The sequence below is a fragment of the Bactrocera tryoni genome, chromosome 1 (genome assembly GCF_016617805.1).
Source record: "Bactrocera tryoni isolate S06 chromosome 1, CSIRO_BtryS06_freeze2, whole genome shotgun sequence".
NCBI lineage: Eukaryota > Metazoa > Arthropoda > Insecta > Diptera > Tephritidae > Bactrocera > Bactrocera tryoni.
In genome coordinates, this window is record NC_052499.1 from 16,566,277 (window position 1) to 16,637,368 (window position 71,092).

The 71,092-nt window shown below is 36.4% G+C and overlaps 6 protein-coding genes across 10 annotated transcripts; 2 read left to right on the forward strand and 4 right to left on the reverse strand.

Moving 5' to 3' along the window:
* Positions 1 to 3,621: 3,621 nt before the first annotated feature.
* LOC120770101 (zinc finger protein 62 homolog) lies at positions 3,622 to 10,809 on the reverse strand. Of its 4 annotated transcripts, XM_040097295.1 has the most exons (4): positions 10,085 to 10,809; positions 4,457 to 5,192; positions 4,170 to 4,377; positions 3,622 to 4,081 (listed from the first exon to the last, which is right to left on the reverse strand). In XM_040097295.1, the coding sequence occupies exons 1-4, from the start codon at positions 10,671 to 10,673 to the stop codon at positions 4,079 to 4,081; spliced, it is 1,536 nt and encodes a 511-aa protein (XP_039953229.1). In that variant the 5' UTR covers positions 10,674 to 10,809; the 3' UTR covers positions 3,622 to 4,078. The 4 variants fall into 4 exon arrangements, with proteins under 4 accessions (XP_039953229.1, XP_039953221.1, XP_039953207.1 ...); XM_040097287.1 differs by having other exon boundaries at positions 4,050 to 4,377; XM_040097273.1 differs by lacking the exons at positions 3,622 to 4,081; positions 4,170 to 4,377; positions 4,457 to 5,192 and adding exons at positions 6,503 to 7,153; positions 7,235 to 8,036.
* A 117-nt stretch (positions 10,810 to 10,926) lies between these two features.
* On the forward strand, positions 10,927 to 11,922 carry LOC120770131. The gene is made up of 3 exons (XM_040097316.1): positions 10,927 to 11,244; positions 11,347 to 11,520; positions 11,609 to 11,922. Exons 1-3 carry the CDS (start codon positions 11,014 to 11,016, stop codon positions 11,645 to 11,647), a joined length of 444 nt encoding a protein of 147 aa, XP_039953250.1. The 5' UTR covers positions 10,927 to 11,013; the 3' UTR covers positions 11,648 to 11,922.
* On the reverse strand, positions 11,809 to 13,505 carry LOC120770123 (S-adenosylmethionine mitochondrial carrier protein homolog). The gene is made up of 4 exons (XM_040097307.1): positions 13,151 to 13,505; positions 12,826 to 13,092; positions 12,333 to 12,751; positions 11,809 to 12,145 (listed from the first exon to the last, which is right to left on the reverse strand). Exons 1-4 carry the CDS (start codon positions 13,217 to 13,219, stop codon positions 12,019 to 12,021), a joined length of 882 nt encoding a protein of 293 aa, XP_039953241.1. The 5' UTR covers positions 13,220 to 13,505; the 3' UTR covers positions 11,809 to 12,018.
* Positions 13,506 to 15,268: 1,763 nt separating this feature from the next.
* Positions 15,269 to 22,334, reverse strand: LOC120773680 (protein krasavietz). 2 transcript variants are annotated; one of them, XM_040102713.1, is made up of 10 exons: positions 22,195 to 22,334; positions 20,344 to 20,415; positions 20,093 to 20,269; positions 19,923 to 20,023; positions 19,101 to 19,239; positions 18,484 to 18,649; positions 16,962 to 17,205; positions 16,461 to 16,680; positions 16,266 to 16,388; positions 15,269 to 15,956 (listed from the first exon to the last, which is right to left on the reverse strand). In XM_040102713.1, the coding sequence occupies exons 2-10, from the start codon at positions 20,402 to 20,404 to the stop codon at positions 15,910 to 15,912; spliced, it is 1,278 nt and encodes a 425-aa protein (XP_039958647.1). In that variant the 5' UTR covers positions 20,405 to 20,415; positions 22,195 to 22,334; the 3' UTR covers positions 15,269 to 15,909. The 2 variants fall into 2 exon arrangements, with proteins under 2 accessions (XP_039958647.1, XP_039958655.1); XM_040102721.1 differs by lacking the exon at positions 22,195 to 22,334 and adding an exon at positions 21,061 to 21,497.
* Positions 22,335 to 22,796: 462 nt separating this feature from the next.
* Positions 22,797 to 23,500, forward strand: LOC120780408 (28S ribosomal protein S18a, mitochondrial). Its single transcript, XM_040112692.1, has 2 exons — positions 22,797 to 22,967; positions 23,059 to 23,500. The coding sequence occupies exons 1-2, from the start codon at positions 22,862 to 22,864 to the stop codon at positions 23,427 to 23,429; spliced, it is 477 nt and encodes a 158-aa protein (XP_039968626.1). The 5' UTR covers positions 22,797 to 22,861; the 3' UTR covers positions 23,430 to 23,500.
* A 1,255-nt stretch (positions 23,501 to 24,755) lies between these two features.
* LOC120766873 (pachytene checkpoint protein 2 homolog) lies at positions 24,756 to 26,641 on the reverse strand. Its single transcript, XM_040092604.1, has 4 exons — positions 26,528 to 26,641; positions 26,292 to 26,475; positions 25,861 to 26,067; positions 24,756 to 25,778 (listed from the first exon to the last, which is right to left on the reverse strand). Exons 1-4 carry the CDS (start codon positions 26,587 to 26,589, stop codon positions 24,957 to 24,959), a joined length of 1,275 nt encoding a protein of 424 aa, XP_039948538.1. The 5' UTR covers positions 26,590 to 26,641; the 3' UTR covers positions 24,756 to 24,956.
* Between the last annotated feature and the right edge of the window lie 44,451 nt (positions 26,642 to 71,092).

Below are 71,092 nucleotides of genomic sequence, written 5' to 3' on the forward strand. Positions count from 1 at the left end.
CATGTGCGAAATAGTTGCGAATGTTGGAAAAGACTTACGGTGATTTAGTTTCATCAAAAACACAAGCCTACGAGTGGTTTAAAGCCTTCAAAGACGGCCAAGAGCGAGTTGAAGCCACGCGGCATTCTGGACGACCTTCGACCACTTCAACTGATGAAAATATTAAAAAAGTGAAGTCGTCAGCCCAGTGTTAGAGAGATGGCCGTTCAAGTGAGTTTGGTGGATATTTTGGGTATGAAACGCATTCTTGCTCGATTCATGCCAATAAAGCTAAATTTTTTTAAAAAGTGTACCGTAAACAGGTTTCTTTGGACATGCTTGATCGTGTTATTCCGAACCCAAATTCATGGAGAGCATTATAATTACTGATGAGACATAGGTTTATGAGTTTGACATGCAAACAAGTCAACAATCATCGAAATGGAGTGAAAAAAAACGAACCGAAACCAAAAAACCACGCCAAAGCCGCTCAAAAATCAAGGTGATGCTTATTGTTTTTTGATATTCCTGGTTTGATGCATCATGAATTTGTTCCAGAGGGACAGACGGTCAATAAGGAGTTCTATTTGTCCGTATTGAGGTATTTGCGTGGGAATATCCGTCGAAAACGTCCGGAATTGTGGAAGACAATTCATGGATTTAGCACGATGGTAATGCACCAACGCATCGAGCCACGATTGTGACCGAATCTAATGACAAAAACGCAATGATTGATCTATGGTATTCCACCGTATTCCACAGATTTGGCTGCGTGTAATTTTTTGCTGTTCCCCAAACTGAAATTGCCGCTCCGTGGAATTCGTTTTCTGTCGATCGAAGAAATAAAACAAAATTCGCAAAAAAAGCTGAAAGCTATTCAAAAAAGTATTACATCTGGTGGGGATCATTTTGAAGGCGAAAAAATAAATATTTTGGGTTTTATTTACAGTTTATAGGCTACTTAAGAAATTTTCAGCTATCAACGCAAAACTTTTCCACAATTAATTTTCAAGAACAACTCTTGTAAAATCTGTATCTTTCATTAAACGCTTTAGTAATAATCCAATTTTACAATTTTCCAAATTAAAATCGGGAATTTTTTACAAATGTTATTTAAATAATATCGTTCCATGTTCGACGCTTTAACAAATTGTTTTAACATTCTTAACTTGATCACGTATTAAATTCCTGAGTTCATATTGAGAAGATATCTGTGGTTTAGATATTTCACTCTCTTATTCACATCCATTGATCGCCTCTACCGATATCTGGATATTTGACGGCGTCACTGTTTCTTAGTAGTCCATGCCAATCACTTTCAAATGAAAGAATATATGTACTATTGTTACTCTTGCGAAAATACTAAACTACCACTTGGCCTTCGGTCCATACTATTCCTAAGGTAATCAGTTTACAACTAGTAAATTTCACTGCGGGGTATATACTGTGTAATTCATATGTGTGTGCGCGTGTGTATGGATGTATTTGTTGTTATCAAAAATAAAATATTTATGTTCAATTAAATGTGATAATACCTTACATAATTAAAAGAGAGTTTCATTCAAATAATTTAAGTCTTTTCTTTCTCGTTATCATAAATCACTTAAACGGTAGGTGTGGCAAAAAACATAAAAACGATATCCTAGCATTGGCTCGGACCAGTAATTAAGCCATTATTAGCTTCCTTTTGCTGTCAATTGGATAGGATGTGCTGAATTTAAGAAAGCACAAAACTCCTAATTTTTTCCAGCTACTGTATTTTTTAGATCGATTCATTGAGCGCTTTAGAAGATATCCCATCCTTCAGGCGGTAGCTGCAAGCTTGCTATAGCCAACAGTAACATTTCAACTTGACCAAACTTCTTCAGATAATATTCATATCAAGGGTATGTGTTCATTTTAAAGGTCAGAAACAATTCTTTTACATATAGCTCAGGCTGCTCACGACTTCCGGTCTTTTGGTAGCCAAAGTACATCCGTTTAAAGGCGATCTAAAGTGAGAAGGCGAACCATCCCTCCTTAGGCTTGTGTGCTAAGTTTGGGACCCGCTACGTAAAAAAACGCCCACAATAAAAAGGTATGAACAGCTTCGGAAGAGAAACTCCCCTTTTGATGACGACCACAGCAAACGTAATAAGGACTATTACTTAAGGGCATGTACCTTGAATGTCCGGTTCCTTAATTGGGAAGGTGCCACTGCCCAGCTGGTTGATATCCTCGTAAAAATCAAGGCTGACATCACCGTCGTCCAAGAAGAGCGATGGACGGGACAAGGACTGAGACGAGTAGGTCCTTGTGACATTTACTACAGTGGCAATATAAAAAAGTGCAAATTCGGTGTGGGATTCGTGGTAGGAAAGAGACTCGGTCGCCGAGTACTGGCATTCACCACGGTGGATATACGTCGATCCACAATCCGCATCAAAGCGAAGTTCTTCAACATATCACTGACGGAAGAAAAGGACGATGTAACCAAAGATGCCAGCTATGAGCGCTTGGAGCGCGCCTATGAGAACTGTCCCCGCCACGATGTCAATATCGTGCTTAACGCCAGCGTGAGCAAAGAATGTATCCTTGGCACAATAGTCGGTAAATTGGGTCGAGGCTGATCGACTTCCCCGAAATATGGTTATCTGTTGTACTAAATTCCCGCATAGGAAAATTCACCACTACTACTTGGCTGTCTCCGGATCGAAAAGCCACCAACCATATCGATCATGTTGTAATAGAGGGAAGACATGTCTCCAGTGTTTTAGACGTGAGTACGCTGAGAGATCTTAGCATTGGCTCGGACCAGTATTTTGTTACAACAAAGATATGCACCCGCCTCTGTGCAGCAAAAAACGCACGTCAAGCCAAGAAAGGTTCGACGTCGATTTTCTACTCGACTTGCACTCCTGTTTTCTGAGAGAGGAGAGAGCCTACAATCAACGAGATTCACCATGCGCCAAATCTCGGAAAGAACCATGATATAATTGGCCATAACAGCCGCGCCGTTAGTTCTGTTTTCTCCAGGTTGGACAAAGAAGCGAAGCAAATGAGTTTGGTAGTGAACGACGGCAAGACCAAATATCTCCTGCCATCAAACAAACAGTCGTTACATTCACGACTTGACTCCCATGTCCCCGTTGACAGTCATAACTTCGCAGTTGTAGATAATTTCGTCTATCTTGGAAACAGCAACAACAATGTCAGCCGCGAAATCCAACGCAGAATAACTCTTGCTAACAGGTCTTGAGAAGTAAACTCCTCCCTTATTATGGTCCTTTGCGCATTGGCCACGGCGAATATGGCATTCGATAGAACGAGAGACGGTGACATTGACATAGTTCAGCGGATGCTCTGGCTAAACCATGTCGCCGAATGAACGAAAACACTCCAGCTCAGAAAGTATTCGACGCAGTACCTGCCGGTGAAAGCAGAGGAAGAGGAACACCTCCACTCCGTTGAAAAAGGACCTGGCTTCGCTTGAAATCTCCAATTGGCGCTAAGCAGCGAAAAGGAATAACGACTGGCGGGCTGTTATAAACACGGCTATGACCACGTAGGCAGGGTCTACGCCAATAAAGAAGAAGAAAGGCTTTTAGCGACTCAAAAATAATTATTAGCTGCAGACCATATTATTTTACGAAAATTGTTCACTTAAAGCAAAGTTATTGTCCACTTTTATTCATATTTTAGCACTTTGAAAATTTGTGCCTACATGTTTATGTATAGTATATTCATTTATGTATATAACTTTTATTACATAAATCACCTAAAAATAATACTTAGAACACTTTTACTTCGAAATTATATTCAATACAACAAAAAAAATATTTTCTACCATAAATTTAAGACGCCCTTTGGGTTTCAACTCGACTGAAATATACAAATGGCGTGGTATATAATTGGTTTCGGATTTCAAAAGCTCGCAGAATTGTTGTTTTTATATCGTATTTACTTATAAATATACAGGTAAGGCCGCAGAGAAAAGGAAAGAGATGATTGCAGTGAATAGTTGAAGAGAAAAATCTGTAAAAAATTGTTGCAGAGCACCGACTCCGCCTGTCAACTCCGTGCCCAGCAGAAATTCTTTCCGATCTCCACCCTGTCTCCTTCACTGTAAACATAATAGTATATTTACTGGTTATTTTCCATCGACAGTGCTTTGATCAGTCTTTCTATGTAATGCATACACTTTAACATACTTCTTCTTCCACAACATCTACAAAATATTCATTCATAGAGCTGCTGTGTAAGCTGGCCTCCGCTGCTTCGGAGTTTGCGCCAACGCTTTGTGTCGCTTCCAATTTAACAAATGAATGGCGTGTGCGAAAACTTTTGAACTTGCGCATTGATTCCAGTTCCTCAATGGACATGACAACCTCATGTTTCAGTTTCAGGTGCACCTTAAGCCTGCAAATAAATGTAAAACAATTGAAAGAAAATTACAAAATTAATAAATATGTATTTATGTAGTTGCGAAAATATTTACTTTGACTTTTGCGGATACCCACGATCGCAGTAGGCGCAGCGGAATGGCATACCCGTATGCGAAAAACTATGATTCCGTAATGATATCGTGTTTTTGAAGACCTTGCCACATCCCTCAACCGGACAAATATATCGCAAATTATTGTGCATAACTAGCAGATGCGACGTTAAATGCCCCTTTTGGGCAAAACTTCGTTCGCAATGTGCGCATTCGTAGGGGAAATCACGCGTATGATAACGCATATGTATCTCCAGTGTTTGTGGTATGGCAAATGTTTTGTGACATAGCGTACATTCCAGTGGGTGGTAGTCATCGGGTGAGCAATGCGTCTGCTTGTAGTGCAGCTCACAGGATTGACGTGATAAATAGATGCGATCGCAGCTCTCAAAGGGACAATTGAAACGTGGCCGATCCGGTTCGTGCATGCGTCGATGCCATAACATTTTACTGCGACTCGGGAATGACTTCTTGCAGTGATCGCAGTTGTAGTGGCTCGTTCGTTGCGTTGGTATTATTTTTATTGGTGGTACCGATGTGTCTACAGTTGGAAGCGCAGTGTTGAGCGGATCAACGCTTGTAATTTCACTGGTGTATAGTGGAATTGAAGCTTCGGTCGTAGCGATTTTCGTCGTCACTCCGGTAAAGCAGTTGGTTGTGTCCAAAAATGTGTTAGAAGTGGATATGACCTCTTGAGGTTCCGAGTCATATTCTTCAGTGTAAACATATTCCGTTTGCGCTAAAATATTGAAATAAATATTCAAATATAAGAGTATTATTTTGTTTAATCAATGTGAACAATTTATATTTATGTATATGAAATAGTACTTCAATAAAGCGTATAACGGTTTCAAATGTATGCCATTTCAATAAAATGATAATACAATTGTAAATGATCAAAGGGGAGCCGAGAGTTGGCTGTGTCGATTTAACCCCATCCGTCTGACTGTATATACGGAAACTAGTCCCTGCGTTCTTGAAATATTGATCAGAAATTTTGCACACGTTCTTTTCTCTCTAAGAAGCTGCTCAACTGTCGGACCCGCCGATATCGGACTACTATAGCATATAGCAGCCATATATAGCGAACGGTCTAAACCCAAACTTTGTATGGAAAAGTTTTTTATTTGACAAGATATCTGTACGAAATTTAGCACGGATTATTTTCCAAGACAATGGTACAATCTATGAAGAAATTGTTCAAATCGAATCCCTATAACATAAAGCTGCCATACAAACTGCACGATACAAATCCAGTCTTTGTATGGAAAACTTTTCTATTTTAAAAGATATCTGCACGAAATTTGGTACGGATTATTTTCGAAGGCCCTTGAAATTTCTCCCAAAAAATTTTTCAGATCGGACTACTATAGCATACAGCGCCCATATAAACTGAACGATCAAAATCCAGTCTTTGTATGGAAAACTTTTTTTATTTGACAAGATGTCTGCAAAATTTATCACGGATTATTTTCCAAGGCAATGGTACAATCTACGAAAAAATTGTTCAGATCGGACTACTATCAAGAAATCAAGAAAAATATCTTTTTATACCCTTTAATGCTATAAGAAATGCATTGTGAAGGGTGTGACAGTTTTGGTACAGCCGAATTCAATTTTTTTTTCTCATTTTGGTTGCTTTAATTTTGTAGAACAATTAGATCTACCGTTTGCTGAATTCAAATAATAATAATACCCCAAAAAAAAAACAGAAAAACTTTATGCTTAGGCTGCGTTCAAAACCCCAGCAATGCGATATCAGAATAATATTTGCATAAATAAATTAAAATATAAATATAATGTTCTTATAACAACGCTCATCACTCATATCTATTATATCAGCATTTATTTCCAACAACAGAACGAAAGGCAGGACATCGTAAATACAACAAAAAAAAATTATCATCGAAGTTAACAAAAAAATAATAATAATACTATTTCACATATTAACATTATATTTTTATTTTTATAAATTGGAAAACAATAAATATTAAATACAGGGAAAAACTTGGAATACAATTTATACTTAAAAAATAAATTTGTCTATTTTTCGTTAAATTCTATGGAAAGAAACTATAAAGTTCATAATTGTGAAAGGTAATTAATATATCACTGTTTTATATATGTACATATATAGTATATGTATAAAACATCACTTAAATCATCCGATAAAGTGGTGTTATATTGTTTTGCATTTTAGGTGATGATATGTACTAATATACATATACATACATATATGTACACAAACTTTCAAAGAATCCCCATCTCCATCTCCAACATATTAAAAAAAAGTCAACTACTATAATGTTCAATTAATTATTGAGATTATAAGTGGAATAATTATTTATATTTATTAATTATTGAGGTTAATTTCGGCTTTTAAGTTTATTTCGTGTTGTCTTGCTTGCATGCCTCTCATGTATATAATATATATTTTAAAAACAAAATAAATTTTAGTTCATATCTGCTTATTAATTATATTTGGTTATCACCAAAAGCTATGAAAATGGAAGACAAAACTTCAGCATTCACTAGCCTTCCAAGTCGGCCGCATCGACCTCCTCACATTGTTGGATGGGTTCAGGCGTCAATGCTGGCCGCAATTTCGCCTTTAGTTTAAGCTCTTTGGCTACCAGCATGCAATCTAGCTCATCCAACGTATGCTCTATACCGTGTGTTCTGCTTATGTGCCAGCGAAGCCTAAAAAGTAATCATTATTTCAATTGCTAATGTCCAGCTCATTAAAATTAATATGTAAGCCATTTGGCCAACGCCACTCACCTGCCCTTGGTAGCAAAATCTTGTTGACAGTAGTCACAGCGATAGGGCAACTGATCGACATGTGTGTAAGCATGGTTTTTAAGCGCATGTGCCGTTTGAAACATTTTGCCACAATTCGCTTCCTCACAGATAAAGCGTTGGCCTTCGTGTTTCGTTTTCACATGATTATTTAGATGTTGTGCCATCATAAATGGCTTGGCGCAGATATGACACACATATGGATAGACTTTTTTATGGAAACGTAAATGTATATTATAGTTGGCACGACCGATACATGTTTTCTCGCAAAATTCACACTTGAAGAGTGGATAGGACTGACAACTAACACGCTGTTGATGACGCTCCAATTGTTGTTTGGTTGCAAACTCCTTGCCACACTCTGCACATTTATTGGGTGGCTTATTAAAACGATGCTTACGATGTCGATGTGATGCTAAAAGCGAACGTGTTGGACTTTTATGATCACAATATTCGCATTGAAACGGTGGACCACCAGGTATGAGTGGCACTCGGCCACGTTTGCCGGACGAACTTTTGGATTTTGTTGAGGTCTTCACTTCTTGACGCAGCGGTTCACTTCTTATTTCTTCAGAGGAAGCGGGATTTTCAAAGAGATATTCTTCTAAATTAATATCATCAGTATCAGATGGTGGCGGCAAGTTTATAAGGACGGGTGGAATGTCTGTATTTGCAACAGTTAAATAATGCCCCGATACCGATTCATCGGTGGAAATATCTGTTGAAGAAATGTGAGCGTCCTCTTCAAGTTTAATTGCAGCCGTGCGTTGCTCCTTTTCATTGTCTAGAAGGTATTTTATAAAGTGCACATTAACAAGTTAGTAGATTGTTTGAATAAGCTTAATGTAATTAAGCATTTGTAACCGAATAAGTATTAAATGGTTGTCTGAAAAGCTTAATACAATATTTAGGTAAAATATAATTGGTGCCACCAGTTTAAGAGAAAAATTGCTAATATAATAATATAAAACAGTTTTCCATACAAAAGTTGGATTTCGATCAATCAGTTTGTATGACAGCTGGCTTGAAGAATAATTTTCGCGAAATTTATAGCTTGTGAAATAAAAGTTTTCTATACAAAAATAATATTTTGATACATTACAATATATATTAAATAAAGACAGACGAGCATAACTAAATCGAGTCAGTTTGTCATGTTGATCGTTTATATTATATAGGGTCACGTCGTTTCCTACTGAGTGACAGTCAGTGGCAAACTTAAAATACCCTATTCTGGGTATAAAAATTTTATTCAATTAATTTTCGTACAACTATAAAAGTTTTCGCTCGGTATTTTTTTAATCTTTCAGAAAAGTTGAAATATTTCATGTCAAAACATTTATTTATGCTTACAAATATAAATAATAATTTTTATAAATATTACTTTTACGTTTCTATTAATAATACTATTTATGAAATCTTAACTAAATTCAATTTCGAACGCATCACGTGAAATTTACGCATTTCCTCCATTTGTTCAAGAGTCACCTCGATGCCATGTTTTTGCCGTATGTGCACTTTTAACCTATAATAAAAGGAAAACGTAGTTGGCACAATCAAGTTTTTTAACACAATAAAGAAAATTTGTAAACTTACTTTGCCTTAGCCGGATAGCCACCTTTGCAATATGAGCATTCGAATGGCATTGTGCCGTGCGAATACTCGTGATTACGCAGCGAAGCAGATGAGGTGAAATATTTACCGCAGCCAGGATGTAAACAGGAGAAGCGCACACTGTTGTGTTTAACATTCTTATGCGTGTTCAAATGACACATTTGTGCAAACTTCTGCCCGCATATATCACAAACATATGGAAAATCACCGGTATGATAGCGCATATGCACTTCAAGTAACTTGTTTATTACGAAAACTTTATCACAAATTGGACACTTAAGTCCTGTTCTATTATGGAAGGAACGCACATGTACGTCCTTAGCTTGCTTTGTGGCATACAAACGACCACACTCTTCGCATACGTATTTCGGACGATCTAGTTCATGTGAACGACGATGCGTTAGCATACGAGAACGGTTTTTAAAAACTTTCTGACAATAATCACAGGTAAATTTACCACTGAAACGACGTCGTGGTTGAATGTCGCCTTTTTTCGAAATAACTACATCGTTCTGATCAGTTTTAGTCGCTGTTACAGAAGTTTTATCCTTTCGGCATTGCTCTGCAGTGCTTTCTGTCATATTTGTTTCATTATTTGTTGATTCGGCATCGCTTTCAGCACTACTATATTGAAATTTTGAAACATTTTCGGCATTATTTCTAAGTCTGCCTTTGCTTTTATTTCTTGATTTGTTGCGGCTTGTTTTAGGTAAATCTTGGGTTTCATGCAGTGGCTTGACTAATGTTTCAGTATTACTATCATTCAGTTCTTGTATCAAATACTCTTCGTCATTGATTCTTATTTGTACTGTTCCCGCATCTGTTTATTAAATGAATTATACAAATTAAATGGAGAATTTTATTTTAAAATTAAATTGAAATAACTTTAAAATTTTAACTGATTAAGCTTGAAATTCATTCAATAAACAATTGAGGAAACGTTACAAATACTTTCGAATTAAAATTTTAAAGTTTTTTGCATATAAGCACATACATAATATATGTATATCTGTATTTGTAAATATGTATTATAAAACTCCACCTTATAAAAAGGCTGTAAAATATTAATTATCAAATTTGTTTTTATGGCCGTAAGGAAAAAACATCTTATAGTAACGTTAATTTAAACATGTAACTGTGCTTAATTTACTACATACAAAAAATAAAATATATATATAATATTATAAATAAATGTTTATATTTGTAACAATAACATACCATCATCAATCAATTCCTCAACCGTTGGATACTCTTCCATTTCTATGTGCTCTTCCAGCTCTTCATATTCTATATTCGCATCCAACTGTTCTACATTTTCCTCTTCCGTAGTGACAACTTCATTTTCTGTTGACTCATTTTCTAATTGTATTGGGACTGGCAGTTGTGTCTCGTCACTTGTTTTGTGAACCACTTCTTCAATTACTAGATCTGTTACCTGCGATGTATCATCTTTTGTCAATGTTGTGTTCAATATTTCTCCATCAGTAATATGTGATTTTTGAAATTGATTTAAGAACTTTTTGGATTCTTGCACTTTTTTATGGAAATCATATGCCACCTGCAATTCCAAACCACAAGATTTGCATAGCTGGTGTGGTGCATAAATGCCACCAGCGTGCAAATCAATTTGTGTACATATGATAAAGCAGTCATAATAACTAAGCTGTTCCTCTTCATCATAAATAAGTTGTAAATCTAGCAATTGCGACTCTTCCGGTATTTGCAGACATAGACGACAGTAATCTGATAGATCAACATAGTCCAATGACGCTATGGACGAAGAAATTGCACCTTCGTCGGATTGCATATCTTCTGATAGCAATATACGTTCTATTTCTTTCTTTAAATGTGCTGTTTTTTAAATATGAAATATTTATTATGATTTTTGTGCAAGAAAACACCACGGAATTATTTCAGACACTCGTTCAGTGATAGTTTTCCAATGATTGGCGTGATTCATTTGGCGTTGCCATATTACACATGTTTTTCTTCCAAAAGCAACCATGCGTTGTCTACTGCAGTAGTTGTCATTCAATAAATGTAAATAAATAAATTACGAGTGCATTCCAACCACTGATAGTATTATATTTACAATTTCTTTTGATAATTTAACGTAATTAATATTTGCAAACGTTACAACATTTGAAATGATTCAATTCTCCACATCATATGCGACAACAAAGTACGCAGTGGAACAAAATATTAATTTCACTCTGCAACAAACGACACCTGCATCAGCAGTAACAACAACAACAACAACAATAAACAATATCACAGATGCAACTCCAACGGATACGGATATTGAACAAGATGATAGTGAACATTTTATTTTAATTCCCTTTGCAGTTCTTTTATTTATAGTAGCTTTATCAGCACTGGTAAGAAAATGAGTTGTGGCCATGCAGCATCTTAGTCTACACTCAACATATGTATATTCTACATCGATTTTTACTTATAATTTTTTTATGTAATATGCTCAGGTATTCTTAATTGGAAGGAATCGTCGACGTCTCGCACAGACTTACTTTCGTCGAAGAAGTGAATATAGGTACAAATTCGAAGATGATTCCGATTCACAACTAGAGCGTGGGGACACTTATGACTTCGACGATCCAAGTGAATGCCTGCTGAAAGGAAAACTGCAAATCGATAATGTGTGTGAAATATAAAAATATAATCGGTTGAAGTATTTATAGATAACTACTATGAATGAATGTGAACAACAATATTTTCCATTCTCAGAGTTACGACAGCACACTGCGGAAAGGAATTTGCACTTAAGAAAATGCCAGCGAAATGGACGGCCTAAAGCAGCTGCCAGCTTGTCTTCTTTAATGCATGCATCGTTCTGTAATCGCTCATTAACACAATAGTGCATTTATAACGGTAAAGCGGTGAAATTGCCGTTTTCACATCTAAATACGCGAATTCAAACAACGTTATTAAAGTATGAATGTTGAAAATAGTCTATGTATTATCTTGTCTTAATAATTCATCAACAAACCACAAACTTATTAAAAATAAATGTTACATGTATTGTCTTATAACTAATCAAAGTTTGAGTTTGAGTACGTAAATTATGCATGCATATATTTTACGGGTACACAAAAAGTATACCGGCTGACAGAAGTTTAGCTACATACATTTAAATGCTAAGCATTTACTTTATCCGATGCAGTATCAGCACCTAAAAGTCTTAAGGTTAGATCGTAGAATCCAAAGAAAAATGCACCGCCTAAAGTTATCCAAAGCACACGTGGAGTAAAACCTGCAAAGATTCTGCAAAAACAAATGATCTTTTAAATATGGAAACAACATGTATCATAAAGAAAACAAAAAAAAAAAAAAAACAGATTATTTTAAAATAACCGTATCAGTAAGCAACACATGTATACTTATACCAATGAACATTATTGAAACAAAACAAGGTAAATTTATGAATACATATTTGGTACTTCGTGCTTACCCCGAGATACCTCTTTCCCTATAAACTGTTGTCAGCACAATGCGGGCATTCAACTTCTTCGTCGCTGTACCTTGCTCCGCGAGCATGATACGCGTTTTGGCAACATCAAGTGGTGTAGTTAAACCGGCTGCAATGCCACCCGCAACAGCGCCACATAATGCGACAGTGAATGGCGTTGACTCTATGCCAGTGACGTCAGTCCAATGTAGTTTAAAGTATTCCCAAAGCGGAAATTGTATTAAACTAAATGGTATTTCACGCATCACTGTAGTGCCATAGCCGCGATATAGGCCACGACGTAAGCCCTCCGTTTTGTAGGCGCGCCATAGTATTTGTAAAGCAGTTGTTCTTTGTGTATTGCCAATCGTTTGTCGTCGTTGTTTGGCGATTTCTATGGGTACACGAATAAGACATGCTAACTGTAATTTAAATAGTTTAAATATATGCATTGATTTATAATTTCCGTAATAACCATTCACCACCTGCAACTTACAATTTCTGCACAAGAAGCGGACACCATATGTATATATGGAGAATTAATTGCACCAGTAGACGAGCTTAAATATCGCTTAAAGCTATCATAACTGCAAAAGAATAATGCTGCAGTTGGTGCGCTGCCAGCAGCAGCCGGAGCTAATCCTTTATAAACACCACGAAAACCACCGGCACGTATGAAACCCAATTCGCTCTGCAAGCGTGTTTTAATTGTATCGATGGGGAAGAGTGCAATATCCACAACAATACCGGCAACGCCACCTGCCTTCGAGAGAAAAACAAAATCAAATTTGATTTTATATTCAAAATGTGTTTGGCTTTACCACAAGTGAGTGCAGAAAAGTGTATGGTGTGTGATTTTGCGTCACAGCACTACTGCCATTCGCGTCCATAATTTATTTGCGTGCCAAATGATTTCAAGTTTTACAGATGGTTTATTTCAGATGCTCTTTTATTTATAGCATTATGGAATATGATAATCCGAGTTTGTGTAATAAAAAAAACCCTGTTAGATTTCGGTTTGCTTAGCACAATTTTATTGCGGTTGTAATGCCCCCATTAATCAGATGGCTATCAGCTGCTGACTTATCAGTACAGAGTGTATATGTTATATGAGTTTTTTAAGCTTAATAGCTTATGTGCAGAACCCATAGAGCGCGATTGCAAGCGATATGTCAAATATTAAAATGCACACGTTCTTAAGGACACAGTTATTTAGACAGCTGTACGACTACACGACTGCAGACTGTCAATTCCCTTGGGTCAGCGGGTGCGAGTGGTGAACAGCTGATTTATAACCGCCGAGACGGAAAATAGAACTAGAATATAAGTAATTTGTCAGTATGTTTTTATTATTTACACTTTAATTTTGCAAAATAAATTCGTAAATACGTAGACGCGCGTCCTTAATTTGTCAAATTGGCATTTTGAACCGACGGAGAAAATAGAAATAAACTGTATTTTGGCGCCGGAAAAATAGCCGCCGGCAAAAATTCCGTTCACGCCGCAATTATGTGCCATTTCTTGCATGTCAATGCGTTCTAATTCTGACAGCGTGAACTAGGCAGCCGTATCCGTTGCCCGTCGCAATTGTGTTTAAGACATAAAGGTGTGTAGAAATTTAAAAAATAAGCATATTTATTTTAGGTGGCAAGTTTTTACATAGGCGCAACAAGTTGATGATTTCCGGATTATGGCTACCCGTACGACGGAATGAGCAAGCGATGTAATTCAAAAAAGAAATAAGGTTAACTTTCTCTGAACAGAGGCAAAATAAAAAAGTTTCAATAAAATAATTTTTTTTGAACGTTTATTTTGTATGATAGTGATCTGATCCGAAAATTTTTCATATACTTACATACATATGTATGTACATTAGGCTTCCATTGGTCAATAATTTTTGCTAAATTTTATGAAGATACTTTATCAAATAAAAAAGTTTAGCTTATATGAACTTGACTTTGACCGATCAGTTTGTATGGTTGCCATGCATGTACATATGTATATGCTATAGTGGTCCGGTTTGAGAAATGAGCGCCTTCTCGTCAATGAAGAGCTAATCTTTTGCCAGTTTTATGTTTAATGCAATGGTACACAGTGCCTACTATACAGCTACAGTACACCGAAGTAACCTTTACGAGGTCATCTGCTCAATCCATTTTCATATATAGACTATATAGATATAGTTCACTGGATTACACCTTCAGCATGATGTCGGTACATAATTATTACATGGAACGTATAACATATTGATCTTGCAAAAATCTGATTCCAGGTACCAAAAAATAATCAAGTAACCTGCAAATAGCGGAAAATAACCAAGTCACATTTCTCCTTGTACACCGTTATTTTGTTATTTATTTGGAATATGTATGGTATTTTTTTATTTTATGATAAAACACATTATTCTCCGTTTTTAATGTTATATTAATTAACTATTATTTAATTTCATTTGTTCTTTTTTTTTCTGTTCGGTTATTTTTTGCACATACATATATAGCATTCCGTTATATTTAGTTATTAATACGTATATTTTACAACTTTTTTGCTGTTTCGCTTTTGCTTTTTTGTTTCTTGCCCTAAATTTGGCAATTTGATGGCCTTTCTTTTGTTATTTTATTACTCGCTTAGGTGTTTTGGCTGGTCGGGCGCTGTATACGCATACACACCCACGCCTTTCAAAAAAAAAAAAAATATCAAAAAAATAAATATTAATCATACCCAACTTGTTAACTTTCATTAGGCCTGTTGTTTTACACTATTGTTTGCTACACACCATTTGGCAATTAAGTTCAATTATACATAAGAGTATAAATAGAATCAAAAGCTACACGCACACACAAATACATGCGATTGCAAAATCGCACGCATTTGTTGTTGTGCATCCAGCAATTTTACGCTTTCTACACCAAAATATATCACTGAATATTTTGTATGGTGTATTTTTACTTTTTAATTTGTTCGAATTGCATATTTTATTTGTTGACTGGTGTTTTCATTCAATTGCTTATGTTACGCTTCTTTTGGGTTTAGAGTTTTGAAAAATTATTGGAGTTTGGATTTCATCATTACATACAAAGGCTCAAATATATATTGCAGTGTGTTGCTCTCTCAATATTTATAGTAATCTCTGGATATAACTTCTATATAGAAATGTTTTTGTTTTTGTTTTTTTCTTTAATGTATAATATGGTATATTTTAATTGCTTGTTTTCATTTTTTGTATGTTCCAAACATAATTGTGTAAACATTTTTGCTATGGTGTGAGAAATATGATCGATTTTATATTATGTTATGTAGGTATGTATCTATATATATATATATATTTGATGTTAGATGTGGTAGAATATATATAATGAATTCATTTTGTTATCTGCCAGTACTGATGTCATCGTCGCTAACGTACGTATTTGCTTTAGGAGCAGTTGACTTGGTGGATGTAGTTGCGTTGCATTGCTTCTTTACTTTTCTATCTTCAGCTTAACTAGTATTATTCTAAGGATAAACGATGTTCATGCAACAATATCGGCTTTGTTGTTGTGTTCTACTCCCCTAACCAATCTAAAATGCCAGCATCATTATGTTATTCACCATTACTTTGTGCCTTTTGTTCATCTTCAGATTCAGATTCTGTTGAAATATATAAGATAATATATTGATATATTAATGACAAATAAAAATTTTGCAAAATATAGTCATATTGTTCAATTTTCTTTTTAACATTAGTAAAATTTAGTTTGTAAAAGTCTTCATTGGCCTAATAAATCTATATTTTGCCAGGCAAACGCAGATTTCTAGGCAAGCAGAAACTTTCAATAGTTGCTTTAGCATTTTTTATTAGATGGATGTTTGATTTCACACTCAATACACTCATTTTCGGCAATGCAATTTTTATATTAACAATTTTTTGTTTCATATTTTTTCGAATTGTTTACTAACCTTCTTCTGCGGATTGCAGCCATTCGACAAACTTGCGCATTTGTTCGAGGAAGTGCATTTTGCCTTTGCTGGAGTGAGCATCTTTGTACCATCGGAGTATGCTCTCCTCTGATAATACTTCAGCTAAAAGAAGGAAATGTTGAGATTATAATAAATATAAATTGCATAAATTAATACGAAAAAATTATCACTTACTTTTGTAGAATAGTAATATGATCTTTTGGAAGGCTTTCATGAAGTTCATATTTTCATAACAGAATTCCTGTACCTTCAATATTAGAGCCAACTCGGAGCGATCGGTCGAGGCAAAAGCCTGCAACAATGGACAATAGGCTTTGAGGTGGCGCACTGCTTGATCGGTGACCAGCTCCTCCTTCTTGTTCCATTCACCGAGCGACATTATAGTCGACCAAATCTGTAAAATGCAATGCAAACGTTTTATAATAGCATACACTACTTGAAAAGTACGAAACAAAACAATTAATAATGCTAATTTAGCTGATTTAATTTAGCCTTGTCACTCTGTCCGTTCGTCTGTATATACGTGTACTAGCCCCTCAGTTTTTGAGATAACGATCTGAAAATGTGCACACGTCTTTCTTTTCTATCCAAGAAGCTGCTCACATGTCGGAACCAAAGATATCGGACCACTAACCGAAGTTAACATTTTTTCATGTTTTGTGTTTTTGTACTTACAATGATTATAATCTCGTGATCGGGAATGTTATTACGCAGTGCGAATTCTTTAATATCGGCTGTGATTTCTGAGTGTGCCTTCTCGTCATGTATATCATCGATTAGCGTTTGTTGCAGTTCACGCTTGGCCTCTTGACTGGCCTGAGCTTTGTGTAATTTTATAATTTCAGTTAATTCCTTTTCAAGAAAAACTTGTTTTAAATATTCTTCAGTACGTTTGTTTGGTGGGAAAAAGTCCATTAGTCTGGAAGGAAAAGCAAATAAGAATGGAATATAATTATATAATTGTATGACAAAATTAAATAATTAGAATCTAGACGATGTGTGAATTTATAACTTTACAATTAGCTGATTCAAAAAAAAAAAATGTTGCAAATCAAATTGAAACACGAGCACGCGTGTGGCGTTATCGCGAATATAATGAAATTTACATTTTTCTCTCGGAAAGTTAATTAATAAAATTAATGCAGTATATTAATTTCAACCTGAAACTTTCCATTATTTAACAATTTATTGAGTTTTGTTGCGTGTAAGAGTAATTATTGGCCAATTTTTCTATCACAAAAAAGAAGTTTGGACACCCAATCACTTTTATATTGCTCTTGCACACTTATACCATGATATTGACGTATAAAATGTCAACACATTTCTCAAAGGTGCGTATATTATGTTATTTGCGTATATAACTGTAAAATTTTGCTGGTTTAAAAAGAAATTGTTGCAAATCAAATTGAAACACGAGCACGCGTGTGGCGTTATCGCGAATGTAATGAAATTTACATTTTGTTCTCGGAAAGTTAATTAATAAAATTAATTGAGTGTATTAATTTCAACCTGAAACTTTCCATATTCTAAGCAGCACTTTAATGATTGTTATTGTTATCGCTTGTCGAAGTAATTATTGGCCAATTTTTCTATTGTATTTAAGAAGTTTGGACACCCAATTACTACACATTGATCTTGCACACTTGTACAATGAAATTGACATAACAAAGTTTTACTTCGCGTCAAAGCCATTCTCAAAGTGTGCAGGTGTTCTATTTATTAGCGTATAGTAAAACAACACCTTTGTAACCGAGAGCATTGTTAAAACGATTATTGGCCAATTTTTCTATCGCAAAAAAGAAGTTTGGACACCCAATCGTTTTGATTTGCTCTTGCAAACTTGTACAATGAAATTGATATAACGATCAAAGCCATTCTCTAAGTCTGCGGCATGATACCAATATTAAAGTATATATATATATATATATATAAATTATTACTTTTTGTTTTGTTAAAGCGATTATTGGCCAATTTTTCTATGAAATCAAGAAGTTTGGACACCCAATCGCTTTATTTTGCTCTTGCACACTTTGACAATGAAAATACGTTGGGAGTACACGAGATTCATTGTGCAAAAAAGTGTGCGAATGTGAGCTTAAATATTTGTGCTAATAAATGCATGGACTTAAAAGGAATATTTCAAAATTTGTTTATTTAAACGTTAGGTAATTATATAAATATAATACAATTTACTTACTTGCTTTCAAGTCCACCCTTTTTAAGTGCTTGAACCAGATATGCAATGCCCTTCTCTTGTTTGAAAGCGACAAATACCTCGATAAGGAAGTCGAGAGCAATGCCATCTTTAATCAAATGCTCGTTGTTCAATACCAACAGCACATTCGGGGGCACAGAACCATTAACTGCAATATTAAAGAATAAAAAAGTAAGCAACAATAGTGTTAATTAAACAATAAATAAGATAAAAAAAAATTGTAAATAAGAAATATAAAAAATAGTACCAAAAAGATAATAATAATAAAAAAATGAATACAAAAAAATATCAAAATAAAAATAATAATACAAAAAATTAATCCAAAAACATATCAAATAAAAATAATAATAAAAAAAAACGTTATAAAATAATATTTCTCTGTTATTGGGTTTGTGTCTTTTGCATTTCGGATTAATTCAAAAGTCAGTACGCCAAAAATATTTACTATTCCAACTATTTAATAGCTCTCGCATTGGGTACGTGCTGTACAAACTGCTTAAACCAAATTTGGATAGTTGGAATGCAACAAAAATATAGAAACAGGTAGAAAAAAAAAAAATAATAATAATACAAAAAAAGATTAAAAAAGTGGTACTAACCTAACCAGAGCGCTGTCATACGCGCAAGTTTGGTACGTTCACTCGGTGTAAAGCCTTTAATGAAGACTAACACCTTCTTCATTTCCTCTTCGAACATCTTCTCCAAGAACCTATATCGGCGCATGAGCTTGACGAATACCTGCAACCACACAGAGAAAGTAAATATTAGTAAGAGGAAAAATAAAAATAATAACATTTTTGAAAATAAAATCAGCATTTGTCGCAACATAAGAAATCTTCGATTTGCACTTTTGTGACGCAATTCAAAGACAAGTAAAGATGTTACGTTTACTATAGCATACATTCGACACCTTCCGCCGCAACATGGAGCAATTAAATAATTGCTAGTCGGCGAATGGCTCTAATTGTATGCAAAGTTTCATAAATAAAATTAATTAATTCTGAGAAGAATATTGTCGCAACATAAGAAATCTTCGTTTTGCACTTTTGTGACGCAATTCAAAGACAAGTAAAGATGTTACGTTTACTATAGCATACATTCGACACCTTCCGCCGCAACATGGAGCAATCAAATAATTGCTAGTCAGCGAATGGCTCTAATTGTATGCAAAGTTTCATAAATAAAATTAATTAATTCTGAGAAGAATATTGTCGCAACATAAGAAATCTTCGTTTTGCACTTTTGTGACGCATAGCAAAGACAAGTAAAGATGTTACGTTTACTATAGCATACATTCGACACCTTCCGCCGCAACATGGAGCAATCAAATAATTGCCAGTCGGCGAATGGCTCTAATTGTATGCAAACTAAAACATTTTTTTTTTTTTTTTGGAAAAACATAAAAAATCACATATTCTTACCTGCTCATGATTACGCATCGTCTCAATGTCTTCGCTTGCTTCGAATATGCAATATGTTGTGCGGGGCTTCTCGCCATCCTGAGAGATTGATCCTCCCGGAACTGAAAATAATGCAATAAAAGAAATGAGTATACGGACACGTGTTTTTATTAACAAAAAAGTTAACACACCTAAGAGACCACCGGCTATTAATATATCAAATAGTACTTCGCCGTAGCGACGATAATCAAGTTTGTTACCAGCGCTGTCTAGATATTTAAAGATTTGTTCCAAGTCACCTTCAGTTTTTTCAAGACCAGCAATGACCGCATCACGGAATCCCGTTGGGTCATATTTCTCTCTTTCATCTATGTTAGCGAAATTAATGGATATTTTTTATTTAAAATGTTATGTTACAATTTTGCGTTTTGATAAGTCTTACCTCTTTTTCTGGTCTTGATGCGCTGACCTGATAGTACTGGTCTTTCAATTTTTTGACTCATACAATAAATTGCTGCAAAATAAAGATAAATGAACAATTTAGCAATGTAATTTATTTATTCTAAAAACAATATAAACATAATATAAATACAATAAATTCTATAAAATTTGTATATTAAACACAACCAGATTATTTATTACTGCCTTATTAATCATTTGACCTCGACAATGTTAGTTACTTTACAAATACTCGCTTGCCGCCATTATTACACTTCCACATGGTCAAACGGAAATGTCATGTCTCAAATAAAAAGTGAAAGCGTTAATGAATACATATTTACATATTCATATATATGTAGTTATATATACATATAATATATATATATATATATAGTCATTATCTACTACCTAATGTTTAGATTTCTGACATTTGCAAGTACATTTAACCTCACTTTCTAATGAATTGACAATCTGATCACTTTGTTCTACTAGCTTTGTTCAAAACGTGTATAAAGTGAGTTTAATAAAGCTAATTAATGAGGAATCTCCAAACTAATTAAGGTCAAATATAACTAAATATGTCAAATTTGATCATAACATTTAAGTTTACTAATTGTTGAAAAATAAGATTTTGGTTAAACAGCTTAATAATTTCAGGTAGTAGGAATTTGCTTTACGATCAAATTGTTAAAATACTTATTTTCTTTAATAAACTTACAGGTATCAACTGTTGTAAAAAAAAACGAATTTCTGCTCGACGAACTTCCGTTAATATTTCACCTCACGCAATTACCAGATAATAAATTCCTTTGTTCGTTTTAGAAACTTGTAGAAATCTCAATCCAGCGGATTCGTTCACTAATCAACTTCAAAGGTCTTCTACTTATTGCTACCTCCGCTTTCTTTCCTCTTCTTCTCGTCAATTCTTCTTTATTTCCGTCTCTTTATTAACTCACCGAAATTGACACGCACGCACCCAAAATTTCTTTATATTTCCTAGTCTTTAATTAAATATTCCTATTTTAGCTTTATCACAATGAGTTACTTTCTTTAAATATTAAAAGTAAATTAAATATAATTTAAATACTATGCGTAGATGGTGTAAAAAAGTATAAAAAAAAACTTTAATGTGGCGAAATGTGCGCCGAAAAGTTAGAATCACACGTCTATCGCCGAACGGTATTAACGAAGTGAATGAAGCGAAAAGACGATGATAACACAAAGGCAATCTGGACTGACATTTTACAGCGTTGCCATAGCAATTTATTAAAAAGAAATACAAGGAGTTTTGGTTACTTTGACCAGAACTTAACTGACAGATGACTGCTAACCAAATATTGAGAAAACGGCTTTAAGTCCTTAATCACACTTTTAAATCAGCGCACATAATAAATTTAACATTTTCCTGCAATTTTATGGCTACTTTCACCCTTTCGAAAATGCACCGATTGCCATCGGGTACGGCCGCCATTTTTACTTCGGTATTACAACGTTGCATATGAATTGCACAGGTTTGTGTGGGTAGCGAAACGTGGTGACCTTTTGCGCCAGCTTGTCTACGACCCACCATTTTCTACCTCTCCACAACGACCTCATTTGACAAATTACTTAAAATAATATTATTAATAACTAATAACTCAACCTCTCAAATGCATTTATAAACAAATTAGCCTACTCTTTGTGGTATACAGATATTTCGAACAATGCAATAAACGTCCATCTTGGATGAATCAGCTCGCACTTTATCACCAGTTGAGTAATTCTATACCAAATTTTTATCTTTCATTTATGGTAATTCAGCAGTCATAATAAACAAAATTATTATTTACAAAGTTCCTTGATAAATACTTACGATTAAAACAAAAAAAAATTTAGCTCGGCCGAGAAATGTATTAAAACTTTGCCTGGATTATTAACACACACCACTACTTTGGTTTAATGCAGAACGGGAAGTAAAAATTCACGAAAAAATTTGTAACGTTTTGATTCGACTGCGTACGGGAAAAGACGATTACAAACTCGGTGCAATTGGCTTTAAATGACAGCTGTATGAAAGAGATAGCAGTATGCTTTAATTAGCCCTAGCGAACTGTTTCATAAATACAAAAGGATTGCCAAGTCTAATTTAGCCATATCAAATATTGAAGAAGCAATTTTAACATAAAAAATATCTTGATATTTTATTTCAGATGCGTTAATATAAGCCTTCGGAAGCGTAGTTCTATTGCTTTGTACGTGCAATTGGTTATTTCATACTACAAGAGGATGTGTTCAATAACTATTATTTCCACATGGTATATATAAAATAACAAATTGTTTGTAACGTTAACCCTTGCTATTGGGTGTTTTTATATAAATGAATACAATTAAAAAAATATCAAATGTAGCTTGAGCTCATTTATAGCAATTTCACAAATTTATTGTGAATGGTTTCACAATTGTGAACTGTATAATACTGTAGGTAATTTCTTTCCCAATCATCTGTTTTTGTAAATAAAGAAAAATTAATACATTTGTATATGAAAATGTCTAATTTATTACGATGTGTCGCTCAAACCATATGTCGGAATTCCGTACAAATTAACAGAAGTATAACAACTACTTCCACTGTTTTGGTTAAAGAAAGTTAGTATGGAGATTACAAATTTGTCATTTGCCGCTCTGCTATTGTTTCATAACCTTACAATGCATTACTAAATCATTGAATTATTTGCAGTTCACGAAAAAGTGGAGAAAAATGCACTTATCTTAGAGGCTGCACAAGTTCCATCGCCGCGTGCTGATCGTATGCTGAATGAAGCATGCGGCACGCGTTTCTGTCCGGAATGCACATTAGGCCTAGATATCAAACATACAGATGTGCTTATACTGTCTCAATACGTGCGTTCTGATGGTTGCATGTTACCACGGCGTATAACAGGATTATGCCATAGGCAACAGAAACGTATCGGTACATTAGTAACTATGGCTCAGAAGGCCGGTTTGATGCCAAATTTAGCTCCGGCATGGAGTAAAAAGGATCCAAAGAAACGTTTTGGTTGGAGGAAGTTTAATAAATATTACCTTGAAGAGACGATAAAATACTGAAATTGGATTTAAATGAAAGTTTAATGTTATTAATTACATATTTACCTAATATAAAATTTGTTAAACGAAAATAATTGTTTCATTTCGGATGTACGCATGAAATATGTACATATGTATAAAAAAGTTTGCAAGTGCTTAAATGTTTGTTTGCTTTGATAAGCTGCATTCTTCAATATTGATTTAAGAACGAAACACTATTGATTCAATAAGGTTTAGGTTATTCATTTTAATTAAATTACGCTTTCATTTTGAACTACTTTAATTTATGATTTCGTATAAGTCATTTACCGAACCGTTTTTCGTATGTAGTTGTATAATATATTTAAAAGAGTGCTAGTTTCATTTCGCTCTTTATCGGCATATTTATTACATTCGTTTTCGTCTTTTAATGACATACACTGGAATTTTACAGTTAATTGCGGTTCTTACTTCACCGCCATTTCCTTCCAAAAACTATTCACCGCCATTTTTTTCAGTTTCCTCTTTCCTTTTCCGTGTACGCGCGTGTAGAAATATCTGATCGGTAAAAATTAGTTTAGTGTAAGCATTTTTTAATTGAAATTAAATGTTTTAAGTGTAGTGCAACAATGTTCGTAATATGTACATATATAGCCATCGACGCGAAAATATTTATAACTAAATGGATAACTCATAAAGTAAAATTTGCCCGAATATAAGATGGAGTCTTTTAAATTAGTAATGGCATTGCAAAACCCGCCATTGTTTGGCTAAGTATTGTAAAGTAACGATTTCGGGACTCCAATTTGCCAACTTATATAAACTATATCACCGGATTTTTTTTGTTTAATTCCTAACGACTTCGTCATGCATACGTAAATTGGTTTTTGAACATATGAAGTTTATACAGATACCGAAAGTGTTGAGGCTGGTTGTATGGACTTTATGCTGAAATTGCTTGCTTCCTTGTTTTTAAGGTTAAGTTGGAAATTCGCTTCATATGCATCCAACAATTTAATATTACACAAAAAAGTAATATAAATATTGACGCCATCAGTTAACATTTAAAAAAGTACAAAACAACTTAACTTGTGCGGCAAATATCGCTTTAAAAATCCTAATTAAGGCAATGACTTAAATTTTTAGTGTAGGGTTCGTAAATTGTTGCTAATAATTCTCAATGATGGACATAAAATTTCGGTTTTTTGCTATAGTGCTATCGTTATAACATGTGTATATAAAAGTGGTTCACAGATAATATGACTTAGTTCTCTCCAAACAAAATATATTTTTGACTGAATGCTAGAAGTTTTTTAAGTGGTAAGTGTAACACAACTTATATATTGTAATGAAACTCATTCTTTAAAATTTCAATGTCAACACGATGATTTAATTTAACATTTAACTTGCCAATATTGATCATATTTCAAAGCTCCTTTCTCCTATGTATTATAAGAAAAATATAGATTCAACTCTTTTAAACAATATGACTTAAATTAAATATATAGTACATATGTATAATGCACAAAATACGTGAAACTCTGATTTTTTTTTAAATAATGATTTAACTTAAGTTTTTATTTGCTTCTGATCTTCATGATGCTGCTCAAGTGCAGCTAACATAGCATCCAAAAAATCACTCAGTTCAATCTTTCGATTCATATCAAAATCTGAGCTGGATGTGTGCACTGCATGTGCCAGAAATGGAAGTTTACGCAATGCGCGTCCGCTTAAACCAATGCTTCGCTCTGCCAACGCCGTTAACAATCCTTCATGCCGATCAGTCTCTTTTAATGATTGTTCATTTATTATTCCAATACGCATCATTTCCCCTAACATCATTTCGTAAATACATTTTATGGCCGCGACATTTGGCAAACCAATATACTGTTTGATATCAGCACGATCCAAAAAAGCCAAATCTATGGTGTCAGCTAAATTTGATGTTGCTAATATCAAAACATTTGGATGCTCTTTAATTGTATCCAGCTGTGTTAGCAAGGCGTTAACCACACGCATCGCATCTTTTGGCTCCTGCCCAGACATGCAGTCACGTGCATATGCCATCGATTCTACTTCATCGATTAGCACACATACCAGATTATGTGGATCCACAACTATTTCGCGTATTTTCGCAAAAAGACGCATTACTAGTTTGCCGCTTTCCGAAAACCATTTCGAAAATAGACTGTGACTATTGATTTCAATTAGGTGTGTGTGGCGATAAGTGCGACGTACACGAATGGCTAGCTTTTGTGCTAAAGCTTTACATAAGCTGGTCTTACCCGTACCGGGAGGACCGTGTAATAGTAATAAGCGATTGCAGGAAATTATGTGCGGATTTACGTTGTGTTGAGAGAATGTTAATGCCGAAAGTGCAAACTTAACCAGCTGCAAAGTGTAAAATTAACATTATAAAATTGTATGCAAAATAATTAGAAAAAAAACGTAGCGCCTAGAGACACACACACACCTTTTCTTTCAAACCCTCTTCATAAATTAAATTCTCCCATATATGCAAAAAGCTGCTGGAGGGTAACAACCAATGACTGGATGCAGGTACTGCATCGCCATCGCCGCCATCACCCGATTCAATATCAAATGTCTCCAATTCCATTACCCGTCTTTGTGGGCTGAAGAAATGCAAAATTAAATTTTGCAAATCCGTTTCGGCGAGTAACTGCAAAGATAATAAAATGTGTGTTACTTTTTATATATATCCATATATATTTGCATGGATTCCGATCCTCTGGTTGACTTTTTGCACCTTAAGGTATTTCCCTGGCTTTGATTATTTCAAGTTCCAAGATTATTAAATGTTCGATTACATCCGAACTTAGGCCTTCCTTAATGGTTATATATACTTTTATTACAAAGTATATTAAACACTTAGTTTTATTGTACCTCTCCATTGCGTTTGGCCTCACATTCCACAAGTATGGACTCCACCAATCTCAGATCTTCCAGCGTGGTATTTTTCGCAATAATTGTCTCATCAATTTTTAGCGACTCTCCCAGCGGCACTTTCGCCAAAGCAACGTACTCACGCACAGGTGCATCAAGCAGTTTTTCCAATGCCTCTATTCGGCTGTAAAAATATTTTGGTTACAACTTCACACATTTATAGCGCATAATCTTACTTTTCAATTGGCTTAAGACATATTTCTATATGTACACTATGTTTTGCACTTAACAAATTCATATTTGACGTTCAAAATTTTTTTTAAATATTTTGCAAATGCGGCAGACAAATTTAGTATTTGTGCTGCTTCTTATACGCCTTAAAAGAAATATTTTGTTCACAATAGAATTTAAAAATAGCAAAAATAGTTGCCATATTACAGCAGCTCAAAGAAAAACTGTAGATAATTTCGGTACAGTTCAAAAATTATTTGGTTAAGCAGGATATATGTACACTTGCAGAAATGTCTGTGCAACATGTCAAGTATTGCATACCGTCGCATCGTGTATAGGCAGGTATGCATACCAAATTCTAGGTATGCAAGTACGAACAAAATTGAAATCTTTCAAATTCCATACATCTCTTCAGAATCCTCAAAAGATATTTATCCAACAGCCAGCGCCACAAATACTTGTACCAATAAGCAATGTGAATCGAATTGATTATTCTCAATCAGTGTTTGAGTAATCAGCTGAGCATAGTAGTATAAACTCCTCAGCTCGATCTTTTAATGAACTTTTTAGAGACTCCCAGTATCAATAAATTTAATTTAAATGTATTTGGATTTTATAAAATTTATAGTTGTCAATGAAGTACCTGTTTAATATTTAAGTACAACTTTTCTACCATAAATAATTAGAAAATAATGCCAAAAAATGACAGTATTTGATTGTTTTTTAATTTTCATGTTTATAAAAATAATTTTCGGGGTTTGAAAAAAAAAAAAATATTTAATACAAAATGAAATACTCCAATGTTTCTGTTATTGCTTCACAAGTTTCAATCACAATATGGCTTAAGCTGTGCGGAGATATTGCCGTCAAAAATTTTAAATCTTCAAAATTTTCGCCTGATGATAAAAATATCATTGTAGCCGAAAGGCGTTCATGTGGCGTAATCGCGTTTCTCATAAAGGTGTCTTTTTTTATTAAAGGCTCCACCTTCAAAAGTGTATAGTGAATTGACTTGCGACACGGTATGCATACAAGTCTGTAGACTTTTATGCTTGGTCCAGTGGCGTAGCTACAACTTCGGGCGCCCGGGGCCAAGGATGCTCTGCCGCCCCCTTTATCTACCTACCTACAAGTTTCATGAGGCGGTTCGAACAAAAGTGAATTTTTCCAAATTATCTTCGATATTAAGTATATAAAATTTAAGAACTAGAAGCCACGCAAATTCTGAAGTTCCAAAATTCTCACAATACGGTTTTTGAGGAAATTGATAGTAAATTTACAAGACATCTTATTAAAAGCCATAGAAAAAACCCATTTTCGCCCTATATCTTGTACACTTTTGACACAATTTGCAGGAATTTTTGCCCGAATCGGAGTTTTTAAATACGATTTTTGAAAATTTGGAGAAATAAAAGTATTTGTTACATTCAAAGGGTAACTGTGAGAGTGACACGACGCTAGACAAAGCTAGAAAAGTGCGTCTGTAAGTTCTATCACTATTTTTAAGAAAGATCTAAGCCAAAAGATATAAGACAAATTCAAAGACTGAAGAGTATTCGAGTAAAAATTAATATTTTTCATTGTTATTCAGATTATTACATTGTGAGTGTACAACTCTTTATATTTTATAATAAACTTTGTAAAAGAATTTGTTGAAGTATTTTTCTGAATATTAAAATAACAGCGAAGATCGCTTTGCCGTCCTCAAGACGTTGCGCCCGGGGCGATGGCCCTCTTCGTCCGAATATTGACCGAAGACATTCTCAAACAAAAATTTTTTGAGGAATGCTGTTGAGTTGTGAGTGCGGTTAGACAAACATTTGCGTCCGGGTACGTAGGCCCGAGTGTCGCCGAAACGGCTCATAGCTTGCGTACTTGATGGTCTTTACCACCCATCACTGAATAAATTTAATTCATTACACTTAAACAAGCTGATTTTTCGTGGCCGTTTTCTCAGTGGAAGTAAATAAAAGTATTGAAAAGACTTGCTGCTTCGACTTTTAAGTCAGAGGCGTTACCCTTGCGAAATACAATTAAATTTTCCACAAATCAAACGCTTTTCCGCGCTTCAAAAACAAAACAAAACAATAATCACCTAAAGACGAAAGCTGTTGAGTGGCAGCGCAAAATGCTAAATTGAATCAACAAAATGCTATTTCGTTTCGGTTTATTTCTTGCTGCTTTAAGCTGATTGCGTTTCGCCACTTCATTGGACCACCTCCATGGTGTGGATTTTATAGCTTGGACTTCCGGCTATTTTTCGCTTTCACGTCGAAATAAAAACCAAAAAACAAAAAAGAAAACAACAAATACCAAACTTGCAAACACTACTCCCACTGTATGCTTAACACACACACATACATATATGTAAGTATGTGCAGAAATTCGCCTCGAAAGATTCGCCTTACCCCCTTTGGTTTCCTGTTGTTGTCAAAGCAAAATGTTGAGCAATTTCTCAACCACGTTGAGGACAACAGCCAAAAATGTTGCCATTTATGTAGAAAAACAACAACAACAACATAAATCTCGACATGTGTATGTTAAGCAACGCTGCTGTGCCATATTGCTGATGTACTGAGAAAAAACAAGAACTTACAAGTTGCAGCAGCAATAGCAACAACAAAAACAGAATAAGAGGATATTGACATTCTTCAGTAAGCGCATTTCTTTTCATTCTTCTAAAAAGCAACAGACAAGGAAAAACCTTAACTTCGGTTGCGTCGAAGCTACAATACCCTTCGCCGGTGCATTCCTTATGGCACAAAAGGGTATAAAAATCCCTTATCTTAATTTTGATCGTTCAGTTTGTATGACAGCTATATGCTATAGTGGTCCGATTTGTATACTGTAGAGTTGCTTTGAACTTTACTTTAATCGGTCCAGTTTGTATGACACCTACAGGTATGTACGTACGATTTTTTCTTGAATTTCTTTCAAGATTGTACCGTTGCCTTAGACTTGATTCTTATCCATGCCATATTTCATGAATGCATCTCAAATAAAAAAGTTTTTCATACAAGAACTTAAGTTTGATCGTTCAGTTTGTATGGCAGCTATATGCTATAGTGATGCGATCTGAAAAATTCCTTCGTAGATTGTACCATTGCCTTGGGCAATAATTCATGCCAAATTTCATCAAGATATATCGTCAAATAAAAGAGTTTTCTATACAAGAACTTGAGTTTGATCGTTCAGTTTGTATGGCAGCTATATGCTATAGTGATGCGATCTGAAAAATTCCTTCGTAGATTGTACCATTCTTGGGCAATAATTCATGCCAAATTTCATGCAGATATTTCGTCAAATAAAAGGGTTTTCCATAGAAGAACTTGAGTTTGATCGGTCAGTATATACAGACGGCAGACGGAGTTGGCTCAATCGATTAAGCACGTTAACCGGATCATTTGTATATACACTTTATAGGGTCTCCGACGTTTCCTTATGGGTGTTACAAACTTCTTGGCACTCTTAAAATACACAGTATAGGGTATAATTTGCTACCGAACTAATATATCTAAGAACTTGAGGGCGCAAGCAAACAAACTCTTATGGACTACATATGTATGTATGTAGGGAACTGAAGTAGGCGGCGAAGTGTAAATGCCTTTGTGCGTTTGCCGTTCACCACTTGGACGGTCCTACTCCTGCATCCACACACGCAAAAACACATACAAACACACATAAGTGTGCGCAGCACCCATTTCTTTGGTCTCTTACAAGAAATATTACAAAAAAAAAATCATCGAAGAAGCAATGCGATTGGGTTCAGAGTGCAACGCATTTACTTCAAGCGTGCACTTTTTTCTTGTTAGAAAATCCTTCAGGCAACGCTTAAGCTGTGCATTTTTCACATTTCAAATTCGGTAGCCAAACAATGCATTATTGGCTTTCACTCGCAAATACTCGTACTCCTTGCCGTGTAGTGCTAACCATATACGAAGCATTTCATCACAAAGAAGCACAAGGCAATTGCATTTATTTACGCATATGTGTGGCATATATACCCCTTGGTAGTTGGGATTGTCTCCGAAGAGTACATGCTTTCCAACATCGGCTTTAAATACTTCATTCTTTGTAAGAGAGTTCGACTTGCCATCCCTGTTTTTCCTAAATCGTGAAGATGTTAAGCTATGCTCTTTTTAATCGGGTCTTCCAGATATGTGAAATACCCCATGGTGGTTCTCACAGGAAGGACATGAACTCCAAAAGCGACCTTAAATCTCATTCCTTCTTTGCAAAAGAGTTCGACTTGTCATCGACGTTTTTCCTGAACCTTGAAGAACTTTCGCTAATCACGTCTTCCAGAGCTGCATTCGTAGCTTAATCTTTAGACTTTTACTATAAGGAAAGTCTATAAATACTTTCAGGGTTAAATCGATTATACATTAATTTTTTGTTGTGAAATAGTCTTCATTCAGAATAAAGCTTACGTGCCTATGTTATTTTCACAAAAATTTCTCAATGCAGGGCTTATGACGATTGTGTCCAGACTATGATGCATACATCGGAAGAGCTTTGTATCTTTTTGATACAAGGATCCTTTAACTTACAGCTTAGTTATCTGTTATCTTCTTCTTTATTGGCGTAAACAACGCTACGCGGTTATAGCCGAGTTAACAACAGCGTGACAGTCGTTTTTAGCGCCAATTCGAGACGCTAAGTGCAGCCAGGCCCATCTCCACCTGATCTGTTCAAATGAGTGGAGGTCTTCCCCTTCCTCTGCTTCTCCCGCGGGTACTGCGTCGAATACTTTCAGAGTTGCAGTGTTTTTATCCTTACGGACAACGTGATCTAGCTAGCGCAGCCGCTGTCTCTTAATTCGCTGAACTATGTCAATGTCCTCGTATAACTCGTACATATCATCGTTCCATCGAATGCGTTATTCGCCGTTGCCAATGCGCAAAGGACCATACATCTTCCACAGAACCTTTCTCTCGAAAATTCGTAACGTCGACTCATCATATGTTGTCATTCGTCCATGTCTCTGCACTATATAGCAGGACGGAAACAAGGAGTGACTTATAGAGTTTAGTTTTTGTTTGTCGATAAAGGACTTTACTTCTCAATTGTCTATTCCGTCCGAAGTAGCACTTGTTGGTAAGAGTTATCTCTTATCCGAGGCTGTTGTTTCTTTTCCAGTAGGGGCGTTTTTTACGTGGCGGGTCCCAAACTCAGCACACAAGCCTGGGGAGTGATGGTTCGTCTTCTCACTTTACCTCGCCTTCAAAAGGATGTTTGGTCTAAGACCGGAAGTCGTGAGCTGCTTGAGCCATATGTAAAAGAATCGTTTCTGGCCACTCCTAAGTGAATGGCGCTCAGGAAACATTCCTGACTGTGTGAACTTCTACACATGACGCCATCCGTCATCTGCTATCTACTAAAAATAAATATTCACAAAAAAAGATTAGGAATTCGAAAATTCGGAGTTTCAGTTCGATAAGCATTCCGTTAATTCTTTTTTATACAACGTTGTATTCATAAGAGTCTGTATCCAGATTACGTTAGAAGTTTTCTATAGTGTTTGTTGTTCTTCCGCTATATATCCCTCCAAGATATTTCACACCTGGAATGTTTTTTATTAACTAACGGTACTATGTCTTTTTCAAACAACAAATGAACTCGAAAGTCTTTGATTGTGTTCTGTGTGCCTGACTTCACTTAGAAAGATGTTTGATAGTTTCAAAATATTATTTGACGGAAAATAAAATTTATGCGTGATAGGGAATTGTGCCCTAAGTTCATTTATTTTTTTTTGCTTCATTTAAATTTTGTCTTCAACTGTATGTTTTCCCTTAAAAAATAATATTTTATCACCACCAATTCTTTTTAATGCATTGTTTTCACAATTAAAAAAGTTGCTTCACTCAAAATGTTATAATTCACAAACTAATGATCCGACAGCTGTCAAATTTATATACGCGTCTTTTGAAGGTTAGGGCTAACTAAAAATTATATAATATGTATTTAATTCTAGTAGCGTCATCTATGTGTCAGGTCGGGAACTTTTCAATTGGTCTGTTATCTCATCTCGATCTGGCAAAGCTTTGTTCTATGGGGTTATAGGGTTCTGGTCTTGAATTAGGGTGTAGAGTTATTTTCTCTATCTGGTAGCACAGCGTCTTATAGTGATTCTATGTCTTCAATCCTAATTCGTATCCTCTCTAAACCGTTAACCGTTTATCATGATTTACTCAGTGGACCAGTTGTTAGTTACGGAATGGCTTCTGTTGGTCTAGTTCATTTGGGAGCTTCGCGTCACTTTTAAGCACCATAATATGCCTATCATGTGATATACAAAGTTGAATGCGAAATACAAATATACACTATAATTGTTGCTTATTTTGTTGAAGAACGTGGAATTTGTGAAAAAGGAATTGAATATTGACGACAATCTTGTTTGTCGGAATTCGTATTGCTAAGTGTTGGTAAATTAAATTTGTAAGAATCGCTTTTTAAGTTCAAACTCGTTTGTTTTTAATTTTTACAAGTAATAGTTCTGTTAGTCAAAGTTCTGTTAGTTAGTTCTGTTAGTCAATAAAATGTTATACTTTGGGAGCAATTTCCAAGAACTGTATCATGACATGTCTGTCGAAGATTCTGTATCTAAGTCTGAAGAAAGTTAGGTTAGGAAGTTAAAGTTACCAAATACAAAAATAGAAAATATGATAAACTGAGAATAAGAGCGAAAAAGAAACAGTAAGAGGCATAAGTACACAATGTTTGCTGGATGAGGAGAAATAGGCTCATCCAGGTTGTGAGAAGGAATAGAGGAAATGTTGAAAGGGCATAAGGGTAAAAGAATATGCTAAAAAACAGAAAAAAAGCTGTAAAGAAAGAGAAATGGGAGAGTGAGTTAGAGAAAGAGAGAGGATAAATTCAAACGGCGAGGGTAAGAGACAGAAGTATACATCACTTGGTATAAATATGTAGGACTAAAAGGCTTATAGGGCATATGAGGGGAAAAGAAGAAGTAGGGAGTAGAGGAAAAAGAAAGGGGAAAGGGATAAAACAATACTTTGAAATATAAGTAGATGATATAATATTAAGGCAAGAAGAGAATAAAAAAAATCAGAGTTTGATAGAAAGTTAATAAGGACGAAAAGAGAAAGAAAGAGAAAAAGCAGCGTAAAGAAAGAATTATACATATTTTATTTTAATATAAATAAAAATCGACAGTATATAACGGCCTATTCGGCGCCAACGGAACTCAAAACAATAAAATGTTACTATTCTATTTGCAAGAAAAACAAGAAAGAACTTTAACTTCGGTTGCATCGTATCTAAAATATCCTTCAAAAATATAAATTTTCTACGAGAGGACATGATTTTGATCGGCAAGTTAATACGGTAGCTATGTGCTATAGTAAACCGATCTAAACAATTTCTTTGCATTTTGTACTGTTGCTTTAAACAATAATCAATTCTGAATTTCGTGAAGATATCTCGTCAAATAAAAGGCCATGATTTTGATCGTGCGCTGTGTATGGCAGCCATATATAATAATAAACAACGGTTTGGTGTGGTTTGTGGGCCGGTGCAATCATGGGTACAAATTTCTTTAAAAATGATGCCGATGAGAACGTCATGATAACCAATCATTTGATGCTTAAAATTGAAGTTCGTGATCTCGGCGATAATTTCACGTTGTGGACCGGTCGATTGGCCGCCAAGATAGTGTGATACACGTTAGACTTATCTGTTAGACTTTTTCCTGTGGGGATATGTTAAATCTGAGGTCTATGCGGACAATTCCGCCACGATTTAGGCATTGGATCCAAACCGCACGCGTGGCATTTGCCAGTTAACAGTCGAAATGATCGAAAAGTGGACTCAACAGATGGACCATCTGAGACGTAGCATATTCTATGGAATGATATGGAATGATGGAATGTTTTTTTCTTTATATAAGTAGGGATGCTCGAAATGTATCACATTTTATATACTAACGTTTATATGGTCTTTGAACGTTTACTTCTGGCTGTTACAAACTTCGTGCTAAACTGAATATACCCTGTTCAGGGTATAAAGCTAACTAAAGAAAGCAGCTAAGTAAAACTCGTACATAACCCAGTTTAAATCGTATCCGCAACTTTGTGCAATTTGCGCTGTTATTCAAGCAAACAAGAATGGTCAGAAGAGTACAGAAAAATCGCAAAAAAGCACGAGTGTGTACCCACATTCGAATATGGTGGCATCTACCTATCGTCGCAACTAAAGCGATTGCCAAAGAAAATACGAGTAGTTAAAGCGAATAACAAAAAAAAAACAACCAAGTTATACGAAAATGAAATCATTTGAGTGGCGAGAAAAAACAGGAAGCACGGAAATGGGACGGCCATTATGAGTTTGCCGAGTTGCAAGTTGATTTCGATTATTGACTGCATTTCCTTTTTTTACACAACATACAAAATTACCTATACAAGCACGAGTACACACGCAAACGAGTGCGTGCTCACACACACACACACTCGCGCCAACATACAAAGCCACCCAGCTTGGCAGCAGTTGCCATGACTTGGAAGGATCGGCTACTCACATTGTCGCACAGCGCTCGGACGCCGTTATAAAGTAGCAAAGATCTATACGGTTACATAGCGTTGTCGCGTAGCACGATATAAGCGGCGGTAAGCAACGAGAGGCGAGCGAGCGATAAACGAAAATGCGAGATGAATGAATGCAATGTAAAGTGCTCTTGCATATCCATTTGGCATATAATCTTTGAAAATGGATAATGTTTGCTTTCAATTTTCAGCTTCCTTGCACGGCTCCAAAACTAATGTCGAATGAACGAACCAGCACACATATACATACATACATTGTATAATAGCGACAATATGGCGTTGGCGATGGCAAAGACGCTGCTGACGGCGTTGTCCGTGTTGGGTGGCGCAACGGATATTATTGAAATGCGAGAAATCTGACAAAATACAAGATTGGCACACTATGTAATGCAATATTATGTAGGTTTTATGTGTTTAAAGATACAAAATAGAAGTAATACATAAGTATGATTTGCACTGCAACGAGTGGAAATTGCTCGAGAGCAAGGAAGCACGGAGTATGGCTTCTCAAACTGCAGTTTCGGGCATAAGAAAATAATTCAATATGAAAAAATAAAAGCTTACCATCAATGTGTCCACAAAGCAAACAAAAAAGTCTTGGCACCAATGCACTTCCCACAAAATATTGACTAAGCAAGTTAGGCAGGGCTCAGTGCGGGTATAAAAGAGTCTTCGGGAGTCGAAAAAGCTTCGGAAACACCTTTAGGGGTTGGCAAAACTTTATATCAAACTAGGAAAAGTATCGCCGTGCTTTCAACCATTGAAGGCAAGAAGATACACTGTTGTTAGAAAGAGATGCATTATGAATTTCTGTGAGATTTCTTAGATATTGATCGATAAATGAGGTCTGAAACCGAAAGTTGGAAAATAATTAGGTACGCGGACGACTCCAAAGATCTTGCGAGGAACAGTTCTCTCGAAAGCTTTAAGTGTTTTTTCATCTCGGGCCGTCATCGTCCATGTTTCTGCGCCGTATAATAAGACGGGAATAATGAGAGACTTATAGAGCGTAGTTTTTGTTTGTCGAGAGAGAGAGAGATCTGCTTCTCAATTGCCTGTCGAACCAGAAATAGCGTCTGTGGGCACATGTATATATATATTCTGCGCTTGTTTTCAGCTTAAGACTATTAGTGGAATTTATGTTGGTTTCGTGATATCCAAAGTCCTTAATTTTTTCAAATGTATAGCTGCCAACAGTGACGTGGTTCCCCAGTTGCGACGATTTTTTTGTATGTGGTCTCCAGGTACTTCGTTTTGCCCTCGTTTACCATAAGTCCAAACTCTTTCGCCTCTTTTTCTAGGCTGGAGGGCTGCGCTGGCGGCTATGTTGCGATGTCAATATCATCGCCGTAATCCACTGCAGTTCAGACGAGCGGCACGTATCACTTTCCACATCCACATTATATTGAATAAGACGCACGAGTGGGAATCATATTGTCTAAAATTTGGTCTGGTATCGGAACTGATGGTTGTGTTTAAAGTCATTCTCCACAATCGTTTGAGTTTCGGACGCCAATTTTAAAGCCACATTGGTAAGGTCCAATCAGTTTGTTTACAATGGGCTTAAGTCTTTCACACTATACTGCCAAAAGAACCTTATAAGCAATATTCTGAAGGCTGATCCCGCGATAATTAGCGCAAACTGCCTCATCTCCCTTCTTGAAGATAGAGCAGAGTAAATTTATATTGCAATCATTGGCCATGTATTTATCCTACGAGATCATGCTTACCAGTTGGAACATGCGCCTATCCAACTCCTCGCCGCTGGCTTTAAACAGATCAGCCGGTAATCCATCGGTCCGTGGAAATTTGTTTTCTTAAGTCGCCTCAGAGCTGTTTTCAACTCACCTGGGTCGAGTGGCGGGACAATAATGTTGTCGAGTTTTTCTTCATCCGTCGCAGCATTGCTTCCGCCATTTAGCAGGTTGGGTAGTGTTCCCTCCACATTTCGAGTGTACTCTATACATTTGATATCAGATTTCCATTCCTGTCCTTACAGAAGCCGGCACTGGACTTGAAATCTTTGATTGGCTGCCTTAACTTCCGATAAAATTTTCGGCCCGAAGACCAACTTCAGACCGTTCGCGCAGCTGCCGCACTGGAATAAGCTGTTTATGAATTTGCTGAATGACAGTTCGGAGTATTGTTCACAAGTGTACAAAAGCGTTTTGCCAAAAGTGAACGCAAAAAAGTTATCAGCGATGGAATTAAAACGTAATAGTGTGAGCTCAAACATCTTAATCTGAATAAAGTTTTTGTTTATCGCACCATCACTCGTTACAGTGATACTGGTAGCATCGCAAAACGCCATGGAGGTGGTCATCAAAAGACTGCAACGTCACGTGAGATGGTTCGGAAAGTGAAGAAGCGACTTGAGCGAAATCCACGACCGCAGCATCCGCATATTGAAAAATAAGCTCAAGGTCAAGCTTTACAAGTTCCAAAAAGCTCATAATCTCACATCGAAGCAGCAGCAAGTAAGACTTGAGAGAGCGAAGCAGTTGCTTCGCTTGGCCGAAAGCAGTCAAATTCCGAACACTGTGTTTTCTGACGAAAAAATTTTTCCAATTGAGCAATTCGTAAACTCTCAAAACGATAGGGTTTACTTGACCGACCGTTCATACGAGAATCTAAGTCATCGGTTGGCCACCAGGAGGCAGCACCCGCCACAAATATTGGTTTGGGCCGCTGTCACCGCAGATGGGCGCTCTCCAATTGTTTTCATCGAGCCTGGCGTCAAAGTAAATGCGACATATTATCGGGAAAGTGTTCTGGAGGCTGCTTTGAAGCCGTGGGCAAACAAACATTTCGGTCGCAAACCATGGATGTTTCAACAAGACTCAGCATCGTTTCACAAAGCGCGAGTGAACCAAGAATGGCTGAAAAACAAAGTTCCGAACTTCATTACGACCACACAATGGCTCTCGAATTCACCAGATGCGAATCCAATAGATTATTCTCTCTGAGCCATTTTGGAGAGCAAGGTTCGAAGTAAAAATTATACCAGTCTCGAGATGCTGAAGTCAGCCATTGTCCGTGAGTGGGCCAAAATAACGGCAACTCTCATTCGGGCAGCTTGCGTTTCGTTTTTGACCATAGTTAAGACAAAAGGTGGTCATATCGAGCAAACGTGAATTGGTCCTGAATTTATGATTATTTTCACACATTTTGTACCTTAAAATAAATTACAATTAATTTTCCAAACCGAATTTATGGCTTTTTTAATTGGTTAAACTTCGAGTCCCTGTATTAGGAGTTTAATCTGCTACAGTGTCCTGAACAAAAGTGCGCAAGGGTCTCCTCGGCCTTTAGAGGAGTTCATTATGCTCTTTAATTGGGAGCATGCGGGCCTCACTAAGCAGGTGTCGATAGGAGACATCAAGAGGCTTTTCGTCGTATTCTGACAGGTCTGAAGCTTCCTGAAGGTTATTTCGGAATTGACTTCAAGAACTGTTTCGAGGATTAAAAAAAAAACGTTGAACAAGTCTATTGGAAGATTATTTTGAGGGCGACGACTTAGATTTTGAAGAATAAATTAAGAATTCTAAAATTGTGAACAAAGTTTTACTATTTTTTGCTCATATGTATATACATATATATATTCATATTCATATGATATGTAGAGCAATAAATTGCGAACACTTGTATCAGCCGGGATGCAATTGCTAAGTTGAAGGTAATTGTGCATACAGAGCAATGGACCCAGCAGCAGCAAGCAATCGTCCAGCAGACAGCCCTGCACTTTAAGATAACGAAAATGAAAACACACACATACAAACATACACACATACACATGTAGTACATGTGATACTCGTGGAGCATGATGCAACAATTCCCTAAGTAGTCGAGTATTTTCAGCTCTATCAGTTGCTCGATCTTTGATTTCCAATCAGCGTTTATTGTACTTGCAAATCTGCTGGGCATTGCTTGAAGTGGAAACAAAGTTCATGGTCGCATACACACATACATACATATTGCACGCTTGGCGGATGTATGGAGTAAACTATCCAAACTATTTATTATATGTATGACTGAGTGTATGTGTGCTCATATATATGTACGTATGTGTATATACGTTTGAAAAAATGCAAATCATTGTGTGCGGGCAATTTCCTTTCAATGAAAAGTGAGAAAAATAGACGATAATAAATCGGGCACAAGAACCATCTCTCAATTGTCCATACATACACACGCACACACACACACACATGCATGTTTGTCTGCACTTAAACTGTCGATGGGAAAAATATATGCAAAATTCATTTAATACTAAGGAATATTGTAAGAAAGTAAATATTGAATGGCAAACTCGTGATTGCTGGCATTTTGCTGCAGAAACGATCAAGTGAAATTGTGCAGCAATAATGGAAATATAACAACAATTATCTATGTTTGTTTGTAAAACAATTTTATTTGATACTACTATTTACTGAGTGTGGCTTAAGTGGGGAAAAATATTTTTTTATGAAAAACTCGTGGTTTATAAAACCATAAAAACACAACTACTCAAGTAAAACCGAAAATTGTTTTTGTTTCTTGTTATGCACTTGCAGCATGTTGCTACACACTATAATAGTTTTGTTCACCTAACGGTTGTTCGCATCACCTAAAACTAATCGAGATAGATATACAGTCTGTCCGTCCGTGCGTCCGAGCAAGCTGTAACTTGAGTAAAAATTGAGATAACTTGATGAAACTTGGTATGCAGGTTTCTTGGTATAAAAAAAAGTTCGAGTTCGTAGATGGGCGTAATCGAACTACTGCCACGCCCACAAATCGCCATTAACCGAAAGCCTATAAACTGCCAAAACGAAGCACTTAATTAAGGTTGAAACTCATATTTGGCACAGAGGATTGCAGTAGAAAGGTGTGGGAAACAAATTTTGAAAAAGTAGGCGTGGCCCCGTCCTCTAATTAGTTTAATGTATATAACTCGTAAACCACTAAGCTACAACAATCAATTTCGCCCAGCACAAATACTACAAGAACTCCTACCTACAGCGTCAAAATGGACGTAATCAGATGAAAATCCCGTTCACTGCTCATAGAACGGTACTGTTCAAAATTACTAAAACGCGATAAATCAATAACTAAATTCGTCAGAGATGCAAAAATTTACAGCCGGGATGGCATGCCAAGGCTTTACAGGAACCATGGTAAAAATTGGACTATGGTGAAATCCCATATCTTGGGACCTGACTAACCGATTTCGATAAAATTTGGTAAAAAAATACATATTTCTATGTCACATTGTGAAAATGAGCGAAATCAGACGCCTACTTCCCATATAGCATAATTTTAAATTTCACTTGATTCTTTTACTTTCCAGTACACAAATCAAGAAGCAATTAATATAACGGGATTAAAACTTGCACGAATAATGCCTTTAGTATATGCCACCTTATGACCAAAATTGTTCAAATCCAACAAAAACTGTTCAAGCCCCTAGGTAGCGATTATTTGGATCCCAGTACCTATAGTTGACTTTTGATCGAAAGTATCGGTTAATGTGTGAGATATATAATTCAAATTCGAAGATAGCACTTCTCTGACAATGGTATGTCTGTATGTTAAAAAGTGGCTTGAATCAGGTCAATATTTAAAATTATTTAAAAGATTTTCGAGCTTCCAGGTGACTTTAAGCTGAATAAATCGGCCAATATTTGAGTTATCTCAATAAAAATTACAGCGCGTGTTTTACTCATAACAGTGTATCTGTGTGCTTAAAATAGAAAAATTTTAGCGAAAACTTGAGTTAACCCCCCTTATAACTAATATCAGGATTTTCGAACATCCGGCTGACTTTACTCTAAATGATTAGTTTTTTAGTATGTGGCATGTTAATAGTATGTGGTATTTGGAAAAATTGATCAAATCTGGTCGATACTACCCCAACGGCCATATACTGCATATAATGGTTTTCGTTTTTTTAACAAACCTTATGTGTCTGTCAGTATAGGAGTTATATGTATCTAGTACACGTATATATATATAAAATTGGATTTCGATCCTCGGGTTGACGTTTTACACCATAAAGTATTTCCCTTGCTTTGATTCTTTTAAGTTGCAAGAGTATAATATGTTCGGTTGCAACCGAACTTAGCCATTCCTTACTTGTTTTGTACTCTTTTTTTGACCCCATTAATTTCAACGGCAAGAGTTAATGAGTTTTTAATGTCAACTTCTGTTTGTCGCAAAAAAAATAATGAAATGCACTAAAAATCCTAACGATTGTTGCACTTTATTATAATTGCTATATGTAGCTCCCTTATAGCATTGACAAACGGCAGCGTTAAACCAGATTAATTGCATTTTTCCATAGCTAACTCCGTTGCTGAATCCAAAAATAACTCTCAAAATTTTAGGGAGTTTGTGAGATTTTCGTTGGCAACATTGTTAAAAATGGCCAATTTTCATCTATTGTGAATGAAATACAAGCAACCCTGTCAGCTGTTTATCAAATTCTCAATATAATATCAATAAAACTTCTATGTTATGATGCAGTTTTAAAAATAATGTGTTGATATGCTTTTGTAATAAAAAATGGTTTGGTAAAATTGGTCGGCTAACAACCGTAATGTTTATCTTCTATCAATTTTCATTGAAAATATTATAAAAAGGACAATGAGCTGCTTATGAGAGTTTCAAACTCGCATAGCTGCCGTCTGTCACCTACAAATTTGGATCTGATTAAGTGCGCAGTTAATCCGGATTAAAGCTGCCGTCTGTCAAGGCTATTAGTCTGTCTAATGTAAGCGCCTAAGAGAGTGTATCACTTTTGTTCACCTAACGGTTTTTTGTATCTCCTAAAACTACAAATAAATAATTAGAATTTTTTATGATGTCTTCAATTAACTCAAAACGGTTTCCCTGGAGCGGTTCTTTGGGTTACAAGAACAGCCAGAAGTCACATGGAGCTAAATCAGGTGAATACGGTGCTTCCTCAATGATATTTGTTGAGTGTTTGGTCAAAATTTTACAAAAAAAACGTTAAACAATTTTGTAAAATTCGACAAACACGACTGAGGTCGACTGACATAAACAGATGTTGTAAACACATCGGTTGATAGATCGCGCTAATTTTTGACATCATAATTAAGGACAGTTGTGCCAACTTAGAAAAAAAAATGTACCTGTCTTCCATATAAGCGGGAGATGAGAGGATGAAATGAAGAATTCCTGATATTTTCTTGACAGGGTGTATATATAGTATACATAAATGTTCAGAATGATGATATACTTTTAAATCCGAGTGATTGTTTGTCTATCCGTACGTCCATCCGTCCATCTGTCTGACAGTCTGTCTCTACGCTCAAAACTTGTCGAAATCGAACTATAACTTTTCGGTGACCCACAGTATCAATTATGTGGACCAGAGTTTATATTGCTGATTTTTTATCAAACACACTGGCAAACCTGCGAAATCTAGTTTTTGAATTTGGGGAGAATATTTTTGTGCCAGCAGTATGCCCTTGTACCAAAAATGAGTAAAATCAGCACTCATATGTCTAGAATAAATATTTTTGAACTTCCGGTTGACTTTGCATCACATCTAAGTATTGGTACGTATGTATGAATGAAAAAAATCTCTCTGTATTAACAGTGTATTCTCTTGCCTATTATGTATGAAATCAGGGCAATATTTGCCCTAGTCCCCATATATACCTAAGGTACGGATTTTCGCACATCCGATAGACTTGATGGTATACTTTATACATATATTGATCAATCTGTGAGATTTCTTATTTCGCAAATTGCTACAGAACAAAATAATCGGTTACATACGAGCTTAGTTCCTTACTTGCTCTATGTTCGATTCGCATTTAGCAAAAGTTTGGTAAATCGAGGATAACTGCCTGTTGAAGTATCAAAATCAGTTTTAGTGCGATTTGCAACAATAACATGGGACATAAAAGTGGTCAACTCTAAATTTCTGAACTGGAGTTAAGCTGTAGTAAACTTTAAGCTTACTTAATGCCACTCTTGAAGCAGGATTGCTCCTTAGAGTACGAATACATTCAGTTTTACTGTAATTTTTATACTCTTATTTTAGAAATTTAATCAAAATAATAGTAAAATATTGTAGCAAGCTTGCATTTTAAGTGCCGCAACAGCTAAAATTCTCAAAACGCTGTGCAGCTTTTTATCGCTTAGTTTCTTTTGAACGGTATTAGTTAAATGATTGATTTGGAATTCGTTAAAATGAAGCTAAAGGAATTATTCTCACTTCACTGTAATTTGAAAATTTGAATGGGCGACGACGGGTATGTGTAGGTGGGTCAATTGTCAAGTACTTGCTTCTTCTTACGGAACTTCCATGTTCCAAAATTACGTTTGAATTTGAGGTATGTTGGTTATGGGTGGTACAGTAGGCTATTGCCAAGGTTGATACAATATATGCTATAAAACAATGAATTTGAGTATTCCAATGGCCAAATATGCATTTAAGTAGGAAGATTTATAGTCGAGTAGCGAGAATTTGCTAAATTCTTGAACTGACGCTGTCGATAATTTAAAATTTGTAATTTTTTATTTATAATTTTCCAAAAATCAGGTTCATCTATATGTACGATGTTGATAAATTACTTTAATTCTTTACATTTTATGTGGTCAATCAACCTTTTGTTATCATTTGCCGAGTTGGGGTCGTTGTCCTGTTTGTTGTTCACATTTTATGAGGTGAATGACCTTTTTGTTTATATTTAGCTCAGTCCACAACCGTGGTTACATTTAGCAAGGTCAATACCCACTGTTTACGGTTAGCCGAGTCAGAAACCTTTGTTTACAATTGGGGTTAATTACCCTTTTGTTTACATTCTATTAGGTCAGTAACACTTTTGTTTTCATTATGAGGTCAATGAACTTTTTGTTTAAATTTTGCCGAAATCAATGGCCCTTTGTTTACACTTTACGAGGCCAATGAACTTTTTGTTCATAACCACTGTTTACATTTACCCAAGTCAACAACATTTACATTTTATGTCAGTGACCCTATTTTTTAGATTTTATGAGTTCAGTGACCCCTTTGTTTACATTTTATGGGGTCAGTAACCTCTTTCTTTACTTTGTGAGACCAATGATCCTTTCGTTTACATTTTGCCGAGGTCAATGTCCATTTTGTTGCCACTTAGCCAAGTCCACAACCTTTGCTAATGAACCATTTGGGGTCAATGACCGTTTTGTTTACATTTTGTCGAGGTCAACGATTCCTTTGTTTAATATAAAATAAGTAATATTTACTAATTTGATTGTAAACCATTCACGATTTCGTCAAACAATGAATGTTGAACTATTTTGCAACATTTCTTGATATAAATTTTTGCCAACATCTAAAGGTATTTCCCTGACTTCTATCCATGAAAGTTGCAAGATTATGAAATATTCGGTTACATTCGAACTTGGCCTTTCCTTACTTGTAGGTTCCATATCTATCCAATTTGCGTATGAGTATATGGCTTAGATTTTTTTTTTCGCATACATAATTCAGCAATGTACCACTGTGCCTTCAAAGTTACCGAGTAAATTTGCATGAAATACATTTTTTAATTACTTTTTTCTGCTATCATTTGTTTTCGCTTCTAGTCACTCGCTGACAATTAAAAACTAATAATAAATGAAAATTTGATTTACGATTACAACTTGAAGTATTTTGTGCACACTCCCTGACCCCGTCAGTCATATTGTCAGCTGAACACTTGCATGGTGCTGAGGAAAACAATGAATAGCACTGACAACTAAGTAGTAAGTAATCCAAAGGAAAGTAAAAAAAAACCGGCGTTGCCACCAACACCATTGAATAATGTTCTTTGTGCTTTTGAAGCAACTAGCTAGCTTGCTAGCTTTGTCGTGGCCACGCAATGACCTTTCAGCGAAATGTTGAAATGTTGGAAATGGCGCACATTTTTCAATTAAAATTAATCTGACAATCAAAATGACAGTGAACGAGCTGAAGCAAGCAAAAGTAGCGCCAATGAAAAGGAGTGAAGAAGAGTGGAGCTGGGCCTACAATTCCAATGTGCCGTTGTTGCGTGCGCCTAGAGTGCTCCGCGGCACTCGATAGTCGTCGTGCGAGCCCTGCGTGCAATTAAATACTCGCCGATGTCTGCCTTTGATTACCGCGAACCGCATAACCGCGCCCAATGCATTTGCAACAGTGGTGCCGCAAAGTGTTTGCTTGCATTCGTTGTGGCTGCCACAGCCCATAATCTAATTAAACACGTAACCAGTAAGGCGCCTACCACCGGTATTTACTTAGCTATATACTACATACATATGTACACATCAGTATGTATGTAACGCTTTGAGTAGTGGCTCGTTAATGCAAATGCACTTCGATAGCAGGAAGTGCCTCACGGCAGGTGTGCGTGTTAAATTCGTGGCTGATTGAAGAGAGACGGTTCGTTTGGCGTGAGGGTGAGTTGGTGTTTGAGAAAAATTGCCACAATTGTTAAACGGAAATAGTTTGTCTTAATTTCATTACCAACGCTGACATTTCCATCTAATCGTCCACCCAGCAAGGTAAGCGGGATCGTCGCCTTAAGCAGCATTGACAAAGTAAATTGTGTCTGCTTATTTATTGTCTAGTCTCATCGGTCGTTTCGTTCGTTCTTTTTGGCGTGATTACAAATTGTTTGTCGATACTATTAACCAAAAGGGCAGACAGCAGCAAAAAGTGTTGTCATGTGAACTCAACAAATAATGGTTGAACGATTATAGTTCTCACTTAATTCAGAGAGACCGATGTCTCAAATTATTTGTCACTTCTAAAAATTTAGACTATCTCAAGATTCGTAACATAATTCTGTCTCCATGATAATAATTCTGTAATGATTCCTTAATAATTCCTTAACACAAACCATCGATTGCTCAAAATGTCTCATCATAATGCGCTTTCTTCGCTTTTGTTTACACTTTTTGTCCACATAAATTGTTTACATTTAGCCAAGTCAACAACCTTTGTTTACAATTGGGGTAATGACCCCTTTGTTTACATTTTATGGGGTCAGTGACCTCTGTCTTTATATTTTTCCGAGGTCAATTACCCTTTTGTTTACGATGCTCTCGAGGCACTGATATAGCACTTTTTAGCACTTGAATTATTAAAAATTTCAAAACTCGGAATTGTTTTTTAGATTCTGGGACCAGAAGATGGTTGCTGGTATAAATTGAATAATACGAGTACGGTTTCAAATATCTACATAGCTGCCATTTATTCCACTTCGACAGGCTTTATAATTCTTTAGATGACTTTTAAAATTTAGATTTTCTGAAAGCCCACAAAAAGACAATTTTTACACAAATGTTAAATTAAATTGAAAATCGTATACCATGAAGCTTAGTTAGGCAGCCCGGAACCAGTCGTTCACTCCTCACCGCGATTATTGCTAAAGTACAGAGCCGCGACAAAATCGTCAATTCGCTAGCCGGCAGCACATGGGAAAAAGGCAAAGAAACATTGGCAACTTACAAGGTAATCTGCATGCTGCACTCCAGACTACAGCAGTATGCCTCTTGATGTCTCCCACGAGCACCTGCATAGTGAGGCCCACATTCTCTCAGTTAAGGAGCGTAATGAACCAATGAACACCTATGTAACCAGTTTCTACTGGGGTGCTTTCGCAGAAATCATCCCTGCAATCATCTGCTCGGAGCGGAACCGTCCCTTAGGAGCATCAAACAAAACTAACTTCAGACATGCACTGACCGTCATTCACAGTGGAGCCATTAACACCTTTACCAACTCCCTCTCAGTGAATGGCGTACTTGGAGTTAAACCACCACCTATTGTATACGAAGAGCTCTTCTGACTCCAAAAACCTGAGTTCTAAGTCGGTGGTCGTACAAAAGTATTAGATGAATTTTCGAGCGGACCTGAGAAAGCCTAAGTTCAAAGTCGGGTTGTTTAGAAAAGAATTAGAGGCATTTTTGAGCAAATTCCCGTTGATGAGAATAAGAATTTGTTCAAGTATTCTTGTTATAGAAAGAAGCTGGAGTGCTTTGACATAATAAGATCAAGCGGAGAATCACTTAATTTAACTCGGGCAGTTTGCGAAACGAACAAGTTAATGTGATTCTCATCCTCTTCTGACTCCGAAAATCTGCATCCAATGTTGGGCGTCCTACAAAGGGATTAGAGCGGGCTACAATAGGTAAGAGTAAGAATTCCTGAGAAAACCTGAGTAAAAAGTCGGAGTACCTAGAAAAGAATTAGAGAAATCTCTTGTCACTTACCACTTCAGTGGTAAAGAACAAGAATATATTCAAATATTTTTGGTATAGGTAGAAGCTGGAATGCCTTGACGTAATAAGATCAAGTGGAAAATTACTTAGCTTAACTTGGACAGCTTGCAAAAGAAACAAACTATTCGGGGTTTTCATTCTCGCGTGATTCTGAAAATATGTGTTGGAAGTCAGGAGCCTACACAAAGATTAGAGGATTTTTCTAGCAGGCTGTTGCGGTTAAGAACAAGAATGCATAAGAGAACCTGAATCCAAAATCGGTGGCTGTACACAAGAACAAAAATATGTTCAAAAATGTGTGGATACAGAAAAAAGCTGTAATGCCGTGACGTAAAAATGACGTAGAGAATTACTTAGCTTAACTTGGACGAAGTTTGGAATTTGGAGTTCTCATTCTCTTCTGATTCTGAAAACCTGCACCTAAAGTCGGGGGACCTACAAAATGGTTAGCGGAATTTTCGAACGGACTGCTGTGGTTAAGAACATGAATATTTAAGAGAACCTGAATTCTAAGTCGGAGGCTCTATACAAAAGTTAGTTGGCGATATAAGAGATGAGGGCATGGTCATCGCTCGATTTGCTGATTAGATTAGATCTTATTAGGAATCAGGCAAAGGTTTTCATGCTTCTAAAACCAGAACACCGTTTTGCTAAAACAATGTTGCATTTAGTTACAAAAACGAGAGGAATATTTGTGAGTAAGAGAAGCACTTTTGTCACATACCAAGTCACTTTGTACATAACAGTAATGTGAAACGCAATTAAAATGAAATTTTGTGGCAAAATAACAAAAAAAAAAACAAAAAGTTATTGAAAAGGCGAAAAAAGAAAGAGAACGAACAATGTGGGCAGAGAAATCCTCTAACTGGCGGGCAGCTGACCGAAAAGAAAAAAAACGCTTTGCTAACCCAAGCATTCCAAGTACATAATATACCAACTCAAACCAGCGTGGCAGTGATATTCATGCCTTAATGGCCATTTGAGCTGTATGGCTTGCGTAACGCTGTTTCGTTGCTTGCACAATTTTTCTTTGTGTTTTCATCACTTTTTTCGCCTTTTTGCTTTTAGATTTTCTTTGTTTTTCCTTTAAAGCAACGCAAATTATAAATTCTTTGCTTGAACAAAGCTACCCGCTTTACTCTCAGAATTCTGTTAGATGCGTCGCTGCAAAATACTGCTTCACTGCATATACTGTGGCACGCTCGCATTTTGTTGCATGCTGTTTTTACTGCCACACTTGTTGTTATTCTTATCGCGTTTTGCTGGCGCTATGTCCAGCTTGCCGTTGCTACGTTGACTTTCTTGCGTACTCTCCGCACCGCGCGCTGGGTGGTGGGGGGATACTTTTTTTCTTGTAAGAACCGTTAACTCATTTTGTAAAATTTCGCCTGCTCTGCTCACCACGAAATCGCGCTTAAAAAGGGACGAAGCAAAAAAATGTGTAACCGAATTTTCACTTAACTCCGCGCTACTGAGTTCCGCGAGTTCCGTGAGCTCCACACTATGCATTTCCGTCGCTACAACGCTGCTTTGCCCAGAGTACTGCTACTGCATATTGCGCACATAGCCACAAATTTATCTTTACTCCTATTGACTGCTGCCGCTATCTACGCACATTGTTTTAGTGCCTTACACATTCTTTCCTTAACGGTTTCACATTTCGCTCAACGCTTCTCTTTCCCCCCTTTATTCTTTGCTCTCTTTGGCTACTCGTTGACTTTGTCTTTCTTGCTGTGCTTTGGCCTCAATGCCGTCGCTTGACGATGTGGCTGCGTTGATTTAATTGAAATTCTTTGAGGGCTTTTCGCATTCATAGTTTGTCTTGCACTATCCTTCCTTGGTTTGCTGTGCGTTTCTTTTTTCTCACAAGTTTTTTATTCCATTATTTCTTGCAAGCGCTCGTTGTCGCAAAGCAAAATTTGAGGAATTATTGAAATTATGGTCAAGCGAATGGTCGGTCATTAATTACGCAGCCGTCAAAGAGGCGATTTGCAGCGCAGCTTTATGCTCGCCGCTAATAAAATGTCAAATGCAAAAACTGAAACATAATAGCGGCACATGAGGGGGAGAAATAAGTGATTGTGTAACTACCTATACGATTTGATATATATAAAGTTCACATAATTAGTTTATGCATTTACATTTCATTATAAATTTCTAATCACAGCTTAAAGAAAACCAAGTAAGTAAGGGAACTCGAACTTAGTCGAGTGTTACGAGTATACTCTTGCAATATACTTGTATGGGGGCTAGTGAATATTTTAAGCCGATTTTATCCAACTTTGGTATTACGGGGAAATAGATACTCTGTATTTCTTTAATAAACTTCTCAGATTGCCCGAGTAGGAATTACCCGCCAGAAGAACAACAAAGCGGCGGAGGCCGATGGGTTAACGGCCGAGCAATTCACACACGGCGTCGTAGAACTGAGAAGGTGTGTGCGTTAGCTTCTTTGCAAGATATGGTCCGGTGAAAGCATGCCCGACGATTGGAATGTAAGTGAGCGCCAACAACTGTGGGATAAGCCAACTTCATATCACAGTGTAGTGTGTGAAAGACCGAAACCTACCGTCAACAAACTGATTGGACCTTATCAATAAACAATTAAACATGGAAAATCTTCTATCGACCACATTTTTACTATGCACCGAATTTTGGAAACGACCTGCCAAAGGAAGATCGACACAAGCTATCCCTTCGTCGATTTTAAAGTCTTCGGTAACACGAAAAGGAACTGTCTTTATGCCGCTATGTCTGAACTTGGCATCGAAGAAAAGCTAATATAGCTGTGGCGTTGAGCAACACCAAAAGCTCCGTTAATATCAAGCAAGACCTCTCCGAGCTGTTCGATACAAAGCAAGGTTTCAGACAAGGTGACTCCCTATTGTGTGATTTCTTCAATAACTCGAGCTGCAGAGCTTAATCGAGCAGGTACAATCTTTTATAAGAGTGGCTGCTGGCGTACGCCGATGTTATTGATATAATTCTGCTTTCTCCAGAATGGATAAGAAAGCGAAGCAAATGGATCTGGTGGTGTAAGAAGGCAAGACGAAATATCTCGTCAAACAACCAATCGTCGCACTCGCGACTTGACTCACACGTCACTGTTGCCAGTCATAACTTGGATATCGTAGATAATTTCATCTATCTTGGAACCAACAATAACACCAACAATAATATGAGCCTTGAAATCCAGCGCAGAATCACTTTTGCCAACAGGAGGCACTTTGGACTGAGCAGCCAATTGAGAAGTAAAGTTCTTTCTCGCCGAACAAAGACCAAACTCTACAAGTCTCTCATTATTCGCCCCCAGCTTTATCGTAAGGAGGCATCATCTAATGAGTTGGCCTTAGGGGTGTTCGAGAGAAAGGTTTTGCGAAAAATGTATGATCCTTTGTTTCTTGGCAACGGCTAATACCGCAGTCAATGGAACGATGTGTTGTTCTCAATCAGGTTGGCTTACAAAGACGGCGTAAAACCGTCAACGTGAGGTTCGAAAATATTTGTATACGGTATATGGGGGTTAAGGAAAGGATGTGTCCGATTTTACCCATCTTAGGTATAGTGCATGCTGTCATCACAAAAATATTTTAAATGAGTTTACTAGAACTAGACCCCACCGATTGGCCGATATGTTCAGTTATGTATATGCATTGAGGTCCACATATCTCCTGTATATGTCCTTGAAAGTTATAGTCCTACTTCGACAATTTTTGGGCGTAAGGGGAAATACCTGGCAATATTTGTACACCACAACTACAACTACAAGGAGTGTTCACAACGTTTTTGCTACCGATCTGCTGGATCAGTGGCCTACAAACAGTCGAAATACAAATCTTTATCCGTAGAACCGGCGTCGACGAAAGTGTAGATTGAAGAAATTGGAAAGATGAAGTTGTGATTTACAAACGGTTAGCTACATCGAACTCCTGCAGAAGGAAAAAATAGTTTCAGCGCTCTACTATGTCGAATGACATGCGTCGACTCTGAAAAGCACAAAAAATGAAACGACTCCAAGTGTTCTACTACAAAGCAGCTGCTCATTCTGCTTTTGCTTCTGGCACTGGACGAATTAGGTTACGAGATGCAGCCTCAATCGTCGTCTTCAAATTTGGTTCCGTGCGACTTTTTTTACTTTTCAAACTCGAAATAGTCAAATTTGAGTCGAGGAAAGGTTATCGCCGTTACGGAGATCTACTTTAGAGACCTCCAGAAAACTTATTTTTCAGACAGGTTAAATTGGACGGTAGAGTGCCAGAGACGAGTTGGAGCATTGTAATTGCATCGATATAAGAGGAAGCTATGTTATTAAATATATTGCAGTTTTCCAACAATTTCGTTTTTTTTTTATTTATTTGAGGCAATCAAATTTGCGCGCATATCCCATAGCTCAGCATCGTTTAGAAAACTTGATCAATTCATCTACTATTGTTCACGTTTAATTTATAGGAATTTGATAATGTTTCTTCATTATAGACTATCAAACATGCAATTTTTAGTTGTAAACCCTTGTTCTTAAGCGGTGTAGATTAGCTTTTCAGCAATTTCGTGATTTATTTCTACTTGATCTTGGCTGTTTGATGCACTGGACATGTGAATATATTTTTTTAATTCTTTCTCTGAAAAATTTTCAACCATAACTTCAGCTACCGTTCGCTTACAACAATTCGGACTTTAAATTATAAAGTTGTTTTGGTTTTTCTTACACACACTCAAGAAATACTCTTGGTAGATTCAAACTAATCGATATACCACTGTGATCAAATTGAAAGGTGAATTTTGTCCATTTCATTTCCTTCAAAGTAATCCCCTCCCTCCGCAATACACATATGTCAAAGAATTTTCCAGTCATCATAGCACTTGGAAAAATCCTCCGTCGTGATGGCAATCAGAGCCTGCTTCGATTCAGCTTTTATATTCTCAACTGAGTCCTCGGAGTATTCATGTGAATTTGCTGCATAGCCAGAAGTTACACAAATACTAATGATGTGAAATTTAGCATAGATGTGTGTATTTATCGATTCGAAAAACACGCGAAGTATAAATTAAAAATTCACTTTTCAATTTGATCACAGTGGTACCGTCCATAAGTTCAATGTCTCTTTATTTCAATACCAGTCATGAAGAATATGGATAAAAACGTTCATAAAACCCAAGTTTTCAGTTGCTCTTTATGTTTTGATTTTCATGACGTCTAACTTTCTTGGTCTAATTTGTTGTGTTGTGTTTGCTTTTGTTTGTACTAATCTAATCACAGAAACCAGCTGTAAACCTTTGCGGGTAACTGCACCCAAACGTTTCGTTCAAATAATTATAATAAGTTACATTGCAAGAAATCGCTCAGCTGTTTTCCACCAATTTAGCAAATTATTGTTTCGCACTCATTTATCACTTACTCTTCATCTTAACATGCCTACAAATATTTTTATTTTGTTTTTTTTCTTTTTTTCACTTCCCCGCAATTTTGCCATTTCATTTACTTATTTGCTCTTATTTTGCCAAAAACTCGCCGTATCGTTGCTTTCGTTTTCAATTTGCGCATATCTTAGCGCGCCTTTGCCATTTGATTCGGGAAATGTTCCTTTCTGCTTTTTTGTTATTATTGCTGCAGAAAACTTTCCGACTCACTTTGAGCCGGTTGGCCAATTTCGCTGAATCGGCCTCGGGAGAGCATCAATTAAATGATTAATTGTATTGAATACTAGACCATGAAAGTTTGTTTTCTAATTAAAATCAGCAAATAAATGATATGAAATAAACCGTTAAACGCAATGGCAAGTCAAACGGCTGTTTGCTACATAAATCGCCAAACTTTTACAGCTCGCGCTTAATGCCAATCATCGTTGTCGTAGTCGCTTGCGTTAATTCAATGAATTTAGGAAAATCACTTTCTTCTTGTTTTAATTAATTTTGTATTTAAATGCGTAATACCATATGTTCAAATGCTAAGCGCTGATTGCTTAGCTCAAAGCTTCTGATAGTTGCTATGTGCATAAAAATTATGTTATTCATACGTCATGTTGACCCCAACTTCCGCACAGAATGTACGCCTGAGCGTATGAGTAATATTTGATTTTGTATATCTAATCAAATTTCGTGTGCGGAATCGTTGCAAATGTTGAAAAAGGCTTACGGTGATTCAGTTTTATCAAAAACACAAGCCTACGAGTGGTACAAAGCCTTCAACGACGGTTGAGAGATCGTTGAAGATGAACCTCGTTTTGGACGACTTTCGACCTCACCAACTAATAAAAATATTAAAAAAGTAAAAGATATGGTGCTAGAAAATCGTCAGGCAAGCCATAGAGAAATGGCAAGAGAACTCGGTATCTGTCGCTAGTTCGTTCGAATGATTTTTGTAGATATTTTGAGTATGAAATGTGTTCTTGTTCGAATAAAGCTGAACTCGTTTTCAAAAATAGTACCGTAAACAGGTCTCTGTGGACATGCTTGATCATGGAGAGCATTATAAGTGCCGATGAGAGATAGTTTTATGAGTTTAACATGAGTAATGAGTAACAAACAAGTCAAAGATCATTGGAATGGGGGGATAAATAACGAGCCGAAACTAAAAAATTCAAGTCATAGCCGCTCAAAAATCAGGGTAAGGCTCAATGTTTTTTCGATATTCGTGGTTTATGCACCAAACCATGAATTTGTTCCGGAGGAACAGACGGTCAATAAAGTGTTCTATTTAAACGTATTGAGGCGTTTGCGTTAGAACATCTCTCGAAATTGTGGAAGAACATTTCATGGAATTTACACGTTGATAATGCACCATCGCATCGAGCCACGATTATGACTGAAGTAAAAGTCAAAAACGCAATGAATACCATCGGTGAACCACCGTATTCACCAAATTTGGCTACCTGTGATTTTTTCTTGTTTCCCCGAACTGAAATTGCTGCTCCGTGGAAACCGTTTTCAGTCGATCGAAGAGATAAAACAAAATTCGCTAAAGGAACTGAAGGCCATCCCAAAAAGTGCATATGACAAGTGTTTCGAGAACTGGAAAAATCGTTGGCAAAAGTGTATTATTACATCTGGTGGCGATTACTTTTAAGGCAACAAAATAAATAATTGATGAATAATTAAATATTTTACGTTTAATTTACAATTTTCAGGTACTTTTTTGTCACAATGTGCGTATCCATAAATTTGCATGAAGTGACAATGTCGAGCAACAATGCGCCCACATGATTACTCATACGCCATGTCGACACACAATATATGCACAATATACGCCCGGGCGTATGAGTAATATTTGTTCTATTTCATAATTCTGCTCAATTACTTTTACAATTGTTAATATTGAAGTGAGCAAATATGAATTTTGCGAAATCGCTATGAATGTTCGTTAGAATTGCAACTGAACTAATTTAAAGCAGTGAATTCCTCAATAAATATCTGATATTAAATATCTGTATCTGCCTTTGTCTAGCAACAACTAAACATAGTTTCGAATCGAGCACGAAATATGCATATGCCAGAATAATCTAAAGTGAGTATGGCATGTAACAAGGTTCGAAACGAACCAATTTAATACATCCACTTAATATAGGATAATATTCTAAATTATCTTAATTATGCCTGTGGTGCAACAATTGCTTCTGTTGCATTACAATCGGTAGAGCATAAGTGTACTCAATATGTGAGCAACATATTTGCTTTTGAATTACATGTACATTCTACATATTTTGCAAACTGTTCAGAATTTGCAATCAAAGCTTAGAAAACTTTGCGTTATTTCATGTAATATTACGAGCATAATTGTTTTATAAATAAATTATTAGAAAAGTAAAAGTTATCATAGCATGACTTTTTGTCAGGAATTTATTATATTGAGTAGTCGAAAAAGCCTTTCGTATTTTGTCGTATTTTGCCAATAGAAGTCGTCGCAGTCAGGGGATCTAGAAAAAAGTTACAGCGGAAAATTGAGTGAAAATAATGAGAAAAATCGCTATATTTTGAAATTTTTGTATAAAAACGTGAAGTATGCCACGAGAAGAATGCCACGCCAGCCACTAATGAAATTTGTGAAGTTTACGGAGGCGATGCTGTATCAGTTCGTGTAGCACAACAATGGTTCGCTCGCTTTCGTTCTGGAAATTTCAATTTGAAAGATGCAACTCGCTCTAGTCGACCTATCGTTGAAAAAGTCGATGACATTATGGAAAATATTGACCATTGATTGATTATTTGACGGTTATAAGTAGCCATGACATCGCTAAGGAACTCAACATTCATCATCAAACGGGTTTGAACCAATAAAAAAGGCTGGCTACAAAAAAAAGCTCGATATTTGGTTATCACATGAAATGTCTGTGAAAAATTTAATGGACCGAATTAACAACTGCGATTCTTTGCTGACACGAAATGAAACGAATGGTAATAGGAGACGAAAAATTGATCATACACGACAATAATATGTGAAAAAGATCATAGTCCAAACGTGGTGAAGCTCAACAAATGGTCGCCTCGAAAGGTTTTACTGATTGTTTGGTGGAATCGGAAATGAATCATCCACTATGAGCTACTCCAGCCTGGCCAACCATTGATTCTACATTTTACTGTCAAAAACTGATGAGATTGAAGCAAACAATCGAAAAAAACGGCCAGAAAGGGCTTCGTCTTCCATCAGGACAACGCTAGACCACAAACATCTTTGATGACTGGGAAGTTCTGATGCATCCTCCATATAGTTTTACACTGATGGAATAATGTCTCTGCCGAGTTGTTTCATTCTCTGACTAGCGAATGCTTAACAATGGAGGGGAAAGTGTGTGGTTGTTTGCACCTCATCCTCCTCCATACAAATCTGACAACTTACGTCCATCAAGCTGTTTATCCTTAGCACAAGAATGCCTATTGGCAAGAAGAACTTTGTTTAGGGCAAGTAGTTTAGATGATTTTCTACGTTCTACCCTATGTCAAAAGGATTGTGCAGTCTCCCAAGTGCAGGTCGTTGAATAACGCTTGTTAAACGCACATGAGGTCCATTCGTGCAGTGCTAAAACGAAAGATGGCAATAGAGATCCAGCGGCGCAAGGGTGACCACTCTGGTTAGCTCGTCACCTTTGCAGTGGTCAGCGATTCTGTTATGAACAGATATCCAAACGATTCTGATGATAAAGAAGCTTGATGTTACTACTAGTGTGGACAGACACTCTTTTACTAGCTTTGAACGCGCAGCTAACGAGCTAACCCCTACTATTGCTACTCCGCTGCCGGAGTGTATGATCACCTTCCCGAAAGAGGCTGCACTTCCTATCAGTGCATCTACTGCCACCTCACTAGCAGCGAATTCTGCCTGCAAAAACCCTACAGTAATCTAAAGCTAAGTTTAACGGATAACTTTTTACAAAAAAAAAATCTCCTCTAACCTTTCCTCGTACTTTTGACAAATCCATGAAAAAGCTCATAACGCCTTTTCGTCAATAACTTCTCCACATCCGCTTAACTTTTGTCGGTATTCAATGCAATGACCCAAGTTTTTGGAATGCAGTGGAAGACAGAGATAGTTTGTTCCTTTCTGTACCCTTTATATATCTATCTACCGTGCGAATTACACCTGTGGGAAATGTTTACGTTGCTCAAAGTGTTATTCAAAGAGGGTCGAGAACGCCAATCAAATAAAGAAATTGGTGCTTGAAAATAGACGGTTAACAGACAGAGATCTAACTGGCATTGTTGGAATATCTCAAGGATCAGTGAAAACCATTTTGATAGTTCATTTGGGCTAAAGAAAAGTGAAAGCACGATTGTCTCCAAAATCAGTCAATTTGTTCGAAAAATATCGTCGCCACTTGTGAGGCAGAAAAAACGCGTTTTTTGTAAATTTTTTCCAAAGAGGCATTTTACTTTATACATTAATGGAAAAAATGTACTTAAACAGAATTTAATGGAAACAGACAACCAATCGGCAAAATATCGTGGCAATGGTGAGCCAAAGTCAAAAAACCACTCAGAGCTTGTCAAAAACCAATGTTTTGTTGACTTTCTTCTTCGATTATCAAGGTGTGGTGCTCTCCGAATTCCTTCCGGTCGGCGTCAAACTGTATACAAGAAATACTAACATATTATATTTGAGTGTTATGCGTCGTTTGCGCGAAGCTATTCGTAAAAAGAAAGCTGGAAGCCCGACAACTCTTGGTTTTTGCACCAGAACAATGCACTGCCGCATATTGTATTGATTTTTCGTGAGTTTTTCGCCAATACGGAAATTGACTTCAACAACTGTTTCGACGATTGGAAAACACGTTGGCACAAGTGTATTGGGGCCAAGGGGATTACTTTGAGGGAGACAACATAGATTGTGAAGAAATTAGAGAAGAATTAAAATAATAAAGAAATATTTACTTTGTTACTTTTAAAATATTCTAGGTTCGTTACTACACGCCCGTAGCTTTTCTTATTAGTTTCATTTAAGTTTTTTCTCACCTTGGAATTTGATATTTAAATTTGAAATTCTTCAATTTGAAATTTTAATCTCTTAACTTTATGATATTTATGTGAATTCTATCTTTTTTTGTATTTATTGAGATTTTAATTTTACACTTCTTCATTAAAATTCCATATTTTCATAAAAGCATTTAAGAAACATTCAGATAATAATAAGCGTAAAAAATGCCATCAGTCAAAAGCAAATACCGTTAATATTTCATATTTGAAAGGTATTTCTTCTTTGGCTTCCGTAAATTTGTGCTAAGCTTAAATGAATTTATGAAAGCAATGAGCAAAAACTTGCCGAAAATAGAATTAGAATAAATAAATGTCAAAAACATGCGCATTTATTGACATAGAAATTTGTACCGTTACATATGTGCGTGTATGCGCATGTGCATATGTGTGTGTGAATAAGTACTCCAGTGTGAACTAGGCAAAGTGATGAATTGCTTGTCAAAATATGTGTACCTATTAAAATCGAATGATGACGATGCAGGCAACAACAAAAATAAACAAAAATTGCTGCATATTTGTTAAACTGAAAACAATAAATGAACAGCGGGGGAGACAGCGGAATGCATGTCCAAGCCAATATATATGCACACATATGCAATGAATGTCTGGCCCGAATTGCATGCCGATCATATTTTCATTGACATGTCAGACATTTATTTGAATGTGTTTGTAAAAATTTGTGTGTGCAGTTTTGAATTTAGTGTGCTTGTATGTATAATGGTTGAGTATATATCCATAAGCTGTCAAATGCACATACATTAGTCAAATAAATGGCAACGCTTTATAAAATGACATTTTCAGTCAATATTAACGGTGCTATTTTTAATAGTACCTTTTAATATAAAGTGAGTTTTTATAAAGGCTGTATCAAAATAAGAAAACAAGTATGGAAGCGCTAAGACCGAACATTTTATACCCTTCCAACTTGCAGGAATCAAAGACCCGAAATATCTTCAAAATGTCAACCAGAGAATCGGAATCCTAGGAAATAAAGTGGTACTAGCGACACGATTTTATCTACTTTTGCTAATGCTACATACAATTAACATGCCACATACTAATAAAATGTTACCAGAGATTCATTGAGGGGTAATATGCAGTTAGAAGGCCGAAAAAAGCTAATTTTCCAGAATTTTTTCCGAGAAAACTTTTAAGTTTATTGCTACAAAAACTTGTACACATATTATGGTATCTTTTAACTCTATTTAGGATTTAGTATTAGTAAAAATATTTATTTAAAGAAATTACAGCTAATCTCCGGGAGCTTCTCTCACAAAAAGACGTTTTGCGGTGACCACTAAATCTCTGAACTGGATCCACTGAAATTAAAAAAAAAAAACCGAAAAGATTTTGTTAAAATAATGTTAAATCTAGTAAAGCAAATCAAAGGAAAAAGCAATGTAAAATTTTTTGACAAAACGGCGGTTTCTCAAAACACAAAAACAAAATTCGATTTTTGACGAAAATTTCGGCCTTAAATTGTTTCTCAAAAAAAAATTATCGGTGAAAGAAATCTTCGTTGTTTTACTAAAAAATATATTAAGAACCTTGTGTTAAATAATAATAATTTAAGACTAATCGGTTTAGCCGTTTTTGAGTAATGTTGGTCACCTACCTTGAGAAAAAGCGTTTAAAGTTTGGAATGCACTTTCAAGCACTCTGAAACTGCTTTTCAAATTTTCGAAAATATTCACCGAAAAGATATGAAATATTCTGTTTGTATCCTTAAATATATGTAGATTAAGAAAAAGAAAATCGATTTTTTGAAAATTCTAATCCCTTATGGCGTTACATGGGTTTCCTCTTGTAAAAAACAGTCTTTTTTCAACCATTTTTTTCTCATACAAAAATTTAAATATTTTCTTAGAATTTATTGTTAGAAACATACACCACTATTAGCAAAGAAATTCTGAATTTTTTTCAAAAAATATTGTAAGTTCGTTCTCAAGGCTGTATCTCCGAAACTATTATTTGGATCAACTTGAAACTTTAGGACAATATCTAGAGGTGTTGTAGTATTTAATAAGACATTAAAAATTCGATTTTTTGAAACCCATAAGTCTATGTAACCCCTTAAAGTAACTCACATCACGTGGAAATTCGAAAATTGGTTTATTAGGTATATGGGAGCTAAAAGAAGTATTGATCGATTCAAGGCATTTTTGACACCTAGCCATACCATTGTTTCTAGGCATTATTCCCAAATTTCAATTATATATCTCACACATTGACCGATTTTTGCGGTAGAAAGTCAACTATAGTTATTGGGGTCCAAATATTCGGTAGCTAGGGTCTTGAACAGTTTTTGTTGGATTAGGACAATTATTATGAGAATAGTCCTTAGCGAATTCGGCTATTGTAGCTGCAGTGATCTAAGAGATATGTACATTAAACCTCTAAGATGGCGGGGCCACGCTCACTTTTTCAAAATTTTCAGCCCAAATTGCTGATTGCTACTGCAATCTTCGGCGTCAAAATACAGCTCCATAACTTATTTTAGTGCTAAGTTATACTTTACTTTATAGGTGCTACTTTAATAGAATTTTGTGGGCGTGTCAGAATACGCCCATCTACGAACTCGTTATTTTTGTTTTACTCAAATACAGTTTGCACGGACGGACGAACAGACAGTAAGCCATTTTTCAACTCGCCTCCTCATTCTCATTATTTATATATAATATATAGTAGATAACCCTATATCTCGTTTAGTTTTAGGTGATACATACAACCGTTAGGTTACCATATACTCTGTAGAAACATGTTGCAAGAGTATAAAAGCAAATCGACGCTGACAGTTTCCTCATTATTGAACAATATTTCAAAATAATGAAAGCTATGCGGCCGCAGTTCGAAAATTTCATATAAAATATGATTGGAATAGTGTTTAGCTTCGTTAACTGTGAAGAGATTTTGAAAGGGAAATGATACTGTTATTGAATCCTTCTGGCCCAAATCAACAGCATAAACGGGAAGCTCTACATAAGTATTTAATGTGTTGTTTCCAAAATAGAGAGTTCTCTATCTCCTTAACTATTTTTTTTGGAAGAGTAACAATTCATGTTATTAATCTTGTAGAACTATAAAACTCGTTCGGCATAGTTTCAGCAGTGCTGCTAAGATGACAGTATTTTCTTGGATAAAATTTTGGTCCCGTTACGGTTCCACATATCCGACTGTTAAGGGTATGTGTCCAAAATTTATCTTTACTTCTGATTCAATAGACTTAAAAAAGCTTCTTCAAATAACGTATGCCAGTAAATCTTCGAGCAATTCAGTTGTGTTGCTTGTGACGACGAGAGACGAGAAATAAATATCCCATATGACACCATATTTAGCATCAAATGACTCGGCGTTGTAATTTTCACAGTTTCTCTCCTGAAATGTTTGAAAAATAAATACTCAGCCTGTAGCATTCGTTGAGGATATCAAACTCAGACATAAAGGCATAAACGAACAAACTGCCGCGGACAGTGCGATCCACATAGATTTAAATAATATATATCACCCTCCCGCTATCTTCCATAACTGCGCTTCACTTTCGGCTAGTTGAATCGATTTAGCCAAGTCCGTTGTTCTGTATATACGTGTAGAAGTCCCTCAGTTATTGAGATATCGATATGAAATATTGCACATGCTCTTTTCTCCTTAACAAGCCACTCCTTTATTGGAACCGTTGATATCAGGCCACAAAAACATTTAAATACTATAGAAAGAGATCGCTCAAATTTGAGTTCTTCATATTCACCACATTGGGCGTGGATTGCTATTCCCGGTAAGAGCATAATCTACGAATATATTCTTCAGATGGGACTTCTATAGCATATAGCTGTTATCCAAACTGAACGGTAAGAGTCAAATTCTTATGAGGAAAACTTTTTTATTTGATCAGATCTCTTCAAGAAATTAGGCATAAACTATTATTCAAGTGGGTTTCAGAGGTACAAAAAAAGGTACTTTTACGATATTTTTTTAATATAAGCAATCATATATTTGAGTAAACTAGTATGGTATGTCAAAGGCACATATTTGAAAAATATCTCCTGAAATTTTGACAAAAAAATGTCAGCCGTTGAGACCTCATCTCCCTAGGTGTCTCACAAAAAATGTGCTCCCGCCGTGGACAGCATAACTTATAATTGGTTAATCTAAAATTAGAAAACTAAACATATTCCCGTAACATACTCGTATACATAAATCTCGTTTTTGTACGAAGGAAATAAAAAAATATTAAAACTTTCCTTCTTTTCTCAAACTTTGAACGAAAAATCTAATTTTTTGGTAACATTTTCGACATTTATTGGTTAAAAAAAATAAGTTGTAATGAAACAAAAAAATCCTTCCATCAATAACTAGACACTGCTATTTTAAAGATGTGTACACAACTCAAACTAAATCGGTCCATAACTTTTCGAGAAATCGTGTCAACCGACTTCAAAAACACAGCTTCGAAAAATCGCGTTTAAAGACGGCGCACTTAGCATAGCGCGACGTAAAAGTTCTCAAAGGCTGTATTTCTGAAACTGTTACTCTGATCAACTTGAAAATTTAGAAAAATATTCTAGAGGTCTTGTAGAATAAGATAAACAAAAAAAAAAGAGTCAAATTCTTATTTTTTGACATTTTCAAACACACCTATCCTCTTAAAAGTCCCCGACCTGCCATGGTGAAACACATTTTATAAGCAAAACTTGTTTGTTTTATTCAACAAAGTCCTCTTCAAGGGAAATTAGACTTAATATAGCGACCCTTCAACTTCCATAACATTTTTATAACCTTGAAAAATATTGACACAGAGTATTATTAGAGCATCTTATAATATTATTAGAACTCTTACCGACAGTGTGAAAAAAATGAATGAAATCGAATGATAACACCGCTCAATATGTCAGAGACATCAATTTTTACTCCCGAGATAGCATGAGAAGTCACTGTTGGAGTTGGGGTACAAATTGAACGATGGACGTGGCACCGCCAACTTTTAGGTGAAATAACATATCTCGGGGCCCGGCTGATTGATTTCAACCAAATTTGGTACTTGATATTCCTCTGACATACTCGTATGTATGTATGTCCTATTGTCTTGGAGAAACAACACTTAATTTTTCTTCAAATGCGGCTAGTTTTCGTATATTTCGTCTTTAAAAAATTCCATTAAAGCTATGTAATAGTAACTTTTGATGGTCCTTCCTTAATCAAGTTAGTAATAATTATTCCAAATAATGCATAGATTCAAAAAAAAAAAAAGGTTTATTGCTCTTGAACATCTCCAAACACTTTGCAGAGATGAGAAAGCTCTTAATATTCTTGTATGATATCATATACACATTCAGCTGATATCTTTAGAGTGCCTGCCTACTTAAGCAACTTCTCTTTATGGTCACCCAAAACTATTTTGTGGACTTTTTTGATGTTTCCAAACCCCTTTTGGGCGTCCATTGCGTTCAATGTTTACGAGGCTTATTTCAGTAAGTCTAAACTTAGCATACCAATCCGTGATGGTTGATTTTCTTGAGGCAGTGTCCGGAAACTTGTTATAAAGCCAAGTTTTTGCTTCAACCGTATTTTTTTTATTCAAAAAGCAATATTTTATCAACACTCGAAATTCCCTTTAATACATTTTTTCACAATAACAAAAACAGTTTCGCTCAAAATGATATAATTCACTTACTAATGATCTGACAGCTATCAAGTTTATAACCCGCTTTATGAAAGTTAGGGCTAATTGAAAATCATAATTTATTTCTAGTAGCTTCATCTATGTGTCATGCTGTAGAGCTTTCCATTGACCTGTTATAATCTCCGAATATATATGTTATTCAGTTTGGACCGCTATAGCACTATAGCATGGCTATCAAATGAAAATCAAATTCGTCGATATAACCGAAGTTAAAGTTTTCCTTTTTCATCTCAATATAACTCATCAATTTTGGAATGTGTTGGTCGATAGATGTTCATTTTTTCTTTACTAAAGCCGGTAACTAGAGGCCCCGATTTACAATTGCTGATATAAGCCCCACCCAACCTCGACTTGGAATGGACCAAATTGGGCAAAAAATAAGGAAGGCAAAATTGTACTGCAATCGTCCACACCAATAACTTTCACTCTTCTACAATGAATGGAAGACAATTTAGTTTTTACACTTCACTATCAAAACGTGCAGACTGCGCACTATCGTGTATATCATTCTGTTAGCGCCAAAGAAGGAAAGACGAATTTGTTGCAGTTAACGCGCTGCCAACGCTCATCGTTCAGTTGCGCTGCGTACGCTAATTCTATTTGGCTCCATCAATGTCAAATTTATGCGCATATTAAATGTGACTCCACACACACCTACACAAACGCACGTATAGCTTGTCATTGAAAAAAAAACAATAACTTGCAGTGTAGAGGAGCGCTGCGGTCGCTTATCCGCAACAGCTGTCGGTAGAACGTGCATACGCTGCTGAGCTTAGCGCACACATAGGGGCAGCATGACATGAGGTGTGTGTGTATGTGTGTAGCGCTATGCCACTGGCTGCTTTAAGCTAACATTTACTCGATAGTAAAGTTCGTGGTGGCGGAAAAACGTTGAATGGCTCTTATCAGCTCCGAGTTCGCACAGTTGTGCGCTCCCAAGGCGCTGCCAGCAAGCTGCAGCCAATTTTCTTTGTTAGTTAGCAACACGATTCAGCCAAGGTATGGCGTGCGTTCAACTTAGGTACATACATATGTATGTGCGTAGCTGTCACTTTCGAAGTTGCAGGAAATAGGATAATAGAGTTTAAGGCACTGCAGCTGCTTCTCTAGGTGGGGTATATTATATAGTTGCATGAGTGTGTGCGTGCTTAGAAGTGAATGCAGTAGTAATAGCATTGACACGCGACACAGGTGCAACAAATGAGCGCTAACACGCCAAAGCGCACATACACATACACACTTGACATGATTAGTTGAAGCATAGTCTATAGCTTCATTATTAATAACACATTTGTGGCACTTTCAAGGCATTGCACCCACATGAGCATTGGTAGTTGCTAGAGCAGCTCGAAGCAAGTGCTTTAGATTTGCAGACTGAGTACCTCACTCGTTAACAATGGTCTTGAGTATTGTGAACTTGTTGCTGGTTGAAACTTTCCACACTTCCTCTAGAGCAACATATTACTGGCTGCTTTAAGAATTGAGTTGACAGTGAGCTGCCAGTTGTTGCACGTTTCTTGCGGTAAAATGTTGATTTATTTAGTTTGAGAGCGGGTTTGCCTGTTCTTAGAACTCGAATGCCTTAAAAAATTCTCGCAGTTTTAGGTGTAAACTTATTTTTTCTGACGATTACAATCACTTATAAGCCTGACTGGCCTCAGAAGGGTCGCATAGTAGGGTTGATATTAACTGTTGCTTGGTCGAATCGTACACTCAAAATTACCGACTATACAAACGAAGAAGAAAAAGTTAAGTCGGACAACAATGTAATGTGCCCTGGCATTCACTGCGATGGATGAGCGTCTAGCCACAATCCGCATCAGAGCAAATTCTTTCAACATAATTCTGATTGCGCCCGCGCACCGACTGAAGAGAAGGACGATACGAACAAAGATGCTATTTATGAGCGAATGGAGCGCGATTATGACAAGTGCCCCCGTCACGATGTAAAACTTGTGCTTGGTGATTGTAATGCCAGGTTGGGTAAAGAAAGCAGCTTTGGTACAAAGTCGAAAAATTCAGTTTTAATGGCGAAACTTTTCCAAATGGGGTGAGGCTGATCGACTTTGCAGATTCCAGCACAAAAAAATTCATCAAGCCTTCTGGCTGTCTCCGGATCGAAAAACCACTAACCAGATTGATAATGTTGTGATAGATGAACGACACGCTTCCAGTGTTTTAGATGTGCGTACGCTCCGAGGAATTATCATCGATTCGGACCACTATCCTGTTATAGCAAAGATCCACACTCGCCTCTGTAAAGCAAAGCACGCCCGTCAACAAGCACAGAGAAGGTACGACGTCGAGAAGCTGCATTCACAACCGACAGCGAAACAGTTTCCTGTTCGACTTGCACTCCTGCTCTCTGAGATAACTCATCAGCAACTTGATATAAGGGAACTGTGGAACGGAATTTCAAGTTCTTTACGTAAAGTTGCAAGCGAAACCATTGGTGTTCATAAGGGTCGAAAGAACAGCTGGTACGAAGAGTGAGTATGAAGAGCTTGAGTAGCTTGCCGATAGGGGTAATGCTTGAAGTAGTTATCTAGTTGCTGATGTTCAAAGTATACCGGAGTTATGGAGGCAGCATTTCTTCAGACTGGCGAACCCGATTTCCCAGTTGATGACGATGGAATAGATGTTCCACTGCTCAACTGTGATGAGATACGAATAGCAATTACCCAACTGAAGAACAACAAAACGGCGGGTGGCAATGGATTACCGTGCCGATCTATTCGAATACGGCGGTGAAGAACTGATAAGGTGCCTGCATCAGCTTCTATGCAAAATATGGTCAGTTGAAAGCATGCCCGAAGATTTCAGCACAAGTGTGCTGCAGAGCTTAATCGAGCAGGTACAATCTTCTTTAAGATTGTACAGGTGGTGGATATCGATATCATTGACCTCAACACCCGCGCCGTTAGTTCTGCTTTCTTCAGACTGCATAAGGAAGCGAAGCAAATGGGTCTGGTAGTGAACGAAAGCAAGGCGAAATATATCCTCTTATCAAACAAACAGTCAACGCATTTGAGATTGGCAGTTATAACTTTGAAGTTGTAGATAAATTCGTTTATCTTGGAACCAGTATCGCCACCAGCAACAATATCAGTCTTGAAATTCAATGTAAAATCATTGTTGCTAACATTGAACAGAGTAGATAGTTATAAAGTAAAGTCCTCTCTCGACGAACCAAGACCAAACTCTACAAGTCCTTCAAGAATAATAGTGATTCTCCAACTTTGAAATACCATTTTTTTTTTGTCCAAAACAGATGAGAACAGGAAATAGTAAGGGCCCAGATCTGGAAAATGGAAGCAATTCAAAGCCCAGCTCAAGGATTTTCACCATAGTTTTCGCTGACTTGTGACACGGTGCATTGGTTTGCTGAAACAGCACTTTCTCCTTCATGAAATGCGGCTTTTTTTCAGGGATTTCGTTCTCCAAACGGTCCAATAACGCCGTGCTGTGTAGTGTCCGGAAGCTAGTCAAGACAAGTGTTTGCTTTAACTGTATTTTTTTCTTCAAAAGGCAATATTTTTCAATACGTGAAATTCCTTTTTATCCATTTCTTCCTAAATAACTAAAGTTGCTTCATTGAAAATAATACAATTCACTAACTGAGGTTCCGACTGCTGTCAAATTTATATACGCGCTTTTTGAAGATTGTGACTAATTAAAAGTCATATGGACTTAATTCCAGCTATTCTTCAAGCCGGTGACCTTTCAATTGACCTGTAATTGGCCGTTAGCTCTAAAATATTTACTAATTTAATATTTGAACCGGTCCAACTCATTTTTTAAGCAGACATTGTTTTGCAGACATGTTCTTATCAGGAAAGGATTCTTTCTCTGAATAAATAAATTGCATATTGAGGGATTCATTCGCGTATATACAGACAGACAAATATGCTTCTGGGTGTTACAAACTTAATATACCCTGTTCAGGTTGTTGTTAACTAAAAACACAATAAAAGGCATAACATTTAAAATTCATTTTATGAAATTTACACACTTCTTAGAAATTACCGAAAACCTTTTTAAGTGCAGACACATATCGAGACATTAGCAATTGGCAATTTCCTCATAATGTGACGATTGTGTATGGGCTCCAATAGCTAATGGTAACCATGTGTCAAATAAAAGCACCGTAATTGTCTGTTATTGTCATTATCTCTCTAACTGTCTATCGTTATCGTTACCGTTTTATTATTAACGCTTTACTAGATATATAAACATATACATTGCCATGTGTACATTGTGACAAAAAAGTACCACGAAATTATAATTTAAATTCCCCGTGTAAGTGAAAAAAAAAAAAATATTGAAAAAAGAAGTTGTCTCAAATTTTGTACTTCTAACACAATTTCGTTTGCAGATTGTGTTTTATCAAAGACACAAGCCTAAACGTAGTATAAAGCCTTTAAAGAAGGGCGAGAGATCGTCGGACTTCGACCACTTCAACTAATGAAAATATTAAAAAAGTGAAGAATATGGTGCCTGTAAATAGTCAGGCAAGTGTTAGAGAGATGGCAAGAGAGCTCGACATCGCTCGCGAGACCATTCGAATGATTTTGGTGGTTATTTTGGGTATGAAATGCGTTCTTCCTCGATACGTTCGGATGAAGCTGATTTTTTTTCGAAACAAGTACCGTCTATTTGGACATGCTTGAACAACCACACAAAAGCCGCTTCGAAATCAAGGTGATGCTCATTGTTTTTGTCGATATTTGTGGTTTGGTGCAACATAAATTTGTTTCAGAGGGACAGACGGTAATTCTATTTAGCTGTATTGAGGCGTTTGCGTGAGAACATCCCTCGAAAACGCTCGAAATTGTGGAAGAACATTTCATGGATTTTACACGTTGATAATGTACCAACGCATCGAACCACGATTACGACTGAAGTAAAAGTCAAAAACGCAATGAATACCACCAATCAACCACCATATTTAGCAGATTTGGCCCCGTGTGATTTTTTCTTGTTCTCCAAACTGAAATTGCCGCTCCGTGAAACCCAAAATCTGACGAGTTGGAGAGATAAAACAAAATTCACTGAAGGAGCTGAAGGCCATCCCAAAAGGTGCTTATGAAAAGTGTTCCGAGGACTGGAAAAATCGTTGGCCTAAGTGTATTACAACTAGTGGGGATTACTTTAGGGCGATAAAATAAATATTGATAAATAATTAAATATTTTGTGTTTCATTTTCAATTTCCGGGTACTTTTTTGTCACAGTGTATAGTACATATGTATATACATTTTAGGTGGCAAGTGTGTTCAGTGCTTATTGTCGCGCCAACTTGTAAGTAATTTGTCTATCCTTAGGCGCTGACGCATGGCAGAGAAAACACATCTTCGACTATATCAGCGACTGCTTTGAAATTCTCAAAAACAAACTTTTCTACACATACAGATATATGTAGTTATGTACATACACGTGTGCACTGAAATGTTAAATTAAATACTTGTAAAAAATGTCTAAGCTGCTTACTGTAATTTCAATGGTTTCTATTTACTTTACACACATACGTACATATGTATCTACATAAGTACATATTTGCATATCTCTACATGATTACATTTGCATGCTTCCAAGCGAGCTCATATTTTGTTTTGTATTTATTATAATGTCTTCTGTAGCGTCTTCTAACAGATGTGTTGAACAGTCGTTGAAAATTAGACTAGAAACAGAACAGAAACAGAAACTGAAAATATAGTACACAGAGTGAGTCCGCGGAAGCTGGCGTGAAAATGTATGTAGCGTGAAAAGGAATTAATTATTTTTGCATTAAATCGAAGGTTTTGTTTAGCATAAATAAAATTATCTAATTTAAGTAGAATCTGCAAAGTAAGCATGTGCTTTAGAAATGGATCAGCATGCGATTAGTAGATGGAAATTTGGTCCATGAAGTTTGATTGCATCAAACTTATGCAGCACCCGCTTACATACAGCATTACTAAAATGGTTCCAAACATTTTTTTGAACCATGTGTAGCTCCTTAGCAATCGAAACAAATGGCTTACATGACAGTTTTGCTGGTTCTCTTAGCAGAGTATCTAGAAAACCTCTTTCTATCTTTCGCAATAACAAGTCAATTGAGAAGTCTCCTACACAACAAATAATGGGTTTTTTAATAAGAGCACTACCACAAAAACGGTTTGGTATATCAATGAAGTTCTTTATTTCTGTGAAATTTTCGACGGTTTTCAAGCATAAATCGGTCGATATAGCTGCAATTTCACGTTCGATTTTCATGCGAAGTTCTTCAATCGTCGCTGGCTTATTGGCATAGACCATGACATGACGTATTTCCATAGGAAATAGTTTAACGACGTCAAATCGCACGACTGAGGCGGCCAATTGACTGGGTCATTTCGTGAGATAACACGTTCACCAAACTTGTTTTTCAAAAATCGATTGTGACATTCACTGTGAGGCTTGGGGCGCCGCACCAAACTGTGTTTTTTTTTGGGATGAAATGGTGATCCATGGAGTACATGTGGATTGCTGCCTGACCAATAAAGCATATTTTGCTTATTGACGAAGCCATTCAGGCAGAAATGAGTCTCATCGCTGAAGATTATTTTTCGATAAAAATCAGGATCATTTTCATGTTATTGCTCAGCCCAATTCACGAACATACAACGATTCTGGATTCAAATCTTTCCACTAGACACTCAATTGTTGATCTGACAAGGCGTTTATGACGACCATAAATTGATCAACGTTGCGCTCTTAAAGTTGAGGCCACTGACTCCAACTTTCCAAAAGCGTTTGGGTCATTTTGAATAAAGGAACTTTTGTTGTTGTGAAAAAAGGAACTTCGCGTGTTGATTCAAATTTTAGAAGGGAAAAAATGCAGTTGAAGCAAGACCTTGGCTTGATGACGAGTTTCCGGACACTTCTTCTTATTTATTGGCGTAGTCGAGTTTATAACTGCGCGCCAGCTCTTCCTTTTCGCTGTTTGGTGCCAAATGGAGATTCCAAGTGTAGCCAGGTCCTTCTTTACCTGGTCTTCCCAACAGACTGAAGGTCATCCTCTTCCTCTGCTTTCCCCGGTATTGCGTCGAATACTTTCAGAGCTGGAGTGTTTTCATCCATTCGGACTATGTTGCTGACGATGTCAATGTCGTCGTATAACCCATACCTCATCGCTCCATCGAATGCGATATTCGCCGTTGCCAATGCGCAAAAGGCAACAAATCTTCCGCAGAAACTTTCTCCGAAAATTCGTACCGCCGACTCATCAGATGTTGCCATGGTCCATCCCTCTGCATTATCTAGCAGGGCGGGGATGATGAGTACCTTGTAGAATTTGATCTTTGTTCGCCGAGAGAGGACTTTATTTTTCAAATGACCATTTGGCAAGGGTTATTCTGCGTTGTATTTCGAGGCTGACGTTGTTGTTGGTGTTAATGCTGGTTCCGAGATAGACGAAATTATCTACGACTTCAAAGTTATGACTGTCAACAGTGCCGTTGGAGTCAAGTCGCGAGTGCGACGTTTCGTTGTTTGATGACAAGAAATATTTCGTCTTGCCCTCATTCACTGCCAGACCCATTTATTTTGCTTCCTTATCCAGTAAAAACGATGCCGAAAATCCATTAAGTGGGCTTTGAACTATCCCTGCATC

Bases quoted from the DNA above. Each gene is read 5' to 3' on its own strand.
- LOC120770101 (XM_040097273.1), bottom strand. From the start codon at position 10,673: ATGCAATCCGACGAAGGTGCAATTTCTTCGTCCATAGCGTCATTGGAC. The intron at 8,037-10,084 runs GTATGTTATTGT...AATACCTTCTAG, and splicing joins TGAGGAATTGATTGATGATG to ACAATGAAAAGGAGCAACGC. The intron at 7,154-7,234 runs GTGAGTGGCGTT...ATTACTTTTTAG, and splicing joins GATTTTGCTACCAAGGGCAG to GCTTCGCTGGCACATAAGCA.
- LOC120770131 (XM_040097316.1), top strand. From the start codon at position 11,014: ATGATTCAATTCTCCACATCATATGCGACAACAAAGTACGCAGTGGAA. The intron at 11,245-11,346 runs GTAAGAAAATGA...TAATATGCTCAG, and splicing joins TAGTAGCTTTATCAGCACTG to GTATTCTTAATTGGAAGGAA. The intron at 11,521-11,608 runs GTGTGTGAAATA...TTCCATTCTCAG, and splicing joins GAAAACTGCAAATCGATAAT to AGTTACGACAGCACACTGCG.
- LOC120770123 (XM_040097307.1), bottom strand. From the start codon at position 13,219: ATGGACGCGAATGGCAGTAGTGCTGTGACGCAAAATCACACACCATAC. The intron at 13,093-13,150 runs GTAAAGCCAAAC...TTTCTCTCGAAG, and splicing joins CTTTTCTGCACTCACTTGTG to GCAGGTGGCGTTGCCGGTAT. The intron at 12,752-12,825 runs GTAAGTTGCAGG...TTTAAATTACAG, and splicing joins CCGCTTCTTGTGCAGAAATT to TTAGCATGTCTTATTCGTGT.
- LOC120773680 (XM_040102713.1), bottom strand. From the start codon at position 20,404: ATGAGTCAAAAAATTGAAAGACCAGTACTATCAGGTCAGCGCATCAAG. The intron at 20,270-20,343 runs GTAAGACTTATC...TCGCTAACATAG, and splicing joins CATCAAGACCAGAAAAAGAG to ATGAAAGAGAGAAATATGAC. The intron at 18,650-19,100 runs GTTAGTACCACT...TTAATATTGCAG, and splicing joins TATGACAGCGCTCTGGTTAG to TTAATGGTTCTGTGCCCCCG.
- LOC120780408 (XM_040112692.1), top strand. From the start codon at position 22,862: ATGAAAATGTCTAATTTATTACGATGTGTCGCTCAAACCATATGTCGG. The intron at 22,968-23,058 runs GTTAGTATGGAG...AATTATTTGCAG, and splicing joins CACTGTTTTGGTTAAAGAAA to TTCACGAAAAAGTGGAGAAA.
- LOC120766873 (XM_040092604.1), bottom strand. From the start codon at position 26,589: ATGAATTTGTTAAGTGCAAAACATAGTGTACATATAGAAATATGTCTT. The intron at 26,476-26,527 runs GTAAGATTATGC...ATATTTTTACAG, and splicing joins TGTCTTAAGCCAATTGAAAA to CCGAATAGAGGCATTGGAAA. The intron at 25,779-25,860 runs GTGTGTGTGTGT...TACACTTTGCAG, and splicing joins AAGAGGGTTTGAAAGAAAAG to CTGGTTAAGTTTGCACTTTC.